This window comes from Anoplopoma fimbria, chromosome 14 (genome assembly GCF_027596085.1).
Source record: "Anoplopoma fimbria isolate UVic2021 breed Golden Eagle Sablefish chromosome 14, Afim_UVic_2022, whole genome shotgun sequence".
In the NCBI taxonomy this organism is placed as follows: domain Eukaryota; kingdom Metazoa; phylum Chordata; class Actinopteri; order Perciformes; family Anoplopomatidae; genus Anoplopoma; species Anoplopoma fimbria.
The window spans coordinates 16330945-16401564 of record NC_072462.1 but is presented as its reverse complement, the minus strand read 5'-3'; the positions used below and the strand labels follow the sequence as shown (position 1 = coordinate 16401564).

General features: G+C 40.0%; 7 protein-coding genes across 9 annotated transcripts in view; 2 read left to right on the top strand and 5 right to left on the bottom strand.

Moving 5' to 3' along the window:
- LOC129102751 (AP2-associated protein kinase 1-like) overlaps positions 1-12833 on the bottom strand; it is a 37171-nt gene extending 24338 nt beyond the window's left edge. For both annotated transcript variants that reach the window (XM_054613015.1, XM_054613016.1), the window contains exon 1: positions 12592-12833. The gene's annotated coding sequence lies outside the window, so the exon portion shown is untranslated. The remainder of the gene's footprint in view (positions 1-12591) is intronic.
- On the top strand, positions 962-9515 carry anxa4 (annexin A4). 2 transcript variants are annotated; one of them, XM_054613022.1, is made up of 13 exons: positions 962-1064; positions 2390-2439; positions 3471-3558; positions 4282-4376; positions 5309-5422; positions 6039-6129; positions 6659-6738; positions 7129-7185; positions 7263-7356; positions 8195-8290; positions 8638-8696; positions 8828-8950; positions 9266-9515. In XM_054613022.1, the coding sequence occupies exons 2-13, from the start codon at positions 2431-2433 to the stop codon at positions 9443-9445; spliced, it is 1086 nt and encodes a 361-aa protein (XP_054468997.1). In that variant the 5' UTR covers positions 962-1064; positions 2390-2430; the 3' UTR covers positions 9446-9515. The 2 variants fall into 2 exon arrangements, with proteins under 2 accessions (XP_054468997.1, XP_054468996.1); XM_054613021.1 differs by having other exon boundaries at positions 962-1074.
- A 6309-nt stretch (positions 12834-19142) lies between the features above and the next one.
- On the top strand, positions 19143-21397 carry LOC129102845 (prolactin-releasing peptide receptor-like). Its single transcript, XM_054613121.1, has 2 exons — positions 19143-19591; positions 20764-21397. The coding sequence occupies exons 1-2, from the start codon at positions 19143-19145 to the stop codon at positions 21395-21397; spliced, it is 1083 nt and encodes a 360-aa protein (XP_054469096.1).
- A 2371-nt stretch (positions 21398-23768) lies between these two features.
- Positions 23769-28519, bottom strand: brf2 (BRF2 RNA polymerase III transcription initiation factor subunit). The gene is made up of 4 exons (XM_054612429.1): positions 28239-28519; positions 26244-26303; positions 25796-26117; positions 23769-25215 (listed from the first exon to the last, which is right to left on the bottom strand). The coding sequence occupies exons 1-4, from the start codon at positions 28390-28392 to the stop codon at positions 24459-24461; spliced, it is 1293 nt and encodes a 430-aa protein (XP_054468404.1). The 5' UTR covers positions 28393-28519; the 3' UTR covers positions 23769-24458.
- A 616-nt stretch (positions 28520-29135) lies between these two features.
- Positions 29136-42730, bottom strand: rab11fip1b (RAB11 family interacting protein 1 (class I) b). Its single transcript, XM_054612428.1, has 6 exons — positions 42089-42730; positions 34223-34650; positions 32268-34122; positions 30757-31626; positions 30209-30323; positions 29136-30014 (listed from the first exon to the last, which is right to left on the bottom strand). The coding sequence occupies exons 1-6, from the start codon at positions 42469-42471 to the stop codon at positions 29808-29810; spliced, it is 3858 nt and encodes a 1285-aa protein (XP_054468403.1). The 5' UTR covers positions 42472-42730; the 3' UTR covers positions 29136-29807.
- Positions 42731-43756: 1026 nt separating this feature from the next.
- On the bottom strand, positions 43757-48920 carry gpat4 (glycerol-3-phosphate acyltransferase 4). Its single transcript, XM_054612529.1, has 12 exons — positions 48744-48920; positions 47653-47722; positions 47237-47534; positions 47036-47110; positions 46771-46860; positions 46501-46594; positions 46254-46369; positions 45462-45517; positions 45274-45359; positions 45060-45188; positions 44831-44910; positions 43757-44341 (listed from the first exon to the last, which is right to left on the bottom strand). Exons 1-12 carry the CDS (start codon positions 48918-48920, stop codon positions 44164-44166), a joined length of 1449 nt encoding a protein of 482 aa, XP_054468504.1. The 3' UTR covers positions 43757-44163.
- Positions 48921-52344: 3424 nt separating this feature from the next.
- On the bottom strand, positions 52345-67112 carry cabp1b (calcium binding protein 1b). The gene is made up of 7 exons (XM_054613082.1): positions 66462-67112; positions 54913-54943; positions 54687-54830; positions 54286-54395; positions 54095-54169; positions 53872-53944; positions 52345-52611 (listed from the first exon to the last, which is right to left on the bottom strand). The coding sequence occupies exons 1-7, from the start codon at positions 67110-67112 to the stop codon at positions 52586-52588; spliced, it is 1110 nt and encodes a 369-aa protein (XP_054469057.1). The 3' UTR covers positions 52345-52585.
- Between the last annotated feature and the right edge of the window lie 3508 nt (positions 67113-70620).

The window sequence follows — 70620 nt, the reverse complement described above, 5'->3', positions numbered from 1 at the left end:
TATTGCACAGGTTTTATTGTCATGTGTCATGTGGTCTGCTGGGAGCAGAGCTGGTTGTGCAGCCTGACAGCAGCAGGAAGGAAGGACCTGCGGTACCTCTCCTTCACACACCGGGGGTGAAGCAGCCGGTGGGTGAAGGAGCTGCACAGAGCCGCCAGGGTGTCCTGCATGGGGTGGGAGGTGTTGTCCATCAGGGATGACAGCTTGGCCATCACCCTCCTGTCTCCCACCACCTCCACCGTATCCAGTGGACACCCCAGCACACTGCTGGCCTTCCTGACAAGCTTGTTCAGTCTCTTCTTGTCGGCTGTTGAGATGTCGAGACCACTGCATAAAAAATGGCTGATGCCACCACAGAGTTGAAAAAGGTCCTCAGGAGTGCTCCCTGCACTCCAAAGTGACACCTTCACAATGCTCATTTTGTAGAATCAATATATATAAATGGGCGGCTGTGGCGTAGTGGAGAGCAAGGTTGTTCTCCAATCAGAGGGTCGGTGGTTCAATACCCGGCTTCGGCAGTCGATGTGTCCTTGGGCAAGACACTTAACCCCAAGTTGCTCCTGAAGGCTTGCCATCGGTGTGGACTGGATGTTGCATGAATGTTAGTTAGAGTCTGATGGTGGCACCTTGCATGGTAGCCTGTCATCAGTGTGTGAATGGGTGAATGATATGTAATATACTACTGACTGTAAGTCGCTTTGGATAAAAGCGTCTGCTAAATGACTGTAATGTAATGTAATAAAATGCAAAAGGATTAAAAAAAACAATAAGAAATAACTACAAGCAGCAAACTCTCACATTCCTGCATTAATCTTGTTTAATTTGTAAAGTAACTAAAGCTGTCAAATAATTGTAGTGAAGTAAAATGTGAAATATTTTCCTTTTAGTATTTGTAGCTTCCATATTCCGTGAATGCAGCGTGAAAGGAGGAACCTGTCCGACAATTTACATGAAAGTGGGAGGGACGTGAAGGCAGCTGGGAGTTATAAGCTCTTGGTCTGCTGGTACTTTGACGCTTTAACCTTTTTGACGGGCTTCACGCGGAGAATTCGTCTTTGGCACGGGTAAGAACGGGTAAGATGCTGCTCAGCGGTCGGTCGTTCATGATTGTCTTGGTGTTTTGGGTTATTGATTGGGCAGAACAGGGCTGAGGCGGTTAATCCTCCGTCTGCAGGGTGTGCCCAACAACTCCATGCCAAGTCAACGGTTCAGGAGCTCCGCTTCCTGAATCACTTTGGATGCGACTCTTTCTTAGCATTTTAATAATCTTAACTAACCTATTCTAAAGTCAAAGTGTAGTGTTTTAAAAGATCATTTTATATTCTATCATTTTGGAAAAAAAAACTTTGGAAACAATTCAATGGTAAAGCCTTTTCAGTCTTTCGCGTTTAACGTAGGATACAGTTGACTACTCTTTCTTTCTTTTTTTCCGAGTATTGCTCAACATACAATGACCCTCCTGACGTCATAGAATACAAATAAAATACAGTAAATAAACCAATAAACATTGTATTTGAGATTTATCCCCACTCATGGGCAAAAAAAAAAAAACCTTTACAGGGGAACTTAAATGGCCTTCACACACATAATGTACATTTACTTAATTAAAGTGAGTTGCAACACACTGATGTGGTTTACACGTGGAGCTACTCACCTGAGGACCAGCCATCACTTTGTTTATGCAGAAGAGGATTTCATAATATTTACATCATGTGTGCTTTAGAAACAGGATCCTTTGTGTTCATTTACACATGGTGTGAAGAGTTTGTAGGAGTCACCTGCTCTGTATTTACACCACAAACCACTGGGGTCAGGCTGTTGACCTTCACACAGCGTTAGGTGACTATGTTTGAGTGTTAAGGGTCTCAACAGGAATCCTGGTTTTGTCTGAAAACTTAATTTTGCTTGAGTGGAAATGGAGGGAAGTCTTATCAATGTAAATACAAATATCGTGTGCATGCACTTTCTGCAGAAGTATTGTAAACCAAACGAGTCTTCTCAATTACTTAATGGATTTTGACAGATATATGATAACAACTTCAGAGGTTAAGTTGTTCCCCACCAGCAGCAAAATGAGTAGGAGTGAAACTCCACCACGGTTGCTCTCAGCGGAGTAATTACAGGTGTGTCCAAACAAATAGCAGTTAAATGAGATTAGCTCCTGGGACACAAGAGAGCCCATGACCAGAAGTGTGTGACGGAAACCCTCTCTCAGATGATGAACTGCATACAATATTGATCAGAGGTCAATGAGGGCCACATGAAAGTTTAACAGTTAACTGCCCCTAAAACCTGATGCAGCAGTGGATTAGTTATTTTTTGTGTTATAAACGGATCCTTGAGCGAGTGAGAAAACTAACATTATTTATTGATTTTTTATTTTTTTTAGCTTTCTGCAACTCCAGTTTGGAAATCCTCATTCCTTCTACAATGGCAGCGGTAAGTCCGTCCCATAGCTGATGTTCAATATAACCTGAACAGGCAACAGTCATGTAATACATTAGCATTATACTACTACATTTACATTCATTTGCATCACCAGCAGAGACTGACCACCGCACAACAGACTGTTTTTGTTGAGCTTGGTTTTGAATTTGCCTGGGCATCAATTTAATAATATCATTTTTCATCTTTTATTATAGTGCCGTTGTTATATAGTAGTTGTAATTCACATTAGCTACTGTAACTGGTGATAAAAGTCTTCACTTTATTATCACATTTGTTTTAAACTAAACATAGAAGCAAATTTTGTTATGAAATTATAATCAATATTATTTTTAAGTTTGCATTTTTTTCTTGACGTTACTCTTAATACAACCCTGGAGTCCAATGCAATTGTCAGCAGTTAAGCCAATTGAATCATTGCAAAAAGTCACAAAGCAGTGTACAAAATCCTTTTGGCATTTTTGATATTCAATCAAACTGACCATTCTCGCTGTGGAAATGATTCTCCTCATAGATGAATAGTTAGTCGGCGATGAATGACTCAAAAAGACATTTCACGGCTCTTAAATTGTGTCCTGCATTTTTTAAATGATAAAATATATCTCTTTCTGACTTATGAATGATCCCCTCCAAACGTTTAAGGACATTCATTATATAATAATTTTTTGTCTGAAATGTTCTTTGACAAAAATACTCCTGAAAGCTTTCATTTCAAAAGTTGAACTGCTTGACACAAGATGTCCCTTACTTCACTTTAAAATACAGCGATGTGCAATGAACGTTGCAAATCCCTAAACCTTGAACTGAAAGTTGCACAAGCAAAAGGTGAAACGTGTGAAAACGTCCTTCTAGTGTCCAACACGTACATCATAATGCACAGCGAGGGTCAAACACCGAAGTGAAAGCATCGATAAAGGGAACACTTTTTAAATTTTTTTTAGTGATGGGGGAAGTTAAGACTCGTGTGTTTTATTTCATTTCCGTTTAATAAATAACCATTTGTAATTTTTGTCAATTATGATCAGATTGGAAACCGTGGAACAGTGACTGAGGCGGCTGGTTTTAACGCCGATGCAGATGTGCAGAGTCTTAGAGAAGCCATGAAGGGAACTGGTGAGTGATCCAGCCACTGTCAACCAGAAACCATCGCTCGCTCTGACTGTGTCATTAAGACTGAGCGTCCATGAGGAAAATTATTCTCTTCTTTGGTCTCTCTCTTCCTCTCCAGGAAAGTTTAAAAACTAAATACAGTGTGTTGTCATGGCAGCTTTAAAGTTTCTATTTCCATAGCCCAATCGGCTGAGAGCGTCCTTGTACTTTGCCTCACCTCTGCACGCAGTGTTATAAAGCTTCTTCTTCACTCCTGATTTGGAGGGAATATTAATCTAGACTTTGCTGATCATGCAGGAAGTGATAGTAAATTAATCTTATTATGGGTTTCCCTCTCCTGAAACCATGCTGGCAGGTATGCACCGCTCAAAGAGAAACAACCTTAACAAACATTCAGGCGCACATAACAATGCCACTCCTTTGTCCATCTGCCAATTTAAAGCCTGGCATGTTGATGCTGTTAGCGTTAGCGTTAGCTAGCGTAATCATCGCCCCATGACTGTAGTTTGAGTTCTATTGAAAGCAGATGGTCTCCATGTTGAGGCAGACAAACAACTGTGTGTTAGGATTATCTCCAGGGTTGCAGTGCTGGTGCCTCATTTTATGTCCTTCACATTGGGGCTGAACTCTTGTTCTCAATTTTAGCTCAAAGAATATGAATATATAGTTATTTAAGATGAATATCGGTTAAGGTTATAAGATGCTGTATCGTATTATTTCTTGCAGGCACTAATGAGGAAACCATCATCAAGATCTTTGCACACCGTACTGTTGCCCAGAGGCAGCGCATCAAAGAGGCCTACAAACAGGCAGTGGGGAAGGTGAGAGTCAAAGGCAGCACACAACGTTTCTCTGTGAACGCGCTTTTTCAACGTCTGTCAACATGCATGAAGCTGAGGAAGCAAATCAAAGGCAGCTGGAGCACCAGAAGAATTTAAAAAAGCAGCCTCGATGGAGACTATTGGCAGCAGCAGTGGATGTGTCATCTCTTTTCCTCTTATTCCATTGTGAACACACTCATCAGTCTTTCATTTGAGGTTCCTGTGCTAACAAAGTGCAAGTTAATCATTAACTGTAAAGCAGAAGTGAGTACCCCCTGTAAACAGAGACAAGGACAGAGAGGGCCTTTTCTTCTGTAGGAAAGGAACATTTTCCCTACCATTTAAAAAAAATAAATAAACCCTACAGTAAACCCACAGATGTATGCTTCCAAAAGACCCTTTGTTTTATGATTATATGGATCAATATATTAACTAAAAGGGAAGTTGGATGTTTTATTATATTGACATAACGAGATAACAACCAGCCTGCTGTGCTGTGTCCAGTTTAGGGGTCGATAAAGTTATCTGAAAGTTCCACAGAAGGGAGCTGCAGCTAAAAAAAAAAAAAAGCAAAGATTGTTAGAGGAATCCTCGCAGGCAGAAAGAGTGAGTCATGTAGCACATGATGACGCCCACATGTGGTCACACAGGCGAGTTGTGTGTAACAGCTTCACAAAAAAATGTGTCCAGGAACCACACCCTCTAGTGGAGACACAAGTCCTGTAGCTGGAATGTGTGAAGCCATGTCTCATGTCCACGCTGGCAGCACAAAACCAGAACATAAAGCTAAGATTTACTGATTTAATTGTGAAGATAATTAGCTCTCGTAGCAGATGCCCCACTTGATTTAAATTACTGAAGTACTTTGAACGACTTGTGGGCTGTTTGTTTTTTTTCTCCCTGTTTATCCATCTGCTCCCGTCCTCCCGCAGGACCTGGCTGACGATCTGTCCTCGGAGCTGAGTGGGAACTTCAGGAGTGTCGTTCTCGGTCTGCTGATGCTGGCTCCGGTGTATGACGCCTACGAGCTGAGAAGTGCAATGAAGGTCAGAGTTCAGGATCGTATGATAAGTCTGTATTGATCATATTGTCAACAAACCCCATGAAAAACACCAAAGCCAATGTAAATTCATCAACTATTATCTGTGTACGGTCCAAAGCCTGGTTTATGTTATTTCTCCGTGCCGTAGAGCTTCGTTGTCGTTTAAAAACACATCAATCAGACACACTGTTGCACTCAGTGACATGTTCCGTCATTACAATGAACCCGGGCAGTGTGGTTTATTTTTAACCAATCAATAATTTTCATTCAGTCAATCATGCATCAGTGCGTCAATTGTGTATTTATCCGCAACTGAAAGTAGTCCCCTACAAATACACAATTTACTCCTGTTTGAGTAACGTTCACTAAAATATACAATGCCAAGCTGTTTTTAGATAATTATTAAGACTTTATAATAAGTGTATTAGTTACACGTCTTCAGTACATGTAATTGAGGTTCACAGCCACAAACAAAGCAGGGAAGTTAGGGTCTTTTTGTTTGTTTTTGACTTTTATAAAATATATAGAGCTACATTTCCTTGAATTAATACACTTCTCATATTTAGTGAAAAGCATCACACCCATCTCATGTCTGCATATCCAAATCCATTCACTGACAGGGGGCTGGAACTGAAGAGGCCGCTCTCACCGATATTCTGGCTTCAAGGACAAATTCTGAAATAATAGCCATCAATGCGCTCTTTAAGAAAGGTAAGTGTGTCACTTCTGTGAACAGAATTTGTGACATCAGGTCATGGGATGCCCCGGTGACTCCTTTGGTGCCTATGGGTTGTGAATGATATTGGATATTGTGTATCAGTGACTGGGCCTCTGTTCTTTGTTTGGAGATGCAATGAAATCCGTTATCAGAAAACAGTGGATGGCATAAATTATTCATAAAAGCCATTGCTGCTCTAACTGTGGCAGTTTGTTGTTTGCGTATATGTTCTTATGTGGTTACAATGACGGTTTTGGGTCGCTTTGTGGTATGTGCTATTTTATACTACTTTTATAAAAAAAAAAATAGAGCGCAACCCAGTTATTTATTATACTGTATTCAGTTGTAAATATTTGATTTCAAACCTCATTATTTTTACTAATCTAATAGAAAGCTATATAGTACGCGGTGGCTCGTTATGTCAGTTTGTATACATTTTTTATTAATTTTTTGCTCCATTGTGATTTGAATTCAACAAGTTTTTGATGATATGCTCAATATTTTTATTTCTTTTCACGGCAGAACATGGAAAAAGCTTGGAGGACGAGGTGTGTGGAGACACATCAGGAATGTTCCAGAGGGTTTTGGTCTCTTTGCTGACGGTGAGCAAACATTAGTCCATGACCACTTCTAGCCTGGGCCAAAGGGAATGTTTTAAAGAAACATTATTAGGCATCACAAAGAAGTGCATTCTATAAATTGTAAATTAAATTAGATAAAAAATGTAGTTCCGGTAAAAAAAAAAAAAAAAAAAAAAAAAAAAAAAAGAAAATAGTAAAACAGAAGTATAAGTATTCACTTCCTTGAGCAAAATGACAGTAGGAAGTTGGGGTCAAAACATTTTAACCAGTTTTTATTTTTTTTATGAGAGGGAAGCAAAAGTTGCTTCTGCGACATAAAAACAAAATGTATTTCTTCTTTTTTTCTCTTCTCCAATGTTGTGCAATCTTACACTGGTTTCCTTTTAACCTGCGGGGTTATCTGCATTGCAGGCTGGACGGGACGAAAGCGACAAAGTGGACGAGGCCCAGGCCGTTCTAGATGCCAAGGCAAGAGTTCAGGTTCTTTAGGTGAAAGTCTGTGTTTTAATCATGAGTCCTAGTTTGTTAACGTTTGTGATCTATAGGACATCTATGAGGCTGGTGAGGCGCGATGGGGCACGGACGAGGTTAAATTCCTCACGGTGCTTTGTGTGAGGAACCAGAAGCATCTGCTACGAGGTATTCTTACAGCACATTCACAAACATGTTAAAATCGACACGCTTCATATCTTTGTGTTTGTAAGTGGAAATACTAGCTTTTACTTAAACTGGCTACAGAAGTCAAGTAGTAGAATCTTGGGATTTTACTGACCCTTTGTGGCACTTTTAGGAGAAAACACAATGGACAAAAAACCATTAATACCCCCTTCAGTGACAAAAAGGCATCAATTGGCCTTCATTCCCAAGACGAATGACACTGAAATAGTCACGGGTATTGATCAGCTGCAGCTCTGATCGAAAGTGATGGAAACATGAGAAACGGGAGGACGCGCTAGTTTTCTGCCGTTTTTCAGTGCGACGCTATGTGACGCACATGTGTGAATATATGTAATAATAAATCAACAGAAATTCAGACAATTATTAAAACACAAGCAATGAATATACTCTCCCTAAAGCCACCAGACTCCAGTCAGACATTTTACCTCACTGATAGTCGTTAAACACACTTCATTCATTCAAACCCGACAGAAACACAAATCCTTAAAACCGTCTCTGTAAGTCTTTCCACTGTTCACTAACTCTGGTTTTAGAGTATGAAAGAAGCAACCTGCGTTGAATGTGACACAGCAGGAAGAAAAAAGAAAAAAAAGGAAGTCTAGTGCAACAGCATGGTATTCTCACCATGGGAAAGGAGTCTGTCACCTATTTATAGCCGGTTTCCCTTTTTTTTTTTAAAACCTTGCAAGAACACTCATTTTTTTTCTGTTTAATTGCTTTAATCTTCATTCATGAAGTGTGTGTCGTTATGAGTTTGACAATGAAAAATCAGTTTGTGACTGTTGTTTACTTCCTTCAGTGTTTGAGGAGTATCAGAAGATTTCTGGGAGAGACATCGAGGACAGCATTAAGAGGGAGATGTCTGGATGTCTGGAGGACGTCTTTCTGGCCATAGGTTTGTTTTCTAATCTGACATCAATTGCCAATTTATAAAGACTCACCCCTGTTGTGAAAGCTGTTAACATTCAAGGTCAAATGAGAACAGATAAAGAAAAAGCCAGAAATCATAACTCAAACTTTCTAGGCAGAAAACACTGTATATTATATATACACTAAGATATCACCAAAATCGAGAAAATTAGGAATCTCCAGCCACAAGAAACAAATGTTTTCAGCTTTGTCCACACCTGTTCAGTATACCCTTCGTGTGTCAAGATAGAAGCCACTTTTAAAACAGAGCTTACACACTTGCACCGCTGAGTTTATTGTATTAATGTGCTGAGGTTTGTTTTTGCTTCATAGTGAAATGCATAAGGAACAAGCCGGCGTTCTTTGCAGAGCGATTATACAAATCAATGAAGGTAAATATTTCATGCTTCTAATGGAGCTACTATACTGAAACGTGAAGTTACTACACAAATGAAATCTATCTATATACCTATATCTATCTATACACTCTGGCGCCATATGAACATTTTTTTCTCTTTGTCAGGGGCTGGGCACTACAGATAGTGTCCTCATCAGAATAATGGTTGCGAGGGTGGAGATTGACATGTTGGACATTAAGGTGCAGTTCCTGAAGATGTATGGCAAGACTCTCTACTCCTTCATCAAGGTAAGGCACTAAACAACTGGGGATGGGAAATACTCTAGTCAGCAAAAACACTGCAATACATCAGCTGTGATATTATAATAATTGCGATTCTAACTTAATGTATTGCCTTAATGTAGTTTTGAACTGACTTTAATGTATTACCTCCTTCAATTCAGATAATTACCTTAAGTCATATCATTTGTATTATGTATATATATATTTTTTTATGTTTTGAAATCTGAATCAGTCTTTGTCATTTTGGAAAAGTGAGACTGATTGTAGTTATTCCCTACACTGGTCCTTTGAAGTCTCACAGATCTTTTTCTCACTGCGTAGGGAGACACATCTGGTGACTACCGCAAAATCCTGCTGGAGCTTTGTGGAGGAGAAAAAAAAAAAAAAAAAAAGAAACATCAGAGCAACTTCCAGCTGTCTTTATTCCACATTATGAGCTATTATTCTGTTGAAGACTTCCTTTTTTTACCCTCTTCTTCCACGGCCTTCACATTTCACTGATTGAATGTGCCTTGTTTTACTGTTTGATCTTTAACACCAATTAAACCAAAGACTAGTGACCTTTTACACATCTGTTTTTGTCATTGATCTTGTGTTGGGGATTAATTAAGGGTATTAGGAGATATTTATGCTTCTCACATCTCTAAGAACATAAAAGATTACAGTCGTCCGGCTACTGCGCAACATTTTCATCACTGTCCAGTCAGTGAAGTGCATTTGTTTAATTGGTAGCGATTACTCATTTGTTGAGTCAGCCCTCTGTCATTTGACTCAATTACATTAACGAGATGCAAGCTTGATTTGGGAGGCAGTAAAATGTGTTCTAATCAAGTTAAGGAGAATGTCCCATAGCTCATACAAACTGAAAGTCCTCCATCTCAGAGCAATAAGCCTGGGAAATATTCTGCTGTGGTTGCACTCAAGGAGACCACTAGGTGGAGCCAAAATAACTACATGAAGTTTGCTCAAAGCAGCTGGGAGAATCTATCAGCATCTTTTGTTTGTGAGAAAGTACAGACCTCAATGTCTTTTTTTTCCCCTTACAATTTTGTTTCTGATTAAAACCATTTGTGATGTAGAATATTTTCTTCCACTGCCCTTGGGCAACATAAGTATGACGAATGAAGCTGGCTTGTTCTGCATACTGTTATACAAAACCAGTTCAGTCTTTACAGCAAAATACAGCAGCTCACTGCAGGCTCTCCACTTACACTGTGTGGCACCAACAGGAAGATGAAACATCACTAAAACCCCATCAGAACAGTTGCTCACCAGTTATGCCATTAGACAGTAAAATTGAATGCCTCCATTTATGTCTTTGAGGGGCTGCCACCTTCTGTGGCCATCTGCTGAAAGCCTCATTTAGTCACTTCAGAGCATTCAGACGTTTTAAAGGCAAAGAACTGAAGTTGATCCCAGAAAAGTGTTAATTTATTAAACATCGTCCCAGTGATACATTCGTTTTTTACAAAAAATCCTTACATCCTTAGACGACATTATATATTGATACATCATTCAAAAAATATGCTTCTGCATGTTCAATATAAATATTTATTTTTACAAATCTTCATGTATTTGAATGCTTGGCATGAATTCATTAGCCACAAAGAGGATTAGTTTTTTCATTGTGTACAATAAAACGTGAGCCAAGACAAAAATCACTTAAAAAGACCATAATAAAAAAATAACGTTTAACAGGACGACCAGAGAAACCACTTTCTCCACCAACTATTCTTGATAATGTGAAGAAAGCGTCACAGCCAGAAGGGGTTTATTTTTATTTGTCTGTACGCTTGATTAAAAAAGTTGTTATTAGTTTTGGGCGTGCAGGAAATCCTTGATAAACGCCAGAGGGGATGTGATAAATGAGACAGCAAACAAACAGATCAAATCAATAGTGAAGTTATTTACTGAACACAAGGACACACAGGAAGTTTGTTCATATCCACTTTAAAAGCATTATAAATATATATTTTTCATTCTAATAAGAATCAACACAAGACTGCAAATATTACCATGGCAACAGAAATAACCTTCCTGATGCTTCTTGTACACTCAACCCTCTGGCAGCTGACATACGTAGGAGGTAAGATGAGACATAAGAGAAGATAATTAAAGCCATGCAAACAAAGAATAGGTCAAGACTCCAGCTACTGTCAAGTCAAAGGAATGCAACAGTCGCTTCAACAATGGTGTAGCTTAAATGTTAGCTAGAGACAGAAAGCCCTGAAGATCGAAGCATCCTCATGAATCATTTTCTTATTAAATCAAACTCCCTAGGCATTTTATTAAGGCGATACACTAAAAGGCAAAACATTGTTTTATATGCATTAGTCTTCTTTCAGACCAGTGGAAATAAAACCTCTAAAACACAAATTAAGGTGTTTATCTTACTACACTTTTCCATTTAAATAGGTACACATCTCCTCAATTCACATAAAGTTAGCATTAGATAATTTGTCATTTTCATATTTAAACATAACATTTGAAAAAACTTCCATCCACCCAGTATATTTAACTGCTCATCCTTGCAAGCTGACGTTGGGCGAAGGCAGGGTAAACCCTGGACAGGTGGCCAGACTATTGCAGGGCTGACATATAAATAGACAGACGACCATTCACACCTACGGGCAATTTAGAGTCATCAATTAACCTAAGCTGCATGTCTTTGGACTGTGGGAGGAAGCCGGAGAACCCGGAGAGAACCCACGCTGACACATAGAGAACATGTAAACTCCACACAGAAGGCCCGTCTAGCCGGGGAATTTAACCCAGGCTCCTTTTGCTTTGAGGCGACTTCAGAAAACTTGTAAACAAAAAAGATTTGTTTGATGCAAGTAATCAACTGGGGAAGTTTCATGGTGATATCCACTGGTGGACTCATGTTCCCCCATGGTCCAGCAAAGCGCAGCAAAAGTGCCCTCTTGTATGCCACTATGATAGATGAAACATGAGGTTTCCTCTAGGACTTACCCTTCCAGTGCATTAAAAGTGCCCTCTAGTGTACTTTCTGCATTCAGCTGGGGCCTTTTTTGTATTTTTTTTATCCCTGCCCCTTAGACAATCCGCCACTGGTTTCCAGAAGGTTTTTACCCTTCATTCATACCCCGAGTTATATTACATTCAATTTCTAAGACATGATGGAAGTCTATTTTTTTAAGGCTCTTGTATTTTATGATTTATTGAGTGATTAAAAGGAGTTTCAAAATTCCAACTGTAAAAAACAAATATGTCAACAAAATGACAAGAACCTTGAATGTGGCTTTATCAAAGGTTCATATTTGAACCTTATTATGCAAAAAACACATGTAATAGGATCATACCTAATTTGCATATTTACACATCTTAGAAAACACAATATAAAATCTTTTTTTTCAAAAATACAAAATATTATTTTCTTAAAGTAAAATCCACTGAGGAAGTTTTACGATATATATATATATATATATATATATATAATATATATATATATATATATATATATATATAAGTAACATGTTCTTATCTTATCCACCTGTAGCATTTCCCCTTAAGTACATCTATTACAATCCAGGCTCTGCCACAAATTCTTCCTTTACAAGACTCATAATGGCCAGTTTTTTGATTAAAAAACTTTCCTAGAAGTATAAAAAATGTACATTACTCACTCAGAAACTCGGTGGCGAAAGGATTTCCTGCAGGTTCCCTTAGCTAACGAACTTTAATTAGCAACACGTGATTATGGCGCCAGTTTAGTAGAATTACTGTGTGAAAACAGCCCCAACACACGGCGCACATCTCCATTTTAACAGGTTACTAACTGAGATAAAAGTCTCAGCTCTTGACTTTGAAGATTTATGAAGATTTATGAACATATTTCAGAACTTGCAACAGCGTCTCTGTACGCCACGTGTTTCTCCTGCTCTCAGTCTGTTACTGGGACTCTTTAGTCCCTCCCCCTTCAAGAACCCGGGCTACGAACTCATCTCTGATTGGCTGATAACACATTGACACCTCGCCACCCGTGAGAAGTTCAAGGGCTACTCAAAACAGGGGATATTTAATAAGTTTACCAAACAATACTTTTTTCCATATTTTGCTAATGCAAAAGTAATCACAAACCATAATTTAGCAATCTCACATTTCGGATATGTGTTAACATGAATACATATCAAAGGTAAATAGGTAAACAAAATTAGCAGGGTAATATATTTGTAAATGGGGTTAACAACACATTAAACAGACCTCTCAAAACAATGCAATCCAGTTTAACGCCAGTGAAAACTACAACCTCAATAAAAAGGCAAGGCTAAATGGTGCCTTCTTGCACATTATTTGTCATGTTTCCTTTAAAAACGAAATCACATTTTTTCTTTGCTGCTTAAAACAACTGTACTTATATCACGCAGTCAGACAGAGAAGAAACAGAGAGTGTCCCATTTTAATTGCCCTTACAAAGGAACAACATTAACTTCATGTACCTTTCCATAACACGCTTAACTAGCAGTAAAACTACATACATCTGAAGGCTGTCTCGGGTTGCTACTTGAAATATGATCAGAAAGAAAACACTCGTAACACTAGTAAAATGTATGACAAGTCCTAAGCATCCATCAAGGCATTGTGCAGGGCCCATGGGAGACAGAAGAACAAGTAGGAGGATGGTGTCAGTCAGAGGGTGGGCCTTTGTTCTAATCACAGGGGACAGCAGAGAAGAGGAAGATGGTGGAGAGAGTCAGTTGAAACCCCAGCAGTCAACAATGCAATGTGACAGGAGGAGAGGGAGCGCCCACAGGACCTTGCAAAAGTCATGAATAGAATTTACATTTATTCTAAGAACTTAACATAAAAAGACTAATCTGTTACCTCACATTAAATTGTTTCAATCATAAATCAAGGACAAAATCATTCTGGTAGACCACTACTGCTGCTGGATGCAGGGGAAGCAAACACTTAAATTCAAAGCCATTTCAACGTAGCGTTAACGTTCACCACAGCAGCAACTGTAAAGGACAAGATAAAAACTGCTGAACGAAGGGAAGGATGTTAAAGACAGGAATTATGAAAAACACTCAGGGGATGATAAGCAACAAAAATAGATGTAGAGTCATGTGAAAAAGCGCTGCTTGAGTGCTCTTGTTTTGTGACGTTCAGGCTACTACAGTCAGCATATGATGTCCAATGTGTCAAGCTTGTGTTATTTTAGAGCAACATACCAAACAACTGTTGCATTTTGGGATGTAAATCATAATTACACATCCAGCGGACAACATTAGCAGTTTTATTTGGAGTCATTTTTTGGCTAACACAATATTGTGTCTCCTATTAGCTCAGTTTTTGGTTTTATACTAACTCCAGGGAAAATATGTTGCTCTTTTGCTGCTAAATGTGTCGGTAGCTATAGTCTAGCTATAGTGAGATCTTTTAGCTTTTTTTGCCAAAAATGTATTTAATTAAGTTAGTTGATATTCACCCTCGTTTCAGCTTCACTTTAAGAGACCTTAAAGTAAGCATCTTACAAAATGGAAATGTACTCATCTAGGCTACAATACTATGACAACTGCATGGGAAAACTATGAAACTTATATTCAATGTTTTAAGCTTCCATAAAGTGACAAAATAGAAGCAAAATAGAAGTAATTTCATTGTAAGTAAGACAGTTACATCATCCGCTCTGAATTTCTTCCCCCTCTTCAGAGTTCATTTTGATCACGATACTTTTGATTGAGCTACAAAGGTGCACACCACATGTCTCTTTGAGAAGATTTGGTGTAATCACTAGGGTGAAGGACTAGCGGGACCTCATTAAAGGGACCAAGTTGAGCTCCAGGTTTTGATGAAAATGTTGTAAGCAGCTCAGATCCTGTTATTTGCCATTATCTTCAATTTCTCGACAGATACCGTTTGCACAAACTGTTTGAATTCTCAGTTTAATCATTCAAAAACAATACTTACAAAACAGAAATGACATGTTGGCACAGTGTGCTGGCATTAATACTTCATATGTTACATCAGTGGAGTGCACCTTTAATATGAGATTTGGTGGAACTTACCCTTAAGAACAGAATTTTAATTTGTGCTTATTTCTGCCGTCAGTATTGGGTCCAGCTCTTCAACAAGTTAGCAGCACAAACCGTGCTTGTTTACATCAGCGTCTGATGCAGAGATTGGACCTCAAAAAGACTCCAGGGGGCAGAGTTAAGTCTAAGTAAATGTGACTGGGAATGTACAGATAACATGAAGCCTCACTCTCACTGCTGTAGCCAATTGTTACGTTTTTATGGGCTATTTTAGAGTGATTAATAAGGCAATTTTGTTATGTTATTTTTCTGTGCCATTAATTTACTTTGACCAGTTGTGCTTAGCAGCTCCTCTAAACATTTAGATGAGGTGAAAGCACGCAGTCACATCAGGATGCTTTGGAAGAAAACTCAAACCATATATTTTAAACTTGAACCACAACAAAAATAAAGTATCCCCAAGTATTGAACTGAACCCTTTTGACTTATATTTGATCAGATATTATTTAAAAAGGTGAAATTATATTTCCACTGCATTTCACAGTGTTTTGCGAGTGATTTAAGCTCGGAGTGACAGCACCCTTGTGTCGCCACAAATGACAAGTCAAGATGCTTTCACCTGTTGGGTGCTTCAATACTAGTCCTCTTGTCAGTATCTGTGATGACATTAATATCAGAGTCACATCACATCAGATACTGTGTGTGTAGGATGTTAAATGATCAATACTCTTATCGTTTTTATAGCTATGAGTAAGGGCTTTTTCTGGCGGTTTCATACTACATCTTACTTCTCTGAAATTGTTGTGGGTGTAGCATCCATACATCAAAGTGAGCAGGGCCGCTGCATTTAGCAGGTTGGGAGTGAGAATGTTTAATTCCCTTGTCTGCTGATCAAATTACATTATACTCATTTCAAATCAAAATTAAGATAATTTTCGTGTAAACGATGCTTTATGTATTCAGCGTTTCTAATTTGTGATAACACTTTAAGACGCACTTGCATGTAAATCAGTTTTTTAAATACACTTGGGTGTTGATGATGGAGCCTAGTGGTGCTGCTGGCAGCAGGTGGTCCATCTCCTTGGCTACCGATTGCTTCACATTTGATGTTAAACCATTGACACATTAACATATTTTAGCATTTTTTAATGGACAGGGTTTTTAAGGAAATTCTCCCATTCATGCTACTAAACTCCATCTGGAATACTTCACTGGATGGGAGCATTCAACTGGTAGATAAACATGATGCTTCACACCAGAAGCGCATTTCTGTTTGTCTATTCAGTCCAAAGATAATGCCAACAAGGTTGCTCAGTATTGATAGGGACAATTCTGTTCTCCCAAAATATTGATAGGGACATGTTGCTACAGTCCATATCCAAACCTTTGCCTTGTGTCCTATAAAGAATTGATTATTTTGTGACTGTGTTTAGATCTATAGCCTCACAAATTGATTATCTTTCCTTCTCGCTTACAAGTGTCTCACTGATTGATAAGCCTGGCAATATAAGATGGAAGTGATGTCATTACAATGTGCTGCTTTTGTGATGTCAACTTACAGTGTAATGTGTATAGAAGGTTTCACAAGAAGAAGGAAGCAGCGGAGGCGTACCTGATTTCTGACTTCCAATAATCATTCTCCATCTGCAGCGAAAAGGTAATTTACTTTATAGCAAATGAAATGTCGAAGTCTGACTCTGCTTTTTGGAACCAAGGACATGCAACTGTGAATCACTGTGCACTTTAATACCTCTTATCCAGGGAAGGTTTTCGAACAATGGAATTACTGTAAGACCTCATTTGTCAAAGTGGGAGTTTATGGCATAATGCTCTAAATGGGGACATTTTTCAAAAGGAGATACTTGAAAAGTATTCATTACTTAATTTGCAATTAGAACAGTTCTTGTTGGGGAAATGTTTTGATACATAATCTGTTCTAGTTCTAGTGAGGGAAAAACTACGGAAAATAGGTTGTAACTGGCATGTTCTGTAGATGACAAACTTTTGGTCACCTAGATAGTTTGCATATCATTTTCTGTGTATGCCAAAGCTTGTTTAAAAATCACAACAATTAAAATTCCCACTTTAAGCAGCACCAACCATAGTCAATGAAAGGTGCACTAACCAGATCTCCACTGGCAATGCATCCGTGCATGCATTGACTAACAATAATCAAGCTGCTCTCAGATACGGTCCTGCACATGTCTGTGAACAGATCAATACATACCGTTGCTGTCATTATTGTAATATATCAGTCCGGACAACTAACCAATCAGTTCAAGATCAAACGTCGTTGGCCAGTCCAACCCAGACATGAATCTTTTTGGGTCTCTGCCATCTTATTGGCTTACTGTCATTTCTACAGACATCTCTCTCTCTTTCTCTCTCTCTCTCCCTGCTTCTCTCTCTCTCTCTCTCTCTTTTTCTAAAACAGCAGCTTCTTGAGCTCATTCACTGAGAAGAAGCACAGAAGGAAGGTTCCCCTCTTCGTACTCACACACTCAAGTCATCTTTAGACTAAGAAACACCAACACAGGTGAGTTACTGTGTAATATTCTTTGTTTAAATGTTGTTCATAGAAGGTGGTAGTATCTTTTCTCCAGGAACAGAATAAGTAAATAGAATAAAATAGAAATGTAATTAATGAATCAATATGATATCTTGATAGTTGCAATAATTAACCCTATTCTCATATCATCCTCTTTTCAAAAGTCAAAAGTCACAGTGCTTCTGTTTGTTTGTAAATCAAGCAAAGCTGTTATGGCTCATTGTGTAAAGGAAATATGTATTTGCACAAACTGGATTATGCATATGTGTTTCAAAAATGCCCTTATTTTCTTTTTTGTGTGTTGAGAGATTTATGGGTAGGGGGTAACAGCTTGTGCTAGATCTTGGTTATATCTAGACTTCTATAATATATCCGGAATCATGCAAATATTGTTGGAGATGAATATGAGTAAAGCTTGAAATATGGTATTCATATAATTGAGGAGGGAACAGTCAACGTGGACGTGAACACATCTATCTCAAAGAAATAAAATAGGGGGAAAAAATGAATATATTGTTAATATTAGTACTTTACTTTTATTATTTTGTTTCTGCACTATAAGATCCAAGTTGATAACATGTTGTGCCATTTGGTTTGTCTTGTATGTGTGATCATACAAGACAAAGTCGTTTTGGAGACAAATGCCTTGCTCAAGGGCACATCAGCAGTGCCCGGGGGTTAGCTTGCACCTCTCCAGCTACCAGTACACACTCGGTACTTGCTCCGTGCTGGACTTGAGCTGGGCAGCCTCTGGTTCTCAAGACAAGTCCCGACGCCCCATTTTAAAATTAAGTACAAAGTACCAATTTCGTTATGAAAATGAATATTCTGCATTTAATTTCTGCGGTTATGATCTTTTGAACTGGATTAAAAAAAAGACTCATTAATCTGATTCACCAGGTGCAAGTGAAGCATAAGGACTTTTAATTTGACTAAATCAGGTATTAAAAGTGCTCATAACACAAAATGTATACAGTAAAAAACAGAGACACATAAAGTTTGAAAAGCAGTTCTTCTCTTCTTATTTATACATCAATATCCAGACACTGCATCAGCCAGCTGGCTTTGAGTTCAAAATATGTTTTTTAAAGGAGATTTAATATAAAGAAATCTCATGCCAAAGGGAATGTTGTGTTAGAGTTTCTTTTATTATCCCTGTAATACATTCTCGGCTAATTCATTTTGAAAATAATAATCAGCAAAGCAACACAATCGTTTTTACTGTTTAAGAAAATCCATTAAACTCCAGCACCCGCAAGCCATGTTGAATAAATGTTCCACTGATGCTGAAAATCCAAAAAACTGCTCTTTTATCACACTAAAACAGTACTGTCTGTCCAATACTGTCTGTGCAGAACTTGTGGCATTTTCCATTTCAGTGGAGGATGTGCAATGTGAACGCAAATGCCCTCATAATTATATACCCTTTAATAATGTGCTCTACACCTCTGTGAGAATGTGTTGCTAAAAGCATGGTTAACCAATAATGGTCTTCCATTTTGCAAATGTCACTATCAGAATTTTGTTAACAATTACATATACATTTTGCATGCATCCCTAGATTTGCAAAAGTTGTTAATGTTTTGTCATAACAGCTTCTACTTATTGTATTTTGGACAGTGCAGGTGCTGGCAGACTGAGCTTTGCTGCCATGGAGGGTAATCACAGTGGCTCTGATGGGAGCACACAGCCGCCTGTGTCAGGAGGGCTGACGGATGGATACATTTATGAGGTTGCGGTGCAGAACAGATCCACCAACCGCACCTCCCAGTTTGCAGATGTGGCTCTGCTGCAGACGTTCAAGCCTCTCATCATCCCCTGCTATGTGCTTGTGGTGGTGGTGGGCGTCTTTGGGAATTACCTGCTCCTCTATGTCATTTGTCGAACCCGCAAAATGCACAATGTCACCAACTTCTTCATCGGAAACCTGGCCTTCTCTGACATGCTCATGTGCGTGACCTGCGTCCCTTTCACCCTCGCCTACGCCTTCAACCCACATGGTTGGGTTTTCGGCCGCCCGATGTGCTACCTGGTGTTTCTCATCCAGCCAGTCACAGTCTATGTTTCAGTATTCACGCTCACTGCTATTGCTGTGGACAGGTGGGTGGATCTCTTTGCACTGCAGAAATGAAGCCATTAAGTCTTTTTTGTCCTTTTTTTCTTTTAGTCCTCTTCACAGTGTTACTGACAAGCCAGAAATTAGACAACCAGGAAATTCAACAATTATCTGTCATCAATTTTCATTCATACGCATTTATAAATTATGGAGATGTGCAGATAGATTGAACTTTTAATAGCACCCCTTTAACATTAAGGGCTCACTACTTATGCTTTATCAATGAATGACTAAAATATGACCTATTATAATTCAGAGTATGTCGCAATAGATGATGTAACTAAGACTCCTCTGGTTTAATATATATCAATAATCAGGTTTTTGTGAGCACATATAATGAATCTGTAAATTAGAAACTTTAATTAACAGTTCAATTATACATTTTATAATAATAAATCATACATATAGCTGCATGATTCAACGACCAAATGCAAAACAATTTGGGCTGCTGGCAGCCGTATGTGACTGAAGGGAACAGACCAAAATCCAATTATCCAGCTTTATACTTCGACAGACAGAACAATGTGCTGAGACATGTCCCCTGGTAGACCCCTGAGATCCACCTTCTCTCTGCTGCTACTGTACTAGAATAATTCAATCGGATACGGTGAAGCCTCCTTCTGCATTTCTGCCCTCAAATTGTTCATTTATCTGCTTTCAGCTGAGCCGAGAACAGCAACATCAAAGGAGGTTTCTAAGCACTACCTGACAACACGCCCGTAGCTTTTTACTGCTGTCTTTATCATGTACACCTCTGTTCAATCTTAAGAATTTAAAATGTAAAAGATTTTCCTCTTTCTTATTGTTCTGTACAGGTCAAATGTAAAGCTCTGTTTTGTAATTGTTTTTGATTGTCTTGATGTAGAGCACATTGTGCTGCATATCCTCCACCAAAGGTGGTGCTATATAAATTAAGGTTACTATCAATATCATTATCGTACAGTTTTTCTTTTGAAAAGGTAAAATAATAACTTCTCTGAGACCCTGTACAGTGACTTTTAGAGCCAATTAACTAATTTAACATTTATACTTAAAGTAATCTCCTGTTGCTCATAAAACACGCAATAATCCATACATTAGATCATTACTAGACATGCATTAATTAAACATGAGTGTTGTACCCTTACTATAAAGCACTACTCTCTCTTTATTGCAGATATTACGCCACAGTTCATCTCATGAAGAAGCGTACCTCTGTGGCCACCTGCGCCTCCGTCCTCACCGGCATCTGGCTGCTGTCCTGCGGCCTGGTTGCCCCGGCAATCACCCACACGTACCACGTCGAGTTCAAAGAGGAGGGCTTCACCATCTGTGAGGAATTCTGGTTGGGTCAAGAGAAAGAAAGACGTGCTTATGCATACAGCACCCTGCTGGTCACATATGTCCTGCCGCTGTCGGCCCTATTTGTCTCTTATCTCTGTATCACTGTCAAACTGAGGAAGTGTGTTGCACCGGGCCACAGGACGCAAGGCCAGGCGGGAGCTCAACAAGCTCGCAAGAGAAAGATCTTTCGCCTGGTTGCACTCCTGGTGTCTGCCTTTGCAGTGTGTTGGCTTCCTATTCATGTGTTCAATGTGCTGCGAGACATAGACATTCACCTCATTAACAAGCGCTACTTTCTGCTCATCCAACTGCTGTGCCACCTGTGCGCCATGAGCTCATCCTGCTGTAACCCGTTCCTCTATGCGTGGCTGCACGACCGCTTCCGCACTGAGTTACGGAAGATGTTCAAGTGTCATCGTCGCATTGGAGTGCCTGCAAATCACTGCGCTGCCAGCGTGGTCTTGTAATTACCTGGTGGAGAGAAATCCTTTGACATTATTTCAGTGTAATTTGCCGATTCTTCTTGAGTGCAAGTGGAAACTGTGTATAATAGTGAGCTTTGGAGTTCATCCTCTGGCAGCCAGTAAAATCAACAGAAACGTGTAAATCCAGCCATTAGTTTAGTAAATGTTGTGTACAAAGAAGATCTATTGGCTCTTGAGAACAGGTCAATCTGTTAGGCAGGATGAAGGTGTTCAGTCAATTCAAAGGTATTAGATATGGGTCAATTGGTGTTCATCCTCTGTGGACCATGAATTTCAATACATTTTATTGCAATCCAGGTTTAAGATATATTTTGTTTGTTAAAAGGTCCAGAGCCAAAATGGTTCATCTACTTAGAAACATGACTGTGCCCATTGCTCAGTACATTTCATGGCAATCTGTCAATTTCGTCATTATAAACATGTTGTTGCTAAGTAAAGGGTTAATGGGTCACTAGTAACATTATGACTTATTCTCTGGGGACAATTAATATCGACAGCAGATTTCATGAAAACCATGTTTTTAAATTGTTAGATTAAAAATAATAGACAGCCTGGCTAAAAGATACATGTTTAATACAAATGTACTTCTCTCTGGAGCTAATTAAACGTTAATAAATGGTGCCAATAAAACTGAGAAAGCTGTGGAGACACAAATGCTCGTATATCTTAAATGCATTATTGGTGCAGAAGAGACGAGATCCAAAGCGTTTTCTTACAAACAAATAAATGAGGAAACATTGCTCCTGAAGGCTTGCCATCGGTGTGGACTGGATGTTGCATGAATGTTAGTTAGAGTCTGATGGTGGCACCATGCATGGTAGCCTGTCATCAGTGTGTGAATGGGTGAATGATATGTAATATACTACTGATTGTAAGTCGCTTTGGATAAAAGCGTCTGCTAAATGACTGTAATGTAATGTAATGTAATTTCTTAAATTTCTTAGAAAAAAACAAGATAAGAGTTCTTGCATAATGAACAAAGTGTAGCTGTATTGGATATGAATACAAAGTCAGTTCAAATTGTGTTTGGAAATTGCCACTGCAGATTTGATTTTTTCCATTGATGTCAGAACTAATCCTGGTGTGGTGCTCCTTTCTGTGGAATAAATTACATTTATTAGCCTGTTCCCCTCGGCAGTAATTTTCTTAAAACCTGTAGCGGGTGAATACGCACCGTAACATAATAATTCATCAAATTATTTCTGATAGCAGCAAACAATGGCTGTTAAAAAAATAATTAATTATTGTGTGGTGGTTGGCTCTGTGTTGCTTTGTGTTCACTGCTTTCTATTGCTTCTTGAGATTTTATGCAAAAGAGAGTATGATTATTTTTTTCCACTTCTATTATAGCTGTCAAGTCACCTATTCTGTATTCTATGTAGTACATTTTTGTCTCCATCCTGCAGACAGATGGGCCAGATTAATCTTTGCAGCAGTGATAATTTAACAAAGTCAACAAGTTTCAAGTGCCACTGTCATTATTTGACCTCCAACACAGCAGTGTGGATGTGAAACAGATGTGCCTTTATTTTTGCGCTTTTCAATAATTTGCTCGTATGAAGGGAGTTGCTTTCGGTGCGCAAACTGTACAGTGTACTGTCTAATAACGTACTGTGTGATTTGTGTATAGGATTTGTGACGTGACATTCATAACACGTATGTTCTTTGATCTGTTGTCTGCTCTAACAACACACTGTGACAATCTGTGAATAAAAATACAGTATTAAAATGACCTCTCTGCTTCAGATCAACGTGACTGCGTGATGAAATTAAATAATACAACTATAATAATTTAATTAAATGATATCCAACTTGGTCAGAGTGTGGTTGCCCTGCTGAATTTACTAATTGAATAACAGGGAGGACAGAAGTGTTTTATGCATATCAACCAGACCTGTTTAGGACATTGAAACAATGGGAGAATTTATTGATCCTTTCAGCATTCTTGGTGCTTGCCAACAATGACGTAAATTTCCTGTAGTGTAATTATTTAAATTCTACAGTTGTTCATCCATGAAATAAATGCAATTTAGCACAATAATGTTGTATTCAAACACATTTGAATTTCAAATGCAAAACATTAGGTGAGTTTTAGTATTTTATATGGGCCTGAACGCTGTGTCGGCTGTGTATAGAATCCTCTGTGTTCTATACATAAAGAGGCTGAATTGAATCATGAATTAGTATATTAGATTATATCTGAAACAGCTCAGCGCTTGCAGAGACAAAATCAAATATTAAACTTAATTAATCCCAGGAGCTGCTCTGATTCAAGCACTCCATAGCTCTCTCTTCTTTGAAGAATTTGACAATAACATCACATACTCTGGCAATGAAAAGAGGTTTTTACTCTGAAAGGATGGATTTTAACAGTGGAATCATTCAAAGCTAACATTAAGAATGTCATGCTGGCATTTTCAGTGAATGTGTAAGTGGAGAAGTAATACCTTAAAAACCTTTAGGTGTTATTAAAGTACTTATTGGTCAGTAGATATTCAAACAACGCAACAAATGAAGGTTTCATTAGAGACTTGGCATAATGGACCCTTTTCCAAGCAGACATCTTGATTTCCTTATTTTGACATGTTAAAATGTCCTCTTAGAAAAATACCTATTATAAAGAAAGTAGGTCTAATTATGCAAAACCAAAGCGACCCCAATATCACACATCATAAACCCGGTAAATTCTTTAAAATCGGGCATTTATAAGCGATGTGGACGATGTGCAAAACCAATCTGTAATGAATACACTATTATTACCATTATGTCTTTCCTTTAAAAGAAAAGCTTTTTCCACTTTGTTTAGGAGAGATCTTCACACTTCCTTTTTCACTGATGCAAAAACATTACTTTTTTGAACCACTTCAACTTAACTTTATTGATGGTAAATCAAGTATAGGCAGCAAAAACAAAAACAGATATGATCTGTTACTGCACAAACTACATACAAAAAGGTTGTAGCATCTCTTATCACGACCCAAATCTCATAGAAATAAAATGCCTGCATCCGTATTTGAATGATCCGGTCGTAACGATTTGTCACTCAAGAAAGCATCTTCTGTGTCTGAGCGAACTCTCGAGCTTCCCGAGGCGTGCGGATGTATGAGTCAATTTCACTGTCAGAGATTTCTTCATATCCTGTAACATCCTTGAGCTCGGGCTGCTCCACTCTCCTTTTCTTAGCGTGGACCACACACGGGGGAGCAAACAGCACTCTCTTCCCCCAGTTCGGTGCTGGATCCTGGCTCTTCTGAGTGTCTCTGTGCGGCTCAGCATTCAGTTCACTTTCTTCTACAGAGGATGCATTTGGAGTCTGATCCACAAGCTCAGAGATTCGGGTCTCCTCTGTTAGAGAGTCCTCACAGCTGGCCTCACTCTCTGCCAGAAGGGCCTCCTCTTGGGTCCTGAGAGCCCTCCTTAGCAGCGCATACCTGTTTTTCAGAATATCCTCCACCTGCTTAACGACATTGTCCGGCGTCACCGCTTCCCTGACCCAGGGAATCTCCTTACCCAGCTTACACAGAACCTCCTTCATCTCAGTTATCCTCTTCATAGCAGGCTTTTGCTTGTTCACTTTGGCAATCTGACAGAATTTGTCCAGGGAGAATTTCAAGCGGTGCTTGTTGGGTTTCAAGGACTGCCATGACAGATAGATGGCTGCCATCATGATGGGGATGGGTCTACGGCCCGTCACAATCCAGGTGTCCGCTGCCAGCTCCACCAGCTCCACGGCGCGTTTGGTCAAGTCCTTATGATTCTCTGCCAATTCTTCAGGAACGTGAAGTGAGCTAATTTTGTACCTGACAGAAAAGAAAAAAAAATGTCAGTAAGTCTTGGTATTATTTAACGCATTCCTTGTAAATGAATTAGAGCACTGTTGGTTGTCTTTCCTGTCCAGTAGCTTTCCAGCTAAACAGATAACTTTAAATAAGCTACTCCAGTGAGATTGACTGGCATTTGTGACTCATATCCATGTTCAACCCAGACAAGTCCAGTCAGTCCAGAGAGAATTCAACATTTCAATTTCAGAAACCTCTGAAAAAAACCACGAATAAGAATGATCCGTCCACTTGTGAACATTTGTAAATAAAAGCTAAATGAGCATGTCTATAGGGATCAAGGGTAATTTATAGTAGGCTTGTGTCATTAAAACTCTACTAGGTTGCAGAAGTATGTTAAATACTGGTCAGTTTTCTGTGAAATGAGACTCATCTGAGTAACAGAGGAAAATGAGAATGGATGCTGATGTTTGAATTGGTCAGAAGGAGCTGTTATTTATATGTTGTTATTGTACAATATTCAAAAAAAGTTGAGGTTTTTGAATGTTTAACTATCATGTTGCTGATAAGGAAAACATTCAGACCTCAGTCCTCCACTTACTCGTGACTGTGGGCCTCCATCACATCGGTGATGTTGGCGCTCGGCGCCTCGATGTTGAGAACTTTGACCATCTCCAGGTAAATCACTCCCACCACCATCGGGTCGGCGTCCAGCAGGTAGCTTATGGTTCCCATAGTTATGGGCCAATTGAGCAATCTACAGCTCACAAGCACACAGCAACCAACGAGAGCCTCTTTCTTCTGGAGGCTCACTCTGATGAAAGTTTCGTGCTGATAAGCCCGGCTGTAATAGGTCTTCGAGAGCTCCTCGATCTCACTGTTGACCCTGAGGATCCGACACATGGCTTTCACATGCTGAAGACCTGTAGAGGTGTGAAAAAGACAAATGAGCATGTGAGAGCAACAACAGTGTCATTGCACATATATATATAGAAGAGCAAATTAGTAACAATAACTCTAACAAGCGCCCCTCAGAGAGAAGATCTCACCTTTTATCAGGTTCATACATGGCTTTTTGGCCCCTGCTGTGGTTCGGCTGTAGCTGACATCTGTAAAAAAGATTAAATAAAATAAAAGTCATGACGAAGACAAAATCTAATGGGGAAACAAAGGATGTTTGAGAGTTGGGGTTAGCGAAGATATCAACACAACATGCATCTATCACCATGCGATTTAACAATATAGAAACACTAAACAGTTCTACAATTGTTTAACAACCTGGTATGTGTCAACTCATCTGATTCACTTTGCAGAAACAGCAACGATCATAATTTAATTATATATGGTGCGCAATGAAAAGTGGGCAATTTCCCCCCCCCGCCCCATACCCCTCAGGGGTCTCCACTGTGTTGCCCTGATTCATTTCATGTGTTTTGGCAAATGCAATATATCAATTCAAATGAAGAGGACCTCAGGGCAGGTTCTGCATTATTGCTAGTCCTGTGGGCCCTTTGTCAAAGTATACAGCATATTCCTAAATAAACGTGTGTTCAACCAAATTACCACTAAGAGCCCCTGATGGGTTAATCTGGCCCATTATTTTGATCCAAAATGGTGCTTCTGCAGGGCACACTGGGGAACATGTTGATCTGACTCTGGACTATTCACTCTTCTGAAAACAAGAGAAGATCTAGTAACACAAGGATGCTGCATAGTTGTCATGTTAGTGATACATCCCAGGACAAAATGAAAAAACAAAAAAAAACTATTTTTCACTTACCTGTACTGTCTAGGCATACAGACAGACAGTTTTAAGATATTGGGATATATATATATATACATATATATAGAGAGATATCTATCGGTATCTGTGCATATGTTGGCCGATAAGAAACAAGATATTGAATTTCAGAAATGCCGAACTAGGTTTGAGAGAATTTAGAAACAGTGTCTTCAATGAAAAGCATACTGTTTACAAATTAAAAAACAACTCTAAGGAAGTATTCATCAAGATTCATTATTATTACTAGACGTGACAGCGACGCTGGTATTGTTTTACCATTGTGAGTCTGTGTGTGGGTAGCAGGAACTACCACAGAGGCGGTTTTGAGTACTCTGCCTGGTGTTTTTATACGTAGAGTCACAGCCATGTAAGATGTGTCACAAAACTTTGCAGGTGTGTTTCTGAGATGAAATGAAGGCTGAGCCCCACCCCACCCCCCCATACCCCAACGCATCTCTTGTCAACTGGAAATTACATTTTATTCAGACAGATGCCAGAGTCTGTAGTCATTAGTTAGTGAAAATTGAAACCCATCATCCTCCATGGAAATGGATTAGAGCTGAGAAAATGTCAGAGTGAAGATGGAAAGGAAATAGTCTTGCCTTATATATAATATGATATTCTGGTTTGACCACAGTAGAGGTAGAGAGAGAATGATGTGGGGGAGAGACATGTGAGGATATAATACTGGATCTTCCGGGGTCAACAGGTAGTTTTGCCCTTCCAGATATTGTTCCCCTCATTATTCCTCACATGTTTTTCAGCATTTATGAAGGGCGAATTTAAATCAGGGCTGCACGGTGGTGTAGTGGTTAGCACTGTCGCCTCACAGCAAGAGGGGCCCGGGTTCAATTCCCGGGCTGGACAACCTTCTGTGTGGAGTTTACATGTTCTCCCCGTGTCAGCGTGGGTTCTCTCCGGGTTCTCCGGCTTCCTCCCACAGTCCAAAGACATGCAGCTTAGGTTAATTGATGACTCTGAAATTGCCCGTAGGTGTGAATGTGAGTGGTTTGTTTGTCTCTATATGTCAGCCCTGTGACAGACTGGAGACCTGTCCAGGGTGAACCCTGCCTTCGCCCATTGACAGCTGGGATCGGCTCCAGCACCCCCGCGACCCTTAACTGGATACGCAGGTTACGGAAGATGGATGGAGTTTAAATCAACCATAATTGAGTTATCATTTTCACTGTAAAAACCACAAAACAATTAAACCTGACATTTTAGAAACAGAAAAAGGGAAAACGTCTGTAACGTAACACACCTGAACCCCCTACGTAGACGCTCTCACTGGCCAGCCCTCCTTCGGACACCACCGAGCCGCAGTCCGCACACACCGTCTGGGCCTGACAGTACAGGTCATCGTCCACAACGTTGGAGGAGCCGCAGCCCGGGCAGCGCAAACCCACACGAGACATCTTCCAAAAAATAACCTCAATAACACCTGAGATACACCGCCGGGCTCGAGATCAGCATGGATATACTGTAAACAGCGATGGAACGTCAGGTGAACGTCGCCGGGGGCGCATATAATGTGTCCGGGTAGATACAACGGTCCGACGTCGAAGGTTCCGCTTGGTGACATAAATATAGCCTACAGTCAATCAAGGTTACAAAAACTGATATTTTTCTCGATAGATATCCTCATTACTCAGTGATAATACAACTATAGTCTCAACATTTGATTTACAGCAGCCTAATTTACCTTTAGACTATATGTTAGTCATAGGAATATGGCTAACAAGTCTCTATAGCCATTTTATTTGTGAAGAGATGAAATCCGATATTATTAAGTAATCTCTCAAATGTTAAATAGGAAAAATTTAAAAAGAGCAAAACTTTTGCATTCCAGTAGGACGACGGGTGCGTAGAAGAATACCTTAGGTAGACAATATAGAACAACAAACTCGCACACGGTCTTCTTCACTTGCGTATAAAATATATTTTAGTAACGTTTCAGTACGTAGACCTTAAAAAAAACAAAAAACCTGATGAAGGTCTCCGTACCGAAACGTTGTTACTAAGATATATTTATACGCAAGTGAAGAAGACCGTGTGCGGGGTTTTTTGTTCTAAATAGGAAAAATATAAAATATAGTGAATCCCAAAGTACAATATGAATCCACATTATTAAAAACTGCAGAGATAGCTAGACTTTATTTATCAGACATTTATTTTATTTAGCATATTTTAATACCATAACACAGTGCAATAAATCAGAGAAAAATCATGTTAACAGTGTAAGAAGAGTAAAGTGCCTTTTGGGGGTTAGTAGAATCATGTAAACGTTGACATTCAGTAATAGAGCAAGACATGTTATCTACACAACTAGTGCATAGTTTGGACAGTAAAAGAAGGCTGTTCTTCACACTGAATATATCTCTAGGGGACAGGAAAACAGTCAATAGAAAAACAGTTGCTTTTAATAATGACCATGTTTTACCAAGGTCTGTCATGTTGGCAAGTAAGTTCAGGAAATGATTCATTCTCAACATGAAGAAATTGTAACAACATCATGTATGTACATACTGCAGTGAAGTGTCAAAAAATATTGCTAAATATATAGAAAAATGTAGATCATTTTAATAATCCCCTAATTAAAAAGATTTTAGCTGATACTGAAAAAACTTCTGCGAGATGTCTTTAAAATATATATTTCAATCTCATTATTCATTTGCCCATATGGTGAAACCTTGTAAATCCAAACTTTTACTCCAGCTACATTTCAAGATATAAGTCAACAGTATTTTGAAGTTTCTGTTGCTGCACTGACAGATTACTGGGATGGAACTGATTAGGAACAGAGCAGATAAAGTGACATTTGTGAATCCACCTAGGCAGCTTTTTTCAGAGGGTTCAGGGACATGAGAATACTTGGTTTCTCTTCTATGACCCGCACAAGCAAGTTGTCGATGTACTGCTCCAGTTCTGATATTTTTTTGTCTCTCTCTAAAAGCTGCTTTTCTTGTTTGAGCACCAGTGAGATGAGTTCCCCTTTAGTCAGCTGCGAGTAGGGCCCTTTAAGCCCAGTGTCATTCACCTGTGAGAGTACATAAAACATGGACAATAAGTATGAAGATATTAAAACACACATAAGACAAAAATGGAATATTTATATGTTGTTGTAGTTTGATGAACGAGCATTGACATATAACACATATTCTTTCATTGTTTAATTTAGAGATAGAAAAACCATTAACCACCATAAAAAGTTTGGTTGAAAAGAAAAGATACCTTTGTTTTCACCTGAACGTCACAAAGGATGCCTGCGGAATTATTATCTTTTTCCCCTTGAACGACTGAAACAGACTGCTGTTCCAAAGGATTAAGGGGTTTTACAGGTTGAAGCCTGCAATGAACAATACAAAAAAAAAAGACAAAGAACAATGTAGGCATTAACTGGATGGGAGTTAAAGAAAATAGAGTATTGTTGTGTGCAAGTATTAAAGCTGTAGCATTTTTCAATTTGATTAAAGAGTAACCCATTTAGCAATCACTGGTTAAACAGATTATGTTTGTATTATCTCTGCATGATCAATCATCCACACCAACTTCATCAGACACAAGATAATCAATAATACAAGCAAAGATGGATGATGAATGAGTATGAAAGATCAACGAATGGATGAAACATAGAGGACTCTACATTATAAATGTGCGGCGATATGAATCTTCTTTTTATGAAAGGCATGATTTTGAGAGCTAGTGGTGTGTGATCTATAATATATGAGGAGATGGATGGAGTTTTATAAATAATCTGTTGAGGTTATTAACTCTCTCACCTGCGTGAAGGTACTGGCAGCCCCACTTTCTTCGCACCTGCTTCCTCCCTGGTACTCTGCACTGGCGCAGGCTGGGACTCTTGTAGCGGATCCTCCTGGACACGCACAGGACCTACAGCCTCTGACAAAGGGTCACATGTACGGGTTACACTGTTAACAGTCACACCGGTAACATCTGTAACATGGCCTCCTTCAGTGTTGATTGAAGTGCTTGACCTGGCGTCCATCTTTACAGGAAGTGGGGGAGCGCGTGCTTTTGAGGATTTTATATTAGTTTTAGAGGCGGCATCTTTATCGGCAGCTTGTGACATGACTGGAGGACATTGTACAGAACCGGTATTACCAGAGGGGGTTGAATCATTTTGGGCTGCATCTTCATCGTCTTCAAATGGATTCAAACCATAAACGACAGAGACTTTTTTTGCCTCTGAGCCACATTCCCGGGAAATGTTGTCATCAGAAGAAGGGTCTGTTTTTTGATCAGATGTTGGTCCTTCTTCCACAGAACCAGGTCTAGGCGGAGCAGTGCGTTTACCGTGTTTCACTGCATTTGATGTTTCTTTGGTGGCACAACTTTGCTTCACACTCTGGGTGTTAATTGTCTCTGTGGGAGACCTACTCAGAGGAGCGATCATTTGCACTGAGCGCTGAGGGAGAACGCTGACAGTTTTGATGTCTTTGTCTTTACTCTTCTTGTTAATTTGTGCCAGATGTTGTGTGGATCCGTCCTGCTCCCTCTGACTCGGTCTCTCAGCTTGATTCCTTCCTGGAGGCTGAGGAGCCACTCGCCTCTCCCGTTGAGTGTTAATACGCTCCTTTTCAGCAGAGGAAACAGGCTTGCTTCCTACCGACGATGCTGCAGATTGAACCCTGGAAATGAGACACAGACTTCATGAGATTAACACATGAAGACAAAAGATACCTTTTTCCTGAATAATGAAATTGAGATTAAAGATATTAAAATCTAGTAAAAGCATGTGTGGCAAAATTAGAGAACAAAGAACACAGAATGATCCTTTAAAAAAAGAAATGTATAATTATATAACTTCTAAATGACCAAGAAACCTGAAAGAAATCCTGAAATCTCTGTGACATGACAGTCATCTTCACTGTCACACTCACAAAGCAATTACCGATGGTTTCAAGTCATTATTTCTCCCTATTCCTATGTCACCTGCTTTAATGAGGGGAGACTGTTCAATGAGCCTCGATTCTCAGTTAACAAAAGAAACCTATCCTTTCTCACACACATGTACGTGTCTGCACACCCATACCAACCCCGACACACACACAAACAAGCCCGACGCTATGCAAGATTCATGATGGTGTCAGCTTTAGGTTGCGTTTTATAGAGAAGTGCTGAGAGGAACTGTAGCCGTGACCTACTGAACAACAAAAGATAATCTACATCCAGATAACATTTTCTGCAATGACTCTGACTTTATATCGTTTCCCACATTTTATATCCGTTTCCCGCGGCTGGATCTCATACAGGTAATGTTAATCCTAACCTTTTCTGGACAGTTGACACCTTGGTTGTGCTGCTGTCGGGTCCACCAGGTGAGTCAGGAATCTCCTCGAAGGAATTATTGGAAAAGTTTTCATCAAATGGATTAGTAGAAGTGACTTCTGCAGGGCTCTTCACAGCCACTGGAGGTTTATTCATTGCAGATTTGGGTTTAGTTTTGTTCTCCTTCTGCTCTTTTGCGTCTCTTGTTAACTTCTCTTTCTCCAGCTTTCTGGCCTCTTCTTCTTTCCTCTCCATTTCAGCTTTCTCCTCTTTCCTAATCCTCTCTTCTTCCTCCCTTTTAATTTTCTCCTCTTCTTCAATCCTTTTCCTCTCTTGTTCCTGTTGTTTCATTTTTTCTACTACCAATCTCTCATTTTCTTCCTTTTCTTTCTTAGCCCTTTCCTCTTCCTCTCGTCTCCTCTTCTCTTTAATCATAATTTCCTCTTCCTCCCTTTGCTTTCTTTCTTTCTCAATTCTCCTTTCTTGTTCTTCAAGTATCCTTTTTTCTTCTGCCAACTTCTCACGCTCTTCTTCTTGCCTCCTAAAACTCTCCTCTTCCTCTTCTTTCCTCCTTCTCTCTTCCTCCAGCCTTATCCTTTCTTCTTCCTCACGTCTAATCTTCTCTTCTGCCTCAATCTTTTTCCTTTCTTCCTCCTCTTGTTTCCTCGTTTCCTCCACCAATCTCTCAAGTTCTTCCTTTTCCTTCCTAGCCTTCTCCTCCTCCTCTTTCTTAATAATTTCCTCATCCTCTCTTAGCCTCCTTTCTTGTTCCTCAAGCCTCCTCTTTTCCTCATGCTCCTCTTGTTGTCTTCTCACCATCTCCTCTTCCGCTCGTCTCCTCTCTTCCTCAGCCATCTCCTCCTCCCTCCTGATTGTCTCCTCTTCCTCCTTATTTAATTTATCTTCTTCAATCCTTCTTTCTTGTTCCTGTAGTCTCCTCTTTTCCTCTGCTAATTTACGCTCCTCTTCTTGTCTCCTCACTCTCTCCTCTTCCTGTTGTCTCATCCTCTCTTCCCGAGCAATTTCCTCTTCCATTTGAATTCTTTCCTCTTCCTCCTTTCGTTTCCTTTCTTGTTCCTCAAGCCTCCTCTTTTCCTCATGCTCCTCTTGTTGTCTTCTCACCATCTCCTCTTCCTCTCGTCTCCTCTCTTCTTGAACCCTCTCCTCTTCCTCCTTTCTAACTCTCTCTTCTTCAATCCTTCTTTCTTGTTCCTGTTGTCTCCTCTTTTCCTCTGCCAATCTTTCACGCTCTTCTTGTTCTCTCTTTACCCTCTCCTCTTCCTCTTGTCGCCTACTCTCTTCCTCCTCCCTCCTGATCCTTTCTTCTTCCTCCCTTTTAACGTTCTCTTCTTCAGTCCTCCTTTCTTCTTCCTCCCGTCTCCTCTTCTCGTCAGCCAACCTCGCAAGCTCTTCTTCTTGTCTCCTAACTCTCTTCTCTTCCTCTTCTTTTCTCCTCATCTCCTCTTGCATCCTTAGCTTTTCCTCTTCCTCCCTTTTTAGCTGACCCATGTCCTCTTTTGCGTTTTCTAATTCCTCCTCCTTCTCCTTCTCCCCCTCCCCCTCCTCCTCCTCCTCCTCTGTCCATGGTGAATATTGCCTCACCGCCCTCAGGGAGTCAACAGATGGAGGAGAGCTTTCAGGGACGTCCTCCATGGATCCGTGGCCTGAACTGGTCAGACTGAAGTTTGAGCCGATGCGAGCGGTCCGAGGCGGCAGCTCTTCACAGTAGACATGACTGCCGTTGATGCACAAGTTGCTCTGTTCTGCAGCTCCATGTTTCTGTTGAGCTGAGGAGGTATCTTTGTTGTCTGAGCTGTTTGAGCGTTTATGCTTAAAGAACTTGAACTTCTTTTTACCTGGATGGACATGGGAAAGTTAACATGTATTTAATGACAGAGTACAATAGAAAATACATGATCTATTGATGGAGTGTATTAAAAAATTGTTGCTACTGACCTTCAGAGGAATCCACATTTAGACCAGACGACTGGCTGCCACTCAGTGAGAAGTTCTTTGCAGGCAGAACAGACATGGACTGAGACATGTTCTTCTGCAGGTTAGACTTGTGAGAAAATAAAGACTTCATCTTGTGTTTCTTCATTTTATCTCCCTTGCCCGCTGCTAGCTCACCGCCCCCGTTCCCCTCCTCATCGCTGTCTGTCAGAACTTGGGTGAAGGATGGCACCACGTTAGACAAAGTGTCCGATTCCTTTTTCTTTCCACGAACTTTGTCCTTGAGCTTGCCAAGGCGAGATCTGGATTTGCCCGCAGCGGAGAGGTCAAACATGCTGGCAGTCATGTTGTTTCTCATGAACTGGATGTCCAAAAGCACCTCTCCTCTGTCTTTGTCTGCCTTGCCAGTCTTGTCCAGCAACTTAAACCATCTGTTAAAGAAAACATCATATTAGAATAACATTTTTTGAACGAATGTTAAGAGATATAATAAAAAAATGTCTGATTAATTGTGCAAACATTCTTTCAAAAGTAATGAAAACATTCTTTATATTTGTCTGGATGTCATTGACTTCTTATTTCAGTGTTTCCTCTCTGAGGTTAAAAACATTCTTAGAACCGCAATAACAGATTTCTTTGGCCAGTTGAGGGGAGCTGAAATAAGACAAATTAACCTTTAAAGTTGATATTGCAAACTCATACAAATCCAGCAGATAAAAAGAAACATAATAATTCTCTTCAGGTTGAGTTTGTTGTCCCCCCAATGTAAGTCCAGTATTTCCTCGCTCTGTTTTTGGTCTCTACCAACTCCTGGTAGTTGGCTGTTAGCAGGTAGTGTACGATACAGAGGAGTTTTAGAGCTTTTTAGCTGAAAACAACAGCCTGCTGCAGCTGAAAATGATGCCATGAGATTGATCCAAAAACAAGGAAAAAGTTGCAGGTTGGACAACTAAACAATAAGCTGAAACTTAAAATACTGTCTTTTCTGTATTTAAAAACACCTTAACTAACTTTTAAGATATATTGCTTCACACACTAACTGCAATAACAAGGTGTCACAGAAAAGTTATCTGCATAGAGCATTGTTTCCTTACAGAATATTATTCACCATAATGAAATCTAATGAATGGCTCAAAGGAATCATAGAAACTAAAAGACTGAAATTCATGAACAGAATGTTGATGTTTAGACCTCGTCAGCTTCTATGTGGAAACTATGATGCATCCCGTAGCAAATGGAGTGTGACTCAGCAGCCACTTGAATGTTTTTGGAAAGTCTGTGAGGATCTAAGCACAACCAGCAAACTGACCATGAGGGAAAGTTTATCAAAAATAACTATAGTAATTACACTGTTTTCCCTGTGACAGCCTCTCATTTGGGAAAGTTATGAATGCTTTTACTGTGTACCTTTTTTTCCAACACTGACGTTAAACTTTGTGCATATACTTCACATTCCCAAACATCTAGTCCCGCCCCAGTCGACCCTTGGAAGAGGGAGATTTCTTTCTAATCTCACATAATTTACACTGTTCATGTTTACAGGAAACCAATCTGCTATAAACCTCATCATCACGTTTTAAACAACCACCACATTTAAGTGTAGCTCTATAATAAAATATCACATGGATACAAACACTGTTTACAACCTCAAACTAGCATCTTAAAATGTAAGTCTTGTAAAAACATGTTAAAAAAAGCTAGACCAAGTCATTAAGCCATCCACCGAGACCAGGTTGAGTCAACTTTGCAAAGCTTCTGAACACGCGTCATGGCCCAATACACACAGGAGGGTCTCAGAATAAGCAGAATACTTTAACATAACAACGAAAAGACAGCAGTCAGCACATAAAGTGCCTATCAGGCAGAAATCTGAGGTCAGCTCACCACTGAACAAACAACTCCAACTGAAATCTGGATTCCTGGGGAAATGAGGAAATGAGGAAGGGGCCTTGGGTGCATTTCTGTGTGTGTGTGTGTGTGTGTGTGTGTGTGTGTGTGTGTGTGTGTGTGTGTGTGTGTGTGTGTGTGTGTGTGTGTGTGTGTGTGTGTGTGTGTGTGTGTAAAACAGAGTTTGTAAAAACTGGGTTTTTAAAAACAAAGTATTTATCTTCTAAATATATTACATTTTGTGTTTGTGTGTTTATGTGCATTAAACTGCATTTTTTCCCCACTCATTTCTACATAACACATCTCCCTGAGATGCAACGGATATATGATATAAACCAAATATATTCTTCTTCTTGGTACAGAATGAGATATAATGTTGTGATTCATCCTCCACCTCCCTCAGCACTGCTTCAGATGTTTTGCACAAACTAATTAAAGAGAGAAATGTCTTTTTCCTGGAAATCGACTATTGGGTGAGACTGCAGTCACAGCTTTTGAGTGATGAAATGTGATCTGAAAATGTTCAGGCCTTGGCATTAAAAAGATATTCCACTGAGCAACTTCTTCCTGATTTGCCAGATACATGTCCTTCAATAAAACACTGCTAGATAGATATTGCTTTTATTTATCATTCAAATGAAGACAGTGTTCTTTATCTGTTATGTTCTTACTCCCATGCACAGTGACGTAAATAGTACAAGGTTATGATAAAGAAGACATCATATCATCCTTTTGAATGGTGTCATTATCAAAGTAGGATTGTACTGAACTATACAATTCAAAAGGATAGCTGGTGGATCAAAGCACAGTATGGTATGGAGGAGCTAGACACTACAATAAGTCAATGTTATTATTAAAAGACCAAATCATGATAAATAAATGATGAGATGAGCTTAAACCTGCTAATTCAGGGCAGCGGAAACATGTTGCGAACACATCACTGATATATATTATCACATTTTAATTTGATGTGTCGAACTTGTTAGCAAACAGGTGTATCTTTACACATCCTGCACACACTGAGAAACATTAACAGTCGTGTTTCTGACCACCTGGCAAAGGGGGGGGTCCAGTATTCACTTCTTTTTTGCTCTCCACCAACAGCGATGGAAATATCAAAAATATTCAGCTGCTTAATGCTTCCCTATGTTCCCTAGCTGGTTACTAACATTTCATTTTTCTACTGACATCTGTTGCTATGGGGTGTGAGACTGTAGCATACAGATGAATTTCAAGCTTTTTTCCACAGAAAACAGCTGTCTGCTGTGGTTGAAAATGACGATGATGGGAGCAGTGAGAGGCCTTTTGATGTTGATGGGAACTGCAGTGTTCTGTAATTATTCTTAGTGGATCCATCATTTCAAATATGTAGTGATCTGCTGCAATTAAAAATACTGATTATAGCATCTTTTAAAATAATTTTGTGTAGATTTTATTTCATAAGTTGAGTCAAAGCTTATTCTTGACACTTGTAGTCAGTCTAAAGCTTCAATATTGTCATGAATTTTATTGATATTTCATCCTCATTTCAGTTTTACTTTAAAGGAGACCTTAATCACTCTATAAAGCTTCATAGGATACTGAGGAGTCGGGCGTTAACTCTCTCGGTTTATAATTATGAGCAACCTCTTCACATACAAGTATGTGATCCATTTTTAATATAGAAAATATTGATTATAGCACATTCTAGTTACATATGTTTTTCTTATATTTAGGGTTCTTGAAAACAGGTAATTCTATTTTTTTCCCTACAATATCATATAACAGTGTAAAATTAGTATGTCATATTAATATGCTATACAATATAGTATATTATGTTACAATATTAGTATATTGTACAAGTAGGATGGTAAAGTATTAGTGTAATTAATAAACCAATGTATGCTTTAGAGCAGTGGTTCTCAACCTTTTTTCAGTGATGTACCCCCTGTGAAATACTTTTTCAGCCAAGTACCCCCTAACCAGCGCAAAGCATTTTTGGTTGAAAAAAAAGATGTAATACTAAGCGCTCTGCCATCAGTGTCTGATTTATTAAACTGTCAACACTGATGATTGCATTGTTGCATTAAATTCAGTTTATGAACTTACACTTATATTTTATTGAATATTTATTAAATAACAATTTTTAAAGGATTTTTGAATGGATGCTAATTTTAAATATATTTTTTAAAAATCTCACGTACCCCCTGGAGTGCCTTCACGTACCCCCAGGGGTACACGTACCCCCATTTGAGAACCACTGCTTTAGAGTACTCTAGTATAGCACAGTATGGTATAGTATTAGAAATTGGGTTATTTTTAAGTAAGCAGTTTTAAGAATATAGTATTAAAATAGCAGAATTTACTATATCTTACTTATTGACACTGTACTACAGCAGCCTGTAGCATACTTAACTATACTATTATTAAACTATGTCCTATAGTATACTATACTGAAATGCACAATATAAATCAGAACCCTGAGCTTTGAACAACTACTTCACTTTGCTGATGCTATCAAATGTCACAACAAAAATACATCCTACATGAAAAAAAAAAAGAGAAGAAGAAAGATAGCTTCAGCTTACGCAAATGGGAAGTTGCAAAAGTGTTTGGGCGTTAGTTGGTTGGTGTAGTAAGCAGTGGAGGAATGACTTTCACTTAACAGGGACTGTATGATAATGATGATGGTGATTATGCACGTATACTCCGTAATCTCACGTCCTTAGAAGATGAGTGTTCTGCTCTGCCGCACAGGACAGAGGAGGATACTGTCTGACTCAGCATTTTGTAAATATATTCTACTTTCTGCACACACACATCCTTCCTTGTGAAGCCTGAACGACTGATAAGACTGCCAGGCTCAAGCCTTTTCTTATCACAGAGCACAGCTGTGTGAGAGCTGTCTGAGTGAGTAAAACAACTCAACAGTGACAATGTCCAAGGACCCACACCCACGAGTCAGAGGACCCAAAGTAAGAAAACTCAGTAAAAGAAAAACTCCTTTCCAACCAAAATTAAACACAATGCATGCTATGTCAAGGAAAGATGAACTTGCAGTGAAGCTGTTTCAAATGTCAAAATGCTGGATAGAAGCTGTGAACGAGACTTGCATTACTGCAGGTTTCTTTAATTCTTTACACTTTATTGCTTCTTTCTGCAATATTATTATTTTTTGGGTCCCATTTTCTGTATTCAGGCTTCACAGTCCAGATGCCCTCAGGCCTGACAGCAGACTTTGGTAAAAGAGGCACTACAATAAATGTCCTTCAGCTTGTCAGTGGCCTCGCTGATGTGGGTTTTATAATACCCTTGTATTTGACAGTTTAATTTAGAAAATAGGCCTTTTTCACAGAAGACATTTTTGACATTTCAGACCAAAAAAAAGGCACAGGTATAAGATCCAGTCACCATTCCGACCTGCGCTGTCTAAAAGTTTTTGAATACTGTTAAGTGACAACTTTGCAACACATGTTCGAAGAGTAGAACTTGGTGGACTAATTCCTTTCGCTGTATTCAGCAAACACCATGTACCTCAAACAGTAGAGCCGTTGTAGTCTACTGGCAGCTCATGTAACATGTTTGTCCGTCGTAGTTCAGCAGAGACACGGCGGTCTCGCAAAAAAAAAAAAAAAAAAAAACTGACCTTGCTTGCCCGTCTCTGTTGCCATCACTGTTTGCTTTTCATAGATAAAAAACAGTCAGGAATGTGAGCTGGATCTGGCTCTCAGAGTCAAGGTGCATTCACCAAGCTCAGAGAGGAAGATCAACAGAAAACAAAAGTTAAGCATTTACTCAACACCAGCAGGAGCACGTTTGCTGATTTTACAACAAAATATTGTCTGGGGTATGAAATCCTCACAAAACTAGACGCATGAATGAAAATGCAAATCTCTGAAACAAATCTCTGGATTTTTTTAGATTGATACATTGCCAAAAAACGCAGATGTGATTAGAAATACACTTACTCTACGATACTCAAACATGCAGCGTGAAGCCAAATAAAGTTAATCTTAGCATGCTGAGAGAGTTGGACAAAAGCCAAAGGCAGGCAGAATGGTATGAAAAGTTATTATTGACCAAATGCTCATTTCATGCTCTCAGATCTGATATAACTATGGATTTTTCACTGAAGCACGTTGACAGCTTGCTGTATTTCATAAAAGCTAAGCTAAAATATGAACAGACAGCACATCAAAATTGTTTGATGATGAACAAAACAAGACCAGCAATGAACATCAAATCTAGCCTTGCTATGGACTTCATTACAATTCATGCAATGACCCAAGACATGAAATAAAGCAGACAAATCCAAACGACAAGAAACCATGGAAAAGGTGGGAGAAGGAAGTGTGTGTGTGTGTGTGTGTGTGTGTGTGTGTGTGTGTGTGTGTGTGTGTGTGTGTGTGTGTGTGTGTGTGTGTGTGTGTGTGTGTGTGTATTTAGGCTTTTGTATAATACCGGTCACACGGTGGGGGACTAAAATTCTTTAGAAACAGCTTAGCACAACAAAACATTTTTTTATTTTCACTGAACTACAGACATGGCTGACGGGTCTTTTTTTTTCACATTTTAACAAGGATATATTGAATTAATATATTAAACCTCTTCTTAAACAAACTGAAGAGCATCTATTCTGCTTAAAAGGAGCAGGTATAATTGCCATTACTGTGACCATACAGCAGTACCAGCATGGCCTGTAAAACCTGTCACTGCAGTTAATTACTTCCCCTACTTTGCCAGGTGTTAATGCAGTATAATGAGAACCTGAATGCTTAATGTTTTCACCTTTTTCCTTACAAAAATGTGCTTCATTGGGCGTAGTGAGGTGAAGTCTTAGTCTTCTTTGGGGAAACTGTCCAGTGTTGACTAAGTTCAGTCACTGAAAGAGTGAATCCTTTGACTCACGTCTTTTGCCTGAGTAGGTAATGCTGATCGGTTTCCTTGAAGGCTGCTGCCAGGGGAACAAATCCCTTAAGCTGCACCGGAGCGAGTGAGCAACATTCATAAGTCAAACCAACCAAGGCGTGGTGTGTGTGTGTGTGTGTGTGTGTGTGTGTGTGTGTGTGTGTGTGTGTGTGTGTGTGCAGTGATGCATGGCTTTATGAGAGCCCAAATACCTCACCTCAGTGGTAAAAAGGTGCAATTTTCCCATGAACTCACTTACAAAGAGTCTTTCCAAATGCACAAAATAAGGGAAAGATATTCATATTGCAACATTAATCCACTGTTTTGAACTGTTTCCACTGTTCTGAACCAGCAACCGTGACTTGTTCCTCTGTGACGCTGATGGAAATCAAAACAACTCAGTGTTCTCTTTTATCTCCCATGTTTTCCTCATTTATATTCATCTAAAAGCAAAGAGTAACATCTGCCATAAACTTGGATAGTGCATGAAACACAGTCTTGTAGTCAGAGAACTAGGAAAAACCAACAGGACAAAATAAAGGCGTTTGATTCCCGTACTCCTTACAAATGCAGTGATCATGCTGGTTATTTTTTAAAAAAGGAGAAAAACTTTATTTTAACATTAGCAGCATTTATTCTGTCCTCAGGCTCAGCTGCAGAGGCATTTACTTCCTTAAAGAAACTTCAATAGAAGTATTTATTTGGCACCACTTGGCCACACCACCAGTAGACAAACTCAATGATGCCTCCTTTAAATTTGAATTAATGCTTGTTTTGGTTGGTAGAGGTTTAAAAATTGTATTAATTGATTCATTGATTAGGTCACTGACAGAAAACATTTCAGCAACTTTAGTTTCTTAAATAAGTAATATCTGCTTTCCTGAGTCTTCTATGACAATAAAGTAAATATATTTTGGTTTTGGACTGTTGGTCAAAGAAATCAAGATATGTCTGTGTATTCTGGGATTTGTGATGAAGAGTTTGGCTACTTGCTGACATGGACCTCACAATCCACTAATACACCATCCACCCGTCCATCCACCCATCGTTTTTCATTTCCATGACCTACAAACCTCCTGCTCTGTGTGGACTTACTCGGTTTTGTTGCGGGTTTTTTCCTCACTGAGCTGCAGCAGGTTGACGACAGCCTGCCCCAGCTGTTTGTCCGGACCCACCAGGGCCCGGTGCAGGACGTGGACCCGCAGCGTGCCGCGCTCCTTGCCTCCTCCTCCTCCTCCTCCACCTCCTCCACCTCCGTCCTGATGCAGCGGTGGCGGCGGCAGGTCGAAGGCGGCCTCCTCCCTCCACACCGGAGCCACGCTCTTCTCCACCACCGAGGTCTGAAACTTCTCCTTGCCCACCTGCATGACCGCGTACGCGTCGTTGGTGCCGGTCTTCCCCTTCACCCTGAGGCCTCTGGCTTGCTGCACCGTCACCTGGACGCTTGTTGGACACCACTGCTGATCCGCCAGAGACATGGCGACAACGCTTGTTTGCTGGATTAACACTACACGGAAATGTGATCAAAGGGGGACAAAACGCGGTGATGTCCACCGAGACAACTGGGCAGAAGCGAGGAGGAAAAAAAAGTTTTCCTTGTGAGCTTCGGTGAAGTTGAGGAAACAGCTGATTGGGCGTGGTTACACCGGGAGGGGTCCCTGGTTAGAAGAAGACACGCCCCCCCAGATTAACAGATTACACCAAAACCAATTGTACGCCCTGCTTGGCCCGTTCACACCACAGCGACCGTTTAGTGGAGCCAACAGGCCACACCTGCTCCCTGCTGACACCTGTCAGAGTGCATCAGCATCACTTCAGCTACATTCAAAAGAGGACTGACTGATTGATTTGGGTACTAATTTAAATGGACAGTTTGTAATCATCACAGTCCCTTAGTTGTTTCTTTTGTTAATAATAAGACATGTTCATGTTCTGTAATAATTTATCTTCAAGGTTCCATCTTTTCTAACTTTACCATCTTTCTGATCTAGGTCTGAAAACATGAGACCTCTGCTCCATCTTGCCACGTGGGAGAGAGAGAGGACAGGATACCTGACAAGCATGTGACAGGCGATAGGGTTCATATGGTTGGATTCAGTTTCACATGCAGCTCCAGTTTGAATCTTAATCAGCCTGCAGTGCCAGTGTCTGCGTGGATTTAAGGTGGATTGAATGCTCGGTGGTGGACTGGCCAGTTTTTCATTGTTGATTCCTAGCATTTACCTCGATGCATGCTGAGATAAACCTTAAATTCCCATGAGCATGCGCAAGATAAAGTGGGTATGGAATAAGTATGTATTTATTCTGCTGCTTTGTTTCTGTGTGATTTATGCTACAATATGCAAGATGGATGTCTGAACCCTGACTCCTGCTGTTGAAGATGGGAACAAAATGAACACAATTCAGGTTGATTTTCTTTGCCTCATTCTTAATCTCAAATCCACCAAAGACAGACTTTCCTAACAACCTGAGACGAACAAATTGGAAAACCTACATTATTATGGATTACATTGTGTACCAGGCCTGCAAATGTTTCATCTTCCTTTCACTGCCTCCTGTTGCCAAGCAAAGATTAAAGGCAAAGGCACATATAAAGCCTTGAGCCAATTAGCAAGGTGACGCACTAGTGTCGGCACTGCCGGTGTCTGACAGTGATGGAACAATAGTAGTAGTACCAGCCAATGAAAATGGATGCAGCTTTCTTAAAGGCTGTGCACCTTTTTAAAAGAACTCTGAAATAATTTTGAATTATTTACAAAGAGGTCAGTGTTTTAATCAGATATACAATACGCTCACATGGCAGTTAAAAGGAGGCAGGAAATTGGGGTCACTAAATGACTTTGGTCTGTGAATAATTGGTTTAAAGAAAAAACTGACCTATTAGCTTTTGTGTGTCTAAATGTTTGGGCTTCCTTTACTGTAACTTTAACCATTCTCACCACATCTTACAAACAATGTAAATAAATAAAGATTTCACACCAATAAAAACATAAGTATCAAATTATAAAAACACCTTTCTATCACTCAGTCTGGTAAAAATGACAGTTACAGTGTGAATCCACATAAATCTCCACTTCTGATAATTCACATATCAATAATCAAATAATTCAAAATGTCACAGTATGAGATGTTAGAGTCTGTATTTATAACAGCATACATTCTTCGTGTCCTCATTGTCCTTTTGTTGAAGATTGATTGCTTTTATCCTCTTCTTGATTTTTATCCTCCAAATGTGTGTCGTCACTCTGGTCCACCTCTTCCTGCTCACCTATAAGAACTTTACTGTAAAGTTTCTGCTGCTCTTCTTTAAAAGCGTCTTTAACTTTTGCTCGTTTCAGACCTCCATCCCTGAGAACACACAAGGAAAGACAGGAAAAGAGTATCAAACCTGATCTATAAGTCTGAAGAAGAGCTCAAAACTTCCCTTGTGGATATGACAATAAATTACACTTAAGGGCAACAACTGTACTATGTGCGGACCTTTGTTTATGTTTACATTGCTGTCTTCTATTGGTGCAGCATCTGCCTTCAACAGTATTTGAATGTATGAGATGCATTGTGTGACTGTACTATATGAAGACATATTTTTCTACATTTTCTTTCCAACATTTAAAGTTTGACAGGAATTCTCATCATCTTGTTGCACACTATTTTTCTGCGTTGGTGTAATGGCACATGACTTGAAAATCAGAGGCACATACTATTTATCTTGAAGAACCAACTACTAATATTCACATAACATTAGTGGATGAAGACGCACCTAAATTGTATATCCTTTAGCAGAAAATGTATTAAAATGAGCACTGCATTTGGATGTAAACTTGGCTAATGACTCACCAAATGAGATCCACTAATCCTCCTTGTGCAGCTATGGCTGCTTTTACTCTGTTGGCAAACTGCACCGCATCCTCCCCTTCCTACAGCAGGACAATAAAAAAGAACGGGCTCAGAAAATGTAGTAAAAGTACTCCAGTAGATAGAATAAACAACAGATGATCTGAAAGTTCCATCACAGATTTTCATAATACACCATACTTCTTTGTAAGGTTGAGTTAAAGAGCTTCACCTCTCTGTTCATGGGCGGCAGGTACCAAACGCTGCAGACGACGGCCCAACTGCTCATCATCCTCAGCAGATAATTCACCAAACCAAACTTACTGCTGTTCCAGAAGGCATCCCCAAACCGAGGATCATACTGCAAGACGGACATAAAGCCATATGAAGCGTAGGTGAGAGCAAAATGAGAAGAAAGGAGGAAAAAGACAAGAAAAAGTTCCTACCTTAATGGCAACTGGATAGACTGTGCAGGCAATTTCAAAGCTGCCCTTTTTAAACATCATCACTGATGTGTTGTTGATGCAAGTACCTGTGGAAGACACAGTGTGGAGCTATTATCAACTCTAAACAACAGATGTTACGTGCTCCTGCTCTACAGGTGTATTCATCAGAATGAAATCATCATACACACCCTCAGGGAAGATCAGGATGGGCTGCTTAGTTTTGTCAGCAACATGATCGCTTAGCCTGAAATGACAAAACAAGTGATCAAAAAATATATATATATATATATATATTTATATATTCTAAAGAATCTTACCTCTAAAGAGCCTCACTTCTAGAGTTCAAGACGTTCGTTCTAAACTATCACTATAATAGCTTCAACCAAAACATTATATAAATTCTTACTTCACAGTATGTCAAGTTGAGATATCGCTTAAGCGAAAAGAGAAAAGAGTTGAATTTTTACTCTGTTCACTGTCAAGTTCATTGATTGATTCATTGACAGCTATACATACATACTGATGTTTCAGAAACCGAGAAAACACTGTGGTTTCCTGTTAACGTGTTTAGAGCAAGGACAAAAATAAACAGCATACCAAAATGACCAAGAAGACTGTTTGATGTTATCTGCTCAAAGCCTTGACACATCAAGACAAAAACACAATTCTACTGTAGGTGTGCAGAACTGTTGTACCTTATGTTTTAAATCAAAATGTTATAAATATGTCTAAGCCAAAATCAAATGTTTCAACATTTTAAACCTAATCTAAACCATGTGCACCAAGATTCTTGACACCCATTCAATACAAGACAAATAAAGCATAAAACATATACGTGGTGAACAAAATCTATTTTGTATTATTATTCAATATACACTGAGCTGAACATCTTAAATGATAAGTGGTTGCACAGCAGTGGGAGTTAACATAATGCCACTGAAGATAAGAGCAATGCCAATACTGAGAAGATGCACTGTTACCTTTTGGCCACTAGATGTCGGTCTTTGACTTCTGATCTTTCAAACCAGATATGAGGAGAGGATTTGACCATGGCTCGCTGGATCATTCCCATCAACCCTCCATGCACCTGGCCGACCTGAGGGACGAGTTAGACTCAAGTTAGGCTCCAAAACAGCATCTCTACTCATCTGTCATTTGTTTTAATCACTCATTCTTATGAAGACCGAACACTCATAAAAACATTCAGACACACACAGACTTTTCTACCATAGAGTAGCAGCCATCATTAGCCAGGATGATGACATCGATAGGCGTTGTGTGATTGGACACACAGATACCGCCAGCCTTTGGTTTGTTCTCTCTGAAATCAAACAAGTTTGTTTGAGACACAGACAAACAATTTGGTGATGTTCTACTATACATCATACACTTCAATGCCTTATGTTCTTTGAAATGGAGACATTTTCAAAAAGCTGTTTACTTGTGAAGATTACTCTTTTGATAAGCATAAGGATTTCAACATTAAATATGATGTACCTGTTATGATAGGTGATGATTGCTGTGAGAGCTCTCACACAGATGCGGTAACACATCAGATGAACCTTCTCACTCAGGTAGAACCTTAATCTGAAGACATAGAGCATAATGCCACAGTAATTACTGTAGTCCCCTTAGGATGTATACTACTAAGGGCCAAATTACCGACACAGTCATGTAGCTTTAGATTATCTTTCTACCCTCAGTATAGGGACCTGCCTTCAGGTGCATGCTTGAAATGTTATGACAATGGGGGGAAACTTACTCTCTATTTGGTAAAAAGCCAACCAAAGTAGTCAAGACAAGAAGCAGACTAATGCCAGTGACCGCCAGAGTAATCCTGCAGAAAAAAAAGAAGACATAGCTGGAACAAGACCGAAACAGTTGTTCACACATTCAAAGCTTTTGTAAGAGGAGATGAATGTTACTGCCTCGACAACAGAACCTGCATGCGTGCTGCTCTGACCTGAGAGGCAGCAGGACGCCGTAGCGGATGAGGACTCCGAGGCCCCACAGGACGGTAAGTCTCATACTGATATGACGGATGTTGTAGTTGCTTCTAGTCAGCAAGTTCCAGCTCTCCAGCTCCTGGGCCGAAAAGCGCTTAGTCACCTCGTCGTCCAAGATGCTCTCCACACCTCTCCGGCAGAAGTAGAAGATGTCCGCCATCTCAAACTCCGGCTCTGAGGGCAGGCTGCTGGCAGAACCTCGGAGCTCCTGGATCTCCTGCTGAAAGGACGATGGTCGTTCTTTGGCTATGATTCCTACAATGAGAACAAAACGTAGAAAGACATGCATGTGAGTTAAAAGTCAACATAATACAGTTTCAGTCAGCATTCATGACTGAGAAATATGAGAAATATCTAAATATTACTGGTTTACCATTGCTATATGGTTTATAGAGTTGGTGATTCTTCTCCTTTGCTTCCTTCTCCATTCGTGAGGTTGCCCACTAATTTAAGAGAAAAAAAAACATTTAGGTAACTAGCTGAGAGAAAACAAGATTGCTAAATTTTTGTAATTTGCTGTAATGTTTGACATGCAGCAACCTAAGAGTAACTATTGCTGACGAGCAGCAATGAAGCTGGCAGTAATAAGCACTGCAGAGTGCCAGCTCTGCAACAAAGAACATCTTTTCCTGTGTAGCTTGCAGCTGAAAAACAATGGAAAAAAACTAAACACCATTCTAGTCACAGATTTGACCCAGTACACTACATACACACACTCATACGCTAACAAGTACTCCAAGATCTGCTAAATGAAGCGTAGATGATTGACACTACCAAAGGTTTACTAGCTCTCCATGATACTAAGGCTGATTTAGATGTATATGCCACATGCACAGCTACAGGTTTAAGATGAATAAAGGTTTAAGATGAATAAAGACAGCTTATCCAGAGCCACGAGAACCATCTCCAAGAGACTACTGACTACCATTATCCATCGCGTAGAAGGGGAGTTCTAACAACTACAGAACCTGAAGGGGCTGAGTTTTTGTTCACTGTACCATATCTAAAACTATCCCACTGGATAAACTCCATCCCAGGAGTCTAAGCACACTGCAGTATCTACACCAACCCAGATGGTAGTCCCATAGCTAAAAGCTTGTTCCCCCCTGGGGTCTGATCCAAAAGCTAAGTCCCTGAGGAAAGGGAGCCAGAAACATGGCCTGTGCCTCTGTTAGTTTCCCTGAGCTAAGAGAACCCAGGGGTCCCATGGACAGGGAATGTATTCTTTTTATTTTTATAAAATCAGTGAGATTCACAATGCAAAAAATATTTTGTGGAAGATATACTAGTATCTAAAAGGGTTCTGATGTAAAACTACAGCAGTTCGGAGGTAGGATATTTGTTTTCTGAAATGTTATGTACAATGCATAATCAATAAATAAACCAACAGCATATTACAAAGGACTTTGATTTTGTATGCTACTCTTTTAATAATATTGTGCATTACAACCACACCAAGCTCACCTCAAAGATCTTGAGAAGGGTCCTCATGTAGAGTCTGCGGATACCAAAAGAGACTCCAAGTACAGTTGGGACAATTATGAAGACAAACAGAAGAGTCAACCAGACATGGAGACAAGTGATGGAAATGCCGAGACACCTGCACAGCAGGTTATCAGCGTGAAATGTAAACCAAGTCATGCTGCTCAACAGCCGAGGAGACACAGAGAGGAGGTAGGCTGCACACCACGGCGTAACCCAGCTTTAAGGCAAGTCTTCAGGTTCGTTTGAAGCCTCGGTGTCTGAAGCCTACCCTGTAATGTACATCAGGAATAAATCATTGTATGCATCTGACAAAAACAGCACAAACATTATAATCTTACATTTCCTGTTTCAGGTGACTTGTTTTACATTGTGATGGACTCTAAATGACTGTTTAAACAACATCACACTTTGCTGATGGTCAATATGTAAGCTAGGTTTTCACATGCATAGTTTAAGTCATAAAATGATTATGATATTGACATATTATGGATATAATCAAGCATCCTGGGCTACAGTTTAATATTAATACTGGTATACTGTTGTTTGGGATCTAATGTTAATGTTGTCTAATGATTACATTTGCAACAATGAGTCAAAGACTGTAGAAAAACTGGATGCATTGAAGAAAAAAAAACACATTTCTAAGTTATTCACCCACAGCTTCAGTTCAGCTCACTGTTAGCTGGCTAGTTTATTGGACCACAACATACCTGCTGTTACAGTAACGTTATAATCTGACGCTGAAGGTCAACAAACACCTGTTTCAGAGTGAAGTGCTCATTAACTAGCTCCTCTGTTATCTAGAAACAACCCTTCAACTTCCACAATGTCATTAAATAATATATAGTTTACCATGCTTCACCATTGAACCAGTAACTCACCCTGCCTGTAGATGTTATTGATCATTAGGAAGTGTCTGTGAGTGTGGATCGATGCATGCTAGCTCACAGGTGAGCTGCTAGGCTGATAAAGACTAATGACTAAAGGCTCAAAATGTGTTCGCTAACGCTCCTGGGTAACTGGATCTTACCGTCCTGACAGTAGTCGTGTGCCCGAGGAGGATTGAGCTGACAGCCGGTCAGGTAGTCCTCCATCTGGACAGTCCGGGCTGACACGGTGCTGGAGGATTTACAGGCTGTTAGCAACATGCTAACTACGAGAGCAGGCAGAGTTGTATCGGGTCGTCATGGCAACAGGTGGTCAATGAGGGCCGCTGTCAATCCTGTTTAATGCGCTCACACTGGGAAAGGCCATCATGTTGAAATAATATTTTGTGGATTATTATTAGCATCATATAGTTTTAATAAATACTAGTGGTTCAAATAATAATAATAAAAAAAAAAAATATATATATATAAATATATATATATAAAAATAAGCAAATATGGTACCAAAGGAAACCATAAAATACATAAATTAATAAATAATTTAAAATAATGTGGGGAATAGCCTAGTTAGCTCTCCATCATCTTACCTTACAGAACAATGTGCCCATTGCCAGACTGCTACTCATGCAGAAAACCCAAGCACAAGGAGGTTTAGGCCTCTCTACTGCACCGAAATAAAATGAACAAAGTTACAATGTTTTTAGTTTCCTTCCTAATGTAGGTACTGTACAGACTAAACAATGAGAAGGATATTTTGATGGTGAAGATTTTTTGTGTGTGTGCCAAGTTGCAAGACTCTGGAATCATTTTAAGTGCAGTTAAAAAAACGGAATTCAGACTTTATAAGATTTGTGGTTTCTGTCAAAGGCCAAGTATAGAAAAGCCTAGGTGTTTATAATACTAAAGAAGGCTTGACAGTGTGCTTTTTGTAAATGTGAGAATTGTGTTTGTCCCATCTTATTTTTTTACGAGCCTCATTCCACATTTCAAGAGATTCTTAATTTTGAAAAACCACAGTGAAATGTTCGATGGAGCTCATTTTGACTTTTGAAACATCAAAGACTCGATTCTGTCTGATCTACAGACTTTGTTGGATTTGAGGAACTTCATTTTCGCCATCAATCTAAAAGTGCACGGGTCAAGTTTATTCTGATATTCTTAAGATGAGGTTTCCTTAAAAATTTAAATTGGGGCCATAAGTAGCTCAGTCCGTAGTGGCCTGAAAGAGATTAATTTCCCCAAAAGGGATTAATAAAGTACTTATTTTCTTTAAAGGATTTGGTTAACGCCGTTTGTCCCCAAATGTCCACAGAGACAAAGACAAGTGTCCCCATAATGTGGCCGTCTGGACAAAATAATGCCCTCACAACACTGTTAAAACATACAACACAAGCACTATTTTACAGAAATTGCTTCTGTGATCAAGTTCCAATAAAAATCTTTATTTCTATATATTCTGCTACAAATGTCAGTTGTTTCTTGCATGCATAGTTTAACACATGTAAGACAAGTAAAAACACAAAATAAGATTTCCCTTTTAGAAGAATATCTGGACTTTATAGCATGCATAAACCCAAGTCCATATATGAACAGTCAACCAATAATTTAACTGCCCCCGGAACCAGGAAGGGCATTTCAAGCAGCCATTTTGAAAATATAATTCAATGGATCATATTTCTAAAACACACTGCGTACACTTACTACACTGAATAAGACTCAAATGATATTTTTGTAAACTTTCTTTGGCTTTTTTCATAAAGAAGCAAATGCTGCTTCTTTACATATATAGATAATGAAGGTTAAAGAGGATAAATAAATTGGTATTAGAGCATATGTTCGGGGCTGTTTATGGAAGAGGTTGATTGTTAAATTCATTTGAGGTATTAAAGTTAAAAATTTAAAAGTTGTACCAAAGTGAAAATCACTTTAGGACTTTTCTGAAGACTCGGTAGACTCACAAGCCCCCCCCAAAAACAAGTATATTTATCAAAGCCCTCTGATACAAATGAAAGCATTAACTGAATCTCTTTAGAATTAACACTCTTTCACGTTTATCACCTACCTTTGTGAGTAGATGATCTGTAAAACTCTGTGTGTATTAATGCCGTATAATATTCAGAATTAATAAAACATGTGGAATTCAAAAGGCATATCGCATTCAAGGTTTGCAACTCACTGTAACTAGAAAGAATTTCCATTTTTGCAGTTGAAGGAGTCTTACACACACTGAAAATGACATATATCTCACAGTATGATAGGCATAATGTTATTAAAGTCAGAAGAACAGCATCAATGCTACGTTACACATACAGTAATTACAGAACAAATATAATGGCTTGCCTTAACCAGGGTAGTCTTACAGGACATAATAAACCTACAGTAGGAACAACAGTATGCACAAAACACAAACACAGCTTTGACAGGATCACATGAAATATCTCCTTATTGCCATATATCAGATTTGTGCTTAAGAAGTCCTCAGCTTTAGAGAGGAATGTGCTATATTGGTTTCACTGCCGATTGAAAATGTATTATTAATTGCTACAGTTATCAACATAGTGTTTGAGCAAACTAAATCAAAAATCCCATTTCCCTTAACCCATTGAGTCAGCATTAAAAATGTTATTACTAAAGGTAAATATGCTTTTTTTAAAACATACATTGTAAAAGTCAAAAATGCAGCTGTTGGTTTGTGCATGTTCTAAGAAACAGCAGCAGCATATAATCAACAGTGTTGCTCCCGGCTGTAGTAGTCAGCCTTTGTGCTTCAGCATGGCAGTTTCAGGGCTGGGTTGATATGTTTTTGTTTTCTTGTTCATTGACAGTGCAGAAGTTCCAGATCCATCGTCACTCCAAACTGGACTCTCACCTCTTCCTCCTATGTCGACAGAGGATCCATGTTGTGTTTCAACACATCGCATCTCTGTCAGGAACTCATCGAGACATCATCCGCACAAACTCTGAGAATTAAAGAAAAGGACGAAGTGTTTTACAGGGTTTTAGTTAAAAAAATGTTTAATGAAATATATGCTGCAGCACAACTGCTCCTTAATATATAGAGCAAATGCTCTAGTCTTTCCAAAAGGACTTTTATGATCACCAGAGACTCTGTGTTATTGGAAGAGCACCACTTAGGTCATGTCATTTCTTTTCATTTCACTAAGAAACCTTTATTAATTCACTGGAACATAAACTTTGCTTCAGGTCAACCTTCTCAATTTAAATATTCTATGGCTTATGATAAGTTTGGTTAACATAAACATCATATTTTACATGCATGTCTAAAATTATGTTAGGGAATTTAAAGGGAATTTAAAGTTGCACTAACCGATATTGTATATATATATATATATATATATATATATACACAATGGACCATATTATCTGCTCATAATGACAAAACTATGGTGAATCATCAACTTTGTACTGTTTTGGTTTAATTTCACTGCTGTTATAGCATTGTTTTGTTTTCAGCAACAGACCAAATAATTTAGCACCTAGCTGGTTAACATAGGGCAGCATTCAGCAGCAAAAGATTGTCCTCAGGAGTTGATTCAAGAGCAAAAACTGAGCTAAAATAAGAGTGAAATTGAACACTACAGTACGTTTGTCAGGCGTATTCAAGCACAACCCAGGTCAAGGTCACAAACCGGGACACCAGAACACTATCAAGTGTGTTTTATAACAAATAAATTAAACCTCTTGAATAAGTTAGTTGCTGTCCTTTTTACTTCTAAGTATTGCTTAGCAACTTTCAACATAATTATACTGTAGATCCAAACTGATTTTTTTAAAACTTACAGTACAAATTAATTTATGGGCACTATAAGTTTAGGTGGACATGACTTGGTTCTTCTCTGCCACACACCCAAATAAAAAAAAAAATCATATTAATCATGTTACATGTATTCTAGCACTCAAATGTTGCTCAGACATTATTGCGGATAGATTGCATAAATAATGCAGGGGAAACGTGAAATTGTGTTAATGTAAGTGTAATTGTGCTATTAAGAACAGCAGCCCTTTCTGATATTTTCATCCCAAGCACACGTGTTGGGATTTTACTTTGAAATTTGTGTGTGTTTAAGAGAGAGACAGAATAATAATATATAAAAAGTATGGTGTAAGCATGTATGATATCCAGGCTTTACACACAGTGAAATGTGTTACGTTGTATGAATTGCTAGAGAGGTGACACACACTGCCTTAGGATGCGTTACCTTCAAAGTCTACATGCCCGTCTCCGTTGAGGTCGATGTCCCGTAGGATGTCCTCCAGGTCTCTGTGTCCGACCTGAAAAGTTCAGATTGTGATGGAAGGTGTGAACATCCACGGCACAAACTCAGGCAAGATAATCAAGTAGTAACAGACAAGATTCAGACAGACACCATGATTGATGGACAGCAACGAACAGGAGGACAGACTCGCTCAGCAGCTCTGTACCTGTTGTCCTAAAAGTTTCTTCATCGCTTCTCTGAGTTCTGCTGTGCTGATCTGGCCGTCACCGTTAGTGTCAAACTGAGAATGATGAGAGAAAGAGAGACAAATGAAAAATGACTAACTAACACTTGTAGAACTCGGTAACCCTCTACAATAATGCTGTTATCAAACTAACTCTTCATGTTTTTCCTCACCTCCTTGAATGCATCCCTCAGCTCTTTCACCCCGATCATGTCTGCCGTTTCAGCCAGAAGCTTGGGCCCCATGAGTTCAACAAAGTCCTCAAAGTCAACATGTCCTCCCACTGTAGGACAGATAGAAAAGAGGAAGCTGAATTAACCTCCAGGGTATTCTTAGAGACAAAAATATTTGTACTCCGTCAGATTAATGGTGTTGCTGAAGCCTAAGCACTGTTTTTAAAGTGTCCGTAAAAGTATTGAACTCAAACCTGCAGTGATGACATGCATAACTGATTCTGAATGTTTGTCAGAGGAATGGGGGAAATGATTAAGAGACAAGCATGCGCACGCGCACACGCACACGCACACGCACACGCACACGCACACACACACACACACACACACACACTACTTACAATTCATGTTGATCTGCTGGCTCAGTTCTATTAGCTCCATCTCAGTTGGCATGTAGCCCATAGTTCTCATGCAGTTCCCCAAGTCTTTACAGCCGATAAACCCATCCTTGTCTTTGTCAAACTCCCTGAATGCCTCACGCAACTCTGAGAGCGAGGGAGACAAGGGTTACATTTTGTAGAGATATGAAAACGATTTGAGAATATTGTAAAAATAAAAGTGCCATACCATCCATTTCTTCGGGCCTTAACTCTCGGTCCTGTGAAAGAACACATTGCAGGGTTAGGATCCAAACACTGCTGCTATTTTCAAAAATGATGCCACTACCCAGGATTCCTTGCACAACAGGATGCTGTACAAAAATAAGTGACTGCAGGTATGTGCCGCAGAGTGCCAAGAGTCAGCATGTTCCCTTCCAGCCAGAGAAGGAAAAGCTTATCAGTAAAGTCACCTGCTGAAGAAAAACATGCAGACTCTTGGCACTCTATGACACCCTGTTATAAAAGAATAGGATAGAAGTATAATAGCAGAAACAGGATACATTATAGCATGGAGATGCAGAGACAATGGAGAGCAACAGTTCCTTTAATTTAAAATCCAGTGAATTCTAATGACCCAATCTCAACCCATACTTCCATTACGACGTTAATGCGAGAGCTTGTCATCAGAACAGTGAGTAAAACAGCGGTTGTCTACACTGAGGATTTCAACATCCCTGTTTTCTTTAATAACAAGACCTTAACCCGTGTTGTTGTCACTGCTGGAATAAGACGAAGAGAGAAGATTGTAATGTAAGGAGCATTTCTGTCATCACCATAACCCCGTTTTAATAACACTCCATCCTGATACAAATGTCCAACAATTTTATGAGTAATGCAGCTTCATGCAGGACTATACACAAACACACACACAGCCTTGCATTCAGCATTCGGCATTCTTGCTAACAAAAGGAAAGATTTCACATTCTCAAAATGCCATCTACTCATGTCCACTGCGTTTATTTACATGCTGTGAGTGCTGAGGTGACAGTGGGAAGTGGTTACTACACTCATTCATCTCATGTTTCTGTTATTGTGCGTGTACTGTGTTGTGTGATAATCTCTCGGGATTCATGCACATGATATTGTCTGGACTTACGTACAGCCTGCCGGTTCTCAGCGAAGCCCTTGCGTAGAAAGATGCACGCAGGCCCCAGTACGGTGTGCATAGTGGCTCCGTTCTGGGCCATGGCCACTAGCGGCTCAAGATAGGCCCCCCCAGTGCCCCCCTCCTCAGACTGCACTGCTTTGTAGTTCTTCTTTTGGTCCTGGAGCAGCATCCGAGGTGGGGGGCCGGACATGGGAGCAGGGGCAAAGACAGGGGTGGAGACTGTGACTCAGACTGTGGCAGCATGGAGTCAAAAAGGAACCGACTAGGAGGGGGGATGACGGACATATGTCTGTCAATCTAGAGTCATGCAGTCATAGAGAGTATAGAGTCATAGTCAGTTATGAGAGGTGTAGAGTCAGGTCTGTCATAGAGAGGTGTGGAGTCAGGTCTGTCATGTGGAGTCAGGTCTGTGATACAGACGTGTAGAGTCAGGTCAATCATAGAGAGGTGTGGAGTCAGGTCTGTCATAGAGAGGTGTGGAGTCAGGTCTGTGATACAGACGTGTAGAGTCAGGTCAATCATAGAGAGGTGTGGAGTCAGGTCTGTGATACAGACGTGTAGAGTCAGGTCAGTCATGGAGAAGCACCTCCGTCAGTGGGAAGAGGTTGTAATTTCCTGACAAGAGCAACTAATGCCGTCCATGAATCTGCCCTGCAGGTCACAATACTGCACAACAGAACACTATCAAGTAATAAATACATGACGCAGAGGGCATCGCGTATTATAGATGATGCCAATGGCTGAATTAACTTAATTGCAAAAATACAATGCATATGTCACACTGACAGCCTCACAAAGCAGCTCTTTAATCTTCAACCGTACATTTTGGGCCAACCTTGTGATTAAAGGACAAGCCAATTTTCCCTAATCTACAACCATACTTAAAGTTATGAAAACATAACACCAAAGTCATTGCTGAGATCTGGGAAAACAGCATCACAATGATGGCGGACAGGGCGAGAAAACACAAGCAGTCACCATAGAAGTTTTAAATAAACCCCTATATTAGCCAAATTTATGTGGAAGAGAACATGGAGGCAATGAGTAAAATCAAAACCCAACCACATGTTGTCAACATTATTACAGTTACAGACCAACTGGTTCAAATTGGTCATAATTACCAAAGTGGCGTGCAATTACTGATTATAATCAACATTTCAGGCGCACTCACTTGGTTTTATCTCCAGATGAAGCGGTTTAGATTATCTGACTGCTCATGTTTCTTGCCCCATCTGACCCATCTCAACACAGACTCTGCTGAGATTATAATAATATAATCATAACTGATAGCAATGATGGGCTGAACTAAAAATAAGACCGACGTTGTAATAAACTGGAATAATGCTCTAATACCCAATTTGTCCACATGAGTCCACATTTAACTGACAGCATTATGATTCCAACTAATGACACTGTCTAAATGTGTTGGTAGTCATATGGTAGTGCATTGTCTGGGGGTTAGAGGAATCAAAGGATTGATGATGACGCAGTGTATTTATAATCAACAAGACTCGGATAGTTATTTGAATATCTGTTTTTTTATTAGCACATTACAGAATAATGCTGTTGTCCTGAAGATCTGGGTAAAGTTCAGTCAGCCATTTCATTATAATCACCCATTATCCAACTAACCAGGGGGCAAAAAGTGTTCTCATAGCAGTCACCCCAATTACAGAGAAAGCTACAGGTTAATTAAAAAAAAAAAAGTTGGGCAATCACTGCTCGCCTGTGGACAAAACAAACCTCCTCTAGATAAAGCCAAATAAGGTCAAACCATTTCTCTGGCTAATATTTGAATTAGAGAAAGCAGCTGCCTAATCTTAGGCAAAATGCAGAAACCATATTATTTGACTGTCTACTGCAGCAGAAACATCTCTTCTTGAATGAAAAATGTCGGACAAGTCTTCAATTATGGCCGAGTAACATCCAACGCAGTAGAGTAAAATCCAACTAAAAGCGAGTGGAGTGGACTCACTGTCACAGCGAATTACCAAGGGACCATTTTTGCTGCTGCTGCTTTAAATCTCAGAGACATAAGCTACCCATCTACAAATGTTTGTACAGGGACCATAAGACAACTACATGCATGCGTAATGAAAAATGAATATGCAAGCATATACTACATGCGAATATACAACGTATAATACTCTCTACAAATGACCTTCACACTCCATCTGTTCCCCTGCCAGTCCTAATGCCAGTCCATGCATTCATACAGACCCCACCACAGGAACGGATGCCCACTGGGTAATCTGACCAAGTGATGCATGGAGCTAGGCTGTCTGTGGATATATCGTGCCAGAAAAGTACTATGAAGCCACGCGCTTGTAGTTATATAAGCCAATAAAAAGAAAGAAAGAAAAAAAGGCCGAAGTCAAGCAAGAACTTCTCTACCACTCCAACCGATTTAGCACAGATGGCATCAACAGTTGCTTGTCATATCGTGCTTTCTCAAGGATGTGCAGCTGCTGATCTTAAGGAATACCTATTTGTTGGACCATCTGCCTGCTACACTGAGAGTCTATTCAAGCATACGCCGATACAATGAGGACAGCTGATGTACGAGATGTATTGTACGAACCAAGGTCATCTTCTTGAGCTAATATAGATATTGTTCTGAATGTTTCTTCACTCGTCGTTCTTCAATTGCGCACTTGCGTCGTCATCTAAAAAGCTTCAATGCCAGCGCTACATTTGAGTTAATAGAATCTGACGTAGTTAAAAGAGCACACCTGTTTGCAACATTAACACTGGCGGGTCACATCCCGCAGGTGCAGTTTCAACAGTTTAGAAATCTTCTGTTGGCTGGCAAGGCTGCATAGCCGTGCAATTTGACCCTAACTTTAATCTTTGGCGACAAGATACAAAATTCACCAACTTCATCTCAGCAAATGAGGTCCAGCAAAAGCAGCACTAACCAGCTCCTCTGACCTTTGTCTAAAAGGCTAAAATGGGTTTCTAGGGAATGCGGGTGTGCATGAAAATGAGCACAGAGGGAACGTGTATCTAAAAAAAAAAAGACATATTGTAAAATGGAACAATTATTAGCTCTGCCCTAAACATGCAAAATGAGTTTCCCTCAAAGTCAAGTCAATAATAAAGACTATAAAATCATAAAATTGTCTGAAACTACAGCATGAGACACAAGCTTTATCTTGAAAAACTCTTTCACTATTCTCCCATATGCTTGGACTCCGGCAACACAAAACACAGGGAAACAGTTCAGGACATCCCGTCAGTGAATACCCAGTCAGACAGTACAGGGTTTAGTCAGAAAGCTTTTGGTCAGGTTGGGGACACACCATGAGACAGACATGCATCAACACTCAGGGGATTCAAGGAGACCACAGCAGAGCAGACCTTACCTTCTTGGTGAAAATTTTAAGCGACTTTACAGAGTTGCCCATTGCAAAGAAAAAAAATCCTTCTTGTTTTTATGTTTTTTCTCTAACTGTGTCTGTGTTAGTGTGGCTGTATGTAAGTGAATGCATGTGTGTTTGCGTATGTTTCCGGGCATGCATGGGAATAGGGGTGATTAGGAAGGGAAAGAGGGTTCAGTGGGTCATCGACTGATATAAGAGGACATTTGGAAAAAGGCAGGGAGAGGAGCAGGGGTATCATAAGAGGGGGGGTAGAAGAGGCAGGAGGGAGAGGACGAAGGAGTGTACCGGGAGGACCTACAGGCAAAGGACGCCGGAGGTACAAGGGGGGAGGGACGCTGAAACAAAAGAGGGAATATGTAAAGACAGAGCACGGATCAGAACAACACAAAGATAAGCGAGGGAGAGGAAGCATGCATGTGATCAGAGCGAGATGCAAGCGCCAGGAGTAGAAAAAGGCAAGATTGCTTATTCATTCCATCCTCCCTCCTACAGTGTCTTTCCTCCCTCCCCTCTACCCTCTCTCTCGCCCTCTCCTTCTCTCTCTCTCCCCCTCTCCATCTCTTTCTCCGTCCGTCCGTCCGTCCGTCCGTCTGTCTATCTTTTGCCCTTTTTTAACCCTCACTCTCTCCACTTCTCTGGCTCACCCCACAGTTTCAAACCATCAATGCGAATGTGACAGAAGAAGCTCGTTCGGACAAGCATATTACCTTCCCCTGAGCGAGACGCTGGAGACACTAATCCAAACATGCACACACACGCACACACACACACACACACACACACACACACACACACACACACACACACACACACACACACACACACACACACACACACACACACACACACACACACACACACACACACACACACACACACACACACTCGATTAAACACACGCGGATGTTGGGCTGTGGAGCTAAAAATATCACACACGCTCTCTATACACCCCCTACTCTCCCTCATTTCTCCCCACTCATCCCCTGGCATCCATCCCCCTTTTCTATCACACACACACACACACACACACACACACACACACACACAGCATCACAATGTCATGTTAAGCTTGAACGACAGATCAAAGCCAAAATGTGAAAGAAATCACATATGGATTGTGAAACACCAGGGATGCAAACCAACACGTGAAATTGCAAACACACACAGTCGGGGAAAGAAATGCTCTCTCTCAGTCTCTCTCATCCACACACATGCAAACACACACACACACACACACACACACACACACACACACACACACACACACACACACACACACACACACACACACACACACACACACACACACACACACACACACACACACTTATTGTTAAGTATTGAGAAAGTGAGTGATCAGCCAAAGATCAAACACATCTGACACCAGCAGTTTAAGGTAAATGGATTTGTAAAGCACCTTTCTAGTCTTTGGACCACTCACAGCATTTACACCACACTTGTCAGCATTCACCCATTCACACAAAATCATACACTGATGGAGAGGCTTCCATGCAAGGTGGCACCTGTCAATGCGGACTAAATCTATTACACAATCACAACCATTCATTTGCGCTGGCACAGCCATCCGGAGCAATTTGGGGTTAAGTGTCTTGCCTAAGGACACATCGACATGGACTGGAGGAGACGGGGTTCTTCCTATTGGAAGACGAGCCGCTCTACTCCTGAGCCACTTCCGCCCCCACAACGCAACAATGCAAAGGAAATTATACATTAATTAGAGGTACTTGTACTTTAACCCCCTTACTCCACTAAATAAATGATGCACTTTTCCCTCCATCTCATTTTACAGCTATTTACATTGCAGATTTAGATTTTACAGATAAAAAATATGATCAGCTTATAGAAATTAAAAATTGTTTTATATGCATGTACCAAATAGTATATACAAATAGTTAGAATTATCAGCAGTTTGACCAGTGATAACATTAACATTACATCCATATTAATGCATTAGTAACAATAATGATTAACACTCTACAATAAGATGTTCTACATAATGAGTCATTTTGCTGATAATACTTGTAATTTCAGGGCTTTAACTTGTATTTTTACATTGTAAAATTGGTACTTTTACCTACCTAAAAGATAAGATAAGAGATAGAGCTCCACTGATTTTCCATTCTCAGTGCATGTGCACTGGAGGCTTTACGTTTCAGCATCATTACTTGTGTAAATTGCATATTGAACCATGATTGCATTTCAAATAAGCTGTGATGTCACAAAAGCACGCTTGAACACGTCTTTAGTTTAGCAGAGTGAAACATCTTCAGGAGTTGAAAGTGAAAATAGCCCACTAGGGTCAAACTCCGCACAGTGAAGGTCAAACATCCAAGTGAACAACAATAAGAAGAACACATTTTAGGAGCCGAGGGGGAATTTAAAGATCTTACTGCTTCTTCCACCAATGCTTAAACTACAAACCCTAAAACACAGTATAAAACTCTCATTTTAGGATTCTACCAGCAGCATTTACTCTTGAGGTAACTTTGCCGGATGCTATGTAATACTAATAAACATCCTTATTCCCCTCTCTTGTTCGACCTTGTCTATTCTCTGCTATTTAAATAAACACATTCACGCCAAAGTCGCTTCAGATCTCGCTCCCATTCAATATCTCCGCGGCTCCTCTGTGCTGTTCTGCGGATGATTCACCCAGCCTCTCACCGGAGGCTCATTGTGAACTTCAGAACACATCAGACGTCAGACACAGGAGCCGTCAGCTCTCATAATGTCAGACCATAGTGTGTGCACGGGCATGAGATCCATGTCTCCCCCTTTCTCTCTCCCCAGTATCCTTCTCCTCACCCTTTCTCACTCACACACACTTTACTTTGCGTAACTACTTTCACACTACAAACGGACAGCAATTCACGAGCATCTCGGGAGAAAATTCATCTGTATATCTGAGGAATATCTGGGGTTGGTTTTCCAGGAATCCCACAGATTCAAAGAGATTTTTGAAAAATGCACACGATACAAAGAAATCTAAATGCATGTACTCCTCAGGAGGCTCATTTTAAGAGGAAATACTAATCATTTCTTGTGCTTTTCACTGAATATCTTGAAGTCGTATATAATCCGGTTTCATCCACTACCATCCAGTGTGTTAAATGAGCTGAAAGATGTAGGACGGGGAAGGAAGGGATGGATGTAATAGCAAGCTCTCATGCGTTCATCATCAACCTGACAATTGTTCTTTGGCTAAAATAAAAGGAGCACTTCTGTATCTTTTTTTGTTATCTGCAAGATGGAATGACGTGTAACCGTGTCCCGGTCAAATGTGGTCTTCTCCCTGAAGCTATACTGAGTTTACTTCGCAGTCTATTTTTTTGATGCAAAGACAAAAGGGATAAATAGTGTGACCATGAGATTTGTGTTTTGTCCGTGTCTTCTTGTCGTCACTGGAGGACGTCTAAGCGGTGAAAAAATACATACACTTGCGTCATCATCTTGTGCTCGGGCTGAGACGTCACAGTTTTGTCCTACAGTTGATTAATAAATGCGCATGGCTAAAACTGTCAGCTCTCATGCTGATTATTCTGGTATTTCCGTGTTATTTCAGACGGTACTTCATGTAAAATTGGTCTGGTAAAACACCTACTGCGTCATCAGGTGGAAGATATTGACGAGTCTCATTTAGTCAATTAAACCTGTTGTTTCTCCTCTGACTCATTTATTCCGTCCTCTGTCTCGCACTGATTTTTCCCTTTCAGCCTCAGGTCTCCAAGAATATTTAGCATCTTCGTGCACACTTGTGCGCTCAACACTGCAGCCTCTGTGCAGTTGTGTGCGCAGGCTTTTACATTTCACTGCCTAATCCTCGTCTCAAAAAAAGGGATTTAACCAAAGAGTGAGTTTTCCACCTCCTTCTTTGCCAGCGCAGATATAAAAATATCATCTGTGTCTAAAAATAGCCTACTCTAGACCTGCTGGAGGCATATGCTGGGGTGAATACGATGATCTTTTTTCTCTTATTTCCACCCATCTTTTCCCCCTTATTCCACTCATTTTGTTCTTTTCTTGTGAAACACGCCTCCTCTCTCTTTTCACAGACGTCATCAAGGTCAGTGTGACCCCGACAGAGGAAGAGAGATTTTTATGAGGGCAAAGAAAAAAGAGAAAAAGGGAACGACAGACAGGAAACATCAGTGGATATGAATGCTAGATGAGTAACAGTAAAACCAGGCGAGGAAGTGAAGGGCTAATCTGTGTTTTAAGACCTTTCCTCACATTGTCTCCAGAGCTGTCAGGTGGGAGCAGGGAAGTGAGAGTTGATGAGCGTTTGTCTTATATAACAATCATCAGGTCTGCCAGTGCTTTCTCCTGATTTATCCCATTGCCTCGCTTCCTTCCCTTTCTTTCCCAGCCTGTATCACTTCTCCTGTCTCACTGATGTGACACACAGTGGACGGTTAATCCCTCTCACTCACACACTCTTTGAATTCAGACCCATTAGTGCAAACGGTACTTGCTCCCTCTGCTGGTTAACACACAAATTCTTTCATCTGAATTTAATTTGAAAAGAAAATCATCTCCTCCATAATAAATCTCTCAGCAGGAGATAATAGACCTCTTTCAATAACATCCCTGTACCGCATTAAAAGATTCCCAGTGATGGTATTTTTTTAGAACAAGGTCACTGAAGGTCACAAAAGCTGAGGGATGTGGTGGGTGTTAGAATATCCTAAAATAGAAACTGAATTTCTACTGGGAAAAAAAAACACTCATGCTCTGTCCTTGGTCAAGGTTTATGGTGTAACCTGGATAGTTTAAAGGCCTAACGTGCAGAAATAATGGGAATTTTGCTGACTATGGTGAATTAATCACATTACAAACGTCTAATAAACGCCACAACCTATATGCAAATATAGAGCCGCAAAACACATTCAAGCAGCTAACATTTGTCCCTGCTCTAACCCCCACACTAGCCTTTAATTTGCAATCATGAATCATCTTATGGATATGAAACTGTGGATTTTTAATTAGTAGCTTGGAGATACATGATGGCGACCTGCCCTTTTATTCCACAGTGTCTCAAATTTGCTCGGTCAGGTATCATGCTTGCCAACGCATTTGAATATTTCTACCAAGATAAGCAAAAAAAAAAAAAACATTCCGCCCTCCTCCAGAATTTCAAAATTAGGTCTTGATGGGCTATTTTTAGATTATCTTTCACAGGCAGCGAATTAGTTTTGTTGGTGTCGTATGCAGATCTTGATGTTATGTAAGAAAACATGAAATTTGCAGTGGGTTATATCTCCCCCTGTATTCTGCATTGCTCTGCCACATCTACACAAGGAGCATTAAAGACATTTATTATGACTGTGGGGTCTCTATAATAAAACAGCTTGGGTAAGATGCTGAGCCGGTGTAAAATAAATATAATTTTGTTTTCAGTCTCACACATTCATCTTTCACCTTCTCTTGCTCTCTCTTTCACACAAACACTGATGTGCATAATGAGTATCGTCAACTCAGAAATCCATTTTTGACTATTGACAGCTGACTTTAACTTCACAGTGACATCAAAGAAAACTAATTATTGATTCAGCTTCAAAATATATAATCATCGCTGAGTGACTAAACTTTTTGATGTGATGTTTTCAATTTGAGTTGATGATTAATCCTGTTATTTGATTCATCTGCAATTCACATTCCACTCACCAAAGATCATTCAGAGCTCAGATCTGCAGTTACATTTTATCAACATAACTATTCAAATACACAATAAGATTGTATTAAAAAAAATGCTCACTGTTTCCCAAAAGCTCCAACAATTTCAGGTGGAAAACATATTTGCCGGAAACGAAAAAAACATCTGCTATTTCCACACATGTCAGCAGCTCTAGAGAGCGTATATAGCACACCGCTGATAGATATCGCCTCACTGGAACCCCTGAGACTGATTGAAGCTCTGGCCTGGATTGAAATGGAGTTATTTCTGGAACACATTAGCATTTGGGGAGGTAATTGTCTCCTCTTGAGCTTTTTTATCATCAACGCAGAGAGAAGGATTTCAATGAAACAAGGAATAGACGGCCTGCTGCAATGTACGACTGCACAGTGTATGGTAGTCAAGGGAGAAGTGTGGCAGACAACTGATGTGTTAGTGAACAGGTGATGCAGGGAAGAACCTGTATTTGCTGTTGACCCTCTCGCCACAGCCTCACATTATATAAATGGTTTACATATATGTGTGTCTATGTGTGTGTGTGTGTGTGTGTGTGTGTGTGTGTGTGTGTGTGTGTGTGTGTGTGTGTGTGTGTGTGTGTGTGTGTGTGTGTGTTGTGTGTGTGTGTGTGTGTGTGTGTTGTTTGTGTGACAAGCTCTCATCATTGAAAAGTTTTCCACTCAGGGGAAAGTTGATCCCCCTGCTGTTGTAAAGCGCCTGTATTCATATTAGGATGCTTGACAGACCGCAGCCCCCCCCCCCCCCACCATCCCATCATGAAACTGATGGATACCAGATACAAACAGAAGCCAGATTTGGACTGAATGAATGCATCCATTTTTAATCTGCTCAACTGGGGTGAACGGAGGTCCAGTCACCCATGGCCTCCAGCTTCCCCTTCACCAACCTATAGTACCCTCACCTGCTGTCGACCAGTCATCTCTGCAGATCATACACTTTTAATGAGCATCCACGGCTACAGTACATTTGGCATTAAACAGGAGTAGATTATCAAACTTTCACTTTGTTGATCATAATACACATTAATACACCTCTTCCCTTTTATAGGACAGGATTATTTTTGTCCTGTCATATTGATATATATATATATATACTCTCTTTCACTTTATAAATTAGCTTTTATTTTGAGTGGCTTCTTTTTACCACCTATGGCTTTAATTGCACCCGGTGGAGGGGGATGTCTCTTTGCATTGCCTCTCCAAGATTTTCTCTGTGTTGAGGAAAAGCTATCCTAAAACCTCTTCTTACAGTGAAAATGTTTGAAACTAATGTTACTTGACTAAAAAATATGCATTTAAAGCTAAAGCTAAGACAGCATTCTCTAAATTGACCTTATAAAATAAACATATCACTTTCAGTTTTGAGTCTGGATTCTTGACTCATGCTGCTGCTGCTGCTGATGATTTATTCACCAGAATGTCCTTTTCTTATTGTGTTGCACGACATCAGTGAGCAATAGGAATCTGTTTACTTCAACAAACAAACATACATTTTAGAAAAAAGTTGAATTTCCTCTCCAATGCCCTGCTTACCTGCCCAAAGACTGACTTCACTATGGGATGGAGACTAGCGTCATACTCTGACACGGGCGCGTTGGGTCGTTTGGACGTGCGGCTGTTTCCGGACTTTACAGGTACGCCGGTCGCAGGTGTCTCAGAGCTGAGGCTGGAGGACGACCCGGTGATGATGACCTTCTCCCTGGGTTCGAATAAGAAAGCCGCGTCGTCCTGTTGTTGTTTTGGATGAGAGGGAGTGGGAGAGGTCTTGTCCCGGTGATGCGCAGCAGGAGGCAGCTCACCTCGAGGAGAGTCGCGGTGCTGATGAGAGTGTTTGGACCTGGAGGACTTGCCTCGCTCTTTTTGATGCCGACTCGTGCGGTGTCTCGCTTCTTCCTGAGAGGTACCGTCATCCAGGAGGCTCCCCTGTCGGTGCTGAGCGGGGCTCTTCTGCACCCGGTGAGAGTCGGCATGTCTCGGTTGGCAGAGAGGTCTCCGTGAGCTCGTCTCGCAGTCCTCCGTCCAGCCCTCGCAGTCTCCGCCTCCAGCTCCGGTGTGGTGATGCTGAGCCCGCTGGCTCCGGTGGTCGCGTGGACCGCTACCGGAGGAGTGCGCGGACCTGCGGTTGAGCCCCGAGGACCTGAGCAGAGAAGTAGTGGACTCGCTTTTGGGAAGATCGGAGCTCATCGTTCGCCTGACGGGAGGAGTGAAGCCGCTGCGGGCTGGAGCTCGAGTACGGGATGAAGAAGGCAGTCCTCCGCCACGTGCAGGTGTTCAGCATCAGCCAGTCGGGGGAAGGTGAAGCAGCAAGCAGCCACCTGATCGAGAGCATTGGCAGTGGATGTGAAGTGCAGCCCGATGGCGGTCAGAGTGACGCTTCACTGGGGTGGGGGGGGGGGCACAGCTAACTTCGGGGATGACAGCATGTGTGTCACGCAAGTCCACGCGCAAAGTTCATTAAGACTCACGTCACTGCAGCAGATCATTTCCCGCATAATGAGCTGCTTGATAATCCATTTATACTGTATTGCTGTAGAAGCTCCGTTTGAGTCACATGTTTCATCAATAAATACATAATGACATAATGACATCGACAGATTCACTCAACATTCAACATGTCGCTTCTGTGACATTCATGCCAATGGACAGATGTCAGAGAAGTAGCCTTGGAGTGCCTTAAAGTGTAACTTGAATATTTCTTAAACTAAACACAATTCAAAGATTATCGACCAATGCAGGATGGACTCACAATAAAGCAAACGTATGAAGAGGTGAAATATAAGAGCAACTAGGATTAAAAGGATGACACAAAGAAGATGACAAAGTCAAAATATTTTTGCACACTTCAGCAGTTAGTAGGTCTCTTGAGCTATGAATAACCTTGTTTGCAATTAACACTGAGGCACCATTTGTTCATTAGTCAGCATCGGGATGAACAAACGAGTGAAATGTGATATACAAAACAGAACTAGAGGAGAAGATATTCCACAGTAAATCATAAACATACCAATTCATTTAGACTCTGCTAAAGCTATGAGTGTGTTGACCATCAGCATTTTTGCACCAAATGTAGAAGAAAAAGGAGAAAAGAAAAAGCTACCATTTAATCTGCATTCAAAGTTTTCAAAAGACATTTACAGATTCAATCTTTCAAGAAGAAAGTCTTCTTACGATGGCCTTCCAAAAGATCTCACTATAAGAGGTCAATCTTCAACTATTACAGTTTCTAACTCCTGGGACTTTTGTCTCATTTTCTTTAAATTGTAATGTCGTTTTCATATATCTTTGACAATGTGAATAGTGTTTCCCTTGGATTAGATTTCATTGTTATTTTCATTGAAGTTATTTGATTTGAACTGTTCACCTATGACAAACAACATGGTTGCATAATCTGGGTATAAAAATGATGTCAAGGTGTGAACATAGTAGACTGTGGGTTACTCAAAATAGTAACAGCAAAAGTTCAAAAGGGGGAAGAAAACCGCTAAAAATAACAGCGTGACAATCTTTCAGTCTCATCCCATCTGCACACCTACGGTCATAATTCTCACAGCAGCTGTCTGGGGATGCAGGGCAAAAGTGTGTAATGATGTCAATACATGGAGCCAATTAGACACTCAAGCTCTCACGAACTGTGTTTTTTTTTTACAGCAAAAGCTGAGAAATGAACAGATTTTTGCCCTCCTCTCTCTGGGGAATTTTTGTTCTCTGACATCTGTGTCTCTGTCTCGTCTGCTCCAGGGAGAGGCAAAGCATCTTCACTCCATCGCCCCAATCCTCCCCCATCCTCCCCCCTCATCAACATCGGCCTGCTTTAACTCCTCTGCCGCCTTTTTTATCCTTCGTGCATCTCATCCAGTGCTGCTGAGCCATTGCTAGTGCTATCAGGTGTAACCATATCCGTTAAACTCATCACACTGTCCACACCCTCTCTCTTTTATGAGCATAAATAGAAATGATGAGGTTTTGATCTCAACTTGGGACTGCTTTTTTTTTTAGAACATGTCATTCCTATAAGATGTGTGAATCGTTAATATTAAAAAACATTTAAATCTCTTGCAAGTTCTCTTCATCTTCCCGTCCCTCTTCATCTCGCTCTTCCCTGCTGTAGACTTTGGGCTGCAGAGGGACATAAAAGCCTCAGGGTGCAATATGGCCCATTTAATGTCCGCAGAGACAGAGAGAGTAAAAAAACAACAGGAATGTGCTGCGTAGTACATTAACACATTTTTTTTTTTAAATAAACAGAAAATATTATAATTATAAAATGATGACACTGGGAAATCATTTCTTAAACAACTCAAAAAACAAAGTTGCATGTCTTTTTGTTACGGTTTTTGGGGTCATGTCACGTTCTATTTTTGCATCTCACCCTCCAATCCGCCCCGATGTCACCCGCTCCAACTCTCAGCGGGGTCAGATGGCCAAACTAACTTTCATGGCAAGCGCTGCAATGCACACAGCTGCTGCTCACCATCAGCAGAATTACTGGGAATACTCTGTAATATTTTGTTATGAAGTCAGTTCCAAAACCTTTTGAAAACCAAATGAAAGACTTTCATAGTCGAGGATAAAAGATGCAAACAAATGTATTAACTATCCGTTTTTTGATAAGAGTATATCATGTACTTTTTAACAAATATCAAAATACTCCTTTTTAAAATTTAATTTTGTAATGTTAGTTTCTGTGCTTTTCTCATTATTTTCATATTTAATGTCAATAAAGCAATTTTCAAGCAGAAATGCAAACAAAGCTGACTCAAACATCTTAAACTGAACTCAGTGACACGGGGCAGTTATTTAAAAAAAATTCTGACTCTCACCGTGTCTCTGAACAACCTCGTCCACTGTTGAAGTTTAGTATTAATGAAAGATTAATCAGCTTGGTGAATTATTAACAACAAAGCAGCTTGGGGCCTACAAGGTGAAGAATGGGCTTTCTCATCTGAATCATCACAACATTTTGCCAACTCATCTAATGAGCACTTTCTGTAGGATTTAATATCAACACTACGACAGAACAATCAGGGTCACATGGAACCAGCACGAACCTAGAAACTGATACTTTGACAAAGTTCAGACTAAAGCCTTGCTGTCATCAATAGAATGGTGCAATAATCAATTTAAACAGTTCAACACAACCAATAATATAATATTTATTCATGAGGACAGTTTATTCCTCTTGATCTAGTTTACATTTCTATGATCAAGAACGTCTGGCAGGTTTGCAATGTAGCTCCTATCATCATGTGATGTGTTAATGTAAATTATCCAAAATTACTTGACGACCGTGTTTTTGCCATGTATAATGTAAATCAGGCAAAATCATCATGTTCAGCCGTTAACCTGTCTGTGAACTGTAGTTGATCATGAGGGACGAAGAGAACTATAGTCTTTACATAAATGTTTTAAAAGGCAGAGGTTAGGGTTCTCTTGGTGGTACAGATACAAGGATGTTTATTCCATTATGCCTCACGTACCTGTTACTCCTAACGTTGTTAGTTTATCAAAAATACTTAATTCCAGCCTATGCGAGGAAACACTATCCTATAAAGAGCATCATCATCTTTTAAACATAAGGATACATTCTTTTTTTAAGTTAAACTTTGTTCACAGAGTTGAAATGCAATAATTGTTGTAGCCAAATTGGTTCGAAGAATTCAAATTATCAGCCACTAGAAAGACTAAAACTTTC

Excerpts from the sequence above, each read along its gene's own strand:
- anxa4 (XM_054613022.1), top strand. Across the intron at positions 6,130-6,658 it reads CAATGCGCTCTTTAAGAAAG|AACATGGAAAAAGCTTGGAG; the intron begins GTAAGTGTGTCA and ends TTTTCACGGCAG. Across the intron at positions 8,291-8,637 it reads GGACGTCTTTCTGGCCATAG|TGAAATGCATAAGGAACAAG; the intron begins GTTTGTTTTCTA and ends TTTGCTTCATAG.
- LOC129102845 (XM_054613121.1), top strand. The coding sequence starts at position 19,143 with ATGGAGGGTAATCACAGTGGCTCTGATGGGAGCACACAGCCGCCTGTG. Across the intron at positions 19,592-20,763 it reads ACTGCTATTGCTGTGGACAG|ATATTACGCCACAGTTCATC; the intron begins GTGGGTGGATCT and ends TCTTTATTGCAG.
- brf2 (XM_054612429.1), bottom strand. The coding sequence starts at position 28,392 with ATGTCTCGTGTGGGTTTGCGCTGCCCGGGCTGCGGCTCCTCCAACGTT. Across the intron at positions 26,304-28,238 it reads CGTCTACGTAGGGGGTTCAG|ATGTCAGCTACAGCCGAACC; the intron begins GTGTGTTACGTT and ends TCTTTTTTACAG. Across the intron at positions 26,118-26,243 it reads ATGTATGAACCTGATAAAAG|GTCTTCAGCATGTGAAAGCC; the intron begins GTGAGATCTTCT and ends ACACCTCTACAG.
- rab11fip1b (XM_054612428.1), bottom strand. The coding sequence starts at position 42,471 with ATGTCTCTGGCGGATCAGCAGTGGTGTCCAACAAGCGTCCAGGTGACG. Across the intron at positions 31,627-32,267 it reads GTGTCAACTGTCCAGAAAAG|GGTTCAATCTGCAGCATCGT; the intron begins GTTAGGATTAAC and ends TCTCATTTCCAG. Across the intron at positions 30,015-30,208 it reads ACGTTCAGGTGAAAACAAAG|GTGAATGACACTGGGCTTAA; the intron begins GTATCTTTTCTT and ends GTACTCTCACAG.
- gpat4 (XM_054612529.1), bottom strand. The coding sequence starts at position 48,920 with ATGACTTGGTTTACATTTCACGCTGATAACCTGCTGTGCAGGTGTCTC. Across the intron at positions 46,370-46,500 it reads ATGATGGCTGCTACTCTATG|GTCGGCCAGGTGCATGGAGG; the intron begins GTAGAAAAGTCT and ends CTCGTCCCTCAG. Across the intron at positions 45,360-45,461 it reads CATCCTGATCTTCCCTGAGG|GTACTTGCATCAACAACACA; the intron begins GTGTGTATGATG and ends TGTCTTCCACAG.
- cabp1b (XM_054613082.1), bottom strand. The coding sequence starts at position 67,112 with ATGAGCTCCGATCTTCCCAAAAGCGAGTCCACTACTTCTCTGCTCAGG. Across the intron at positions 54,944-66,461 it reads TGAAGTCAGTCTTTGGGCAG|GACCGAGAGTTAAGGCCCGA; the intron begins GTAAGCAGGGCA and ends GTTCTTTCACAG. Across the intron at positions 54,170-54,285 it reads TGAGGGATGCATTCAAGGAG|TTTGACACTAACGGTGACGG; the intron begins GTGAGGAAAAAC and ends CATCATTCTCAG.